Source organism: Lepus europaeus, chromosome 1 (genome assembly GCF_033115175.1).
Source record: "Lepus europaeus isolate LE1 chromosome 1, mLepTim1.pri, whole genome shotgun sequence".
NCBI lineage: Eukaryota > Metazoa > Chordata > Mammalia > Lagomorpha > Leporidae > Lepus > Lepus europaeus.
Window position 1 is genome coordinate 153,078,096 of NC_084827.1, and position 72,089 is coordinate 153,150,184.

A 72,089-nucleotide genomic window follows, 5' to 3' on the forward strand; every position below is an offset into this window, starting at 1 on the left:
AATCTGAAGCCAGGAGCCAGGTGCTTTCTCCTGGTCTCCTGTGTGGGTGCAGGGGCCCAAGCACCTGGGCCATCCTCCACTGCCTTCCCAGGCCACAGCAAAGAGCTGAACCTGAAGAGGAGCAACCGGGACTAGAACCAGCGCCCATATGGGATGCTGGCGCCACAAGCGGAGGATTAACCCAGTGAGCCATGGCGCCAGCCCCATACCTAATGTTCTTTTTATAATTATTTTTATTTATCCACCAATTTTGGGGAATGTATACTTGCCACATGTCTATATCTGTGGAAATCAGGTAAAGAGGCAATCTTCCTTATCTCTAGGAAAGTGATGTACAACAGGGACACTGTTCATTGGATGGTGGGATAACATTCATTGCAATAAAGGAGTATATACTATTGCTTGTAGCTGTGAATGATCATTGAAAAACAAAGCCATCGGGGTGGGCAATGTGGGACAGTGGGTTAAGCTGCCTCTTGCATCACCTGCATCTCATATTTGAATGTGAGTTTGAGTCCTGGCTTTTCTGCTTTTGATCCAGCTTCTTGCTAATGCCTCCTGGGAAGCAGCAGATGATGGGCTACTTGCTTAGGCTCCTGCCATGCACCATTCATGTGGGTGACAAGATGGATTTCCTGGCTTTGGACTTTGGCCATGCCCAGCCATGGCTGTTGCAGGTATCTGGGGAGTAAACCAGTGAATACCCAGATGTTTGCACTGGGTGTGGCCAGGGAGCTCTGGTCAGTACTCCAGAGTGGGGCTAGTATCCAGGTGACACCCAAGTTGGGGATGGTAGATCTCTTTTTTATCAGAAGGGATGGTTTGACCAACTCTGTTGACCTAATCACACCCTCATCTTTAGTAAACCAGGAGATCTCTCTGTCTGTCTCTATCTGTGTGTGCCACTCTGCCTTTCAAATAAATAAATAAATAAGTCTTACCAAAACAAGGGAGCCATCCTTCCCACAAATGCTCTTTCTTCCTGTGCTCTATGACTAGTAATAATAGATTACACTATAAATTATTTACTTACTTTTTCTCTTTTCTTTAAGGTTCTTACAGATTTATTTATTTGAAAGGCAGAGTTACAGATTGAGGGAGGGGGGAGAAATGAAGACAGAGGAAGAGACAGAGATAGATCTTCCATTCTCTGTTTCACACCCCAAATGGCCACAATGGCTAGTACTGAGCCAGGCTGAAGCCAAGAGCCTGAATCTTCATTCAGATCTCTCAGAGGGATGGCAAGGGCCTAAGCACTTGGATAATCTTCTTCTACCTTCCCAGGCACATTAAAAGGGACAAGGAACATAGAAGTGGAACAGATGGGACTTGAACCCCTGCACTTATGGGTTGCTTGTGTTTCGGGCAGTGGCTTAACTCACTGCCACAAAGCTGGCCCTCTGACTTTTTCTCTTAGTAATGAAGTTTATGGAGTAGGCATTTGCCCTAGAGGTTCAATTGCACTCATCTCATACTGAAGTGCCTGAGTTAGATCCTTGACTGGCTCCTGACTCCAGCTTCATAGTAACATAGATCCTGGGAGATAGAAAGGTGATAGCTTACAAAGTTAGGTCTCTGCCACCCACATGAGAGACCTGGATTAAGTTCCCAGATCCTGGCTTGTGAGCATTTGGGGGGGAGGGGTGAATCAGCAGATTGGAGCTCTTTCTATCTCATTCTTTTTCTTCCTGCCTCTTGAGTAATTAAAAAAATGAAGTTTGTCAATGAAAAAAATTATTTTTAAAATAATAAAGTTTATTTAAAGTCTCTCTATATAGACCTTTTTCAGGGTACCTTGAAGTAGTATTGCAATCTTTCACTTGAGTAATCTTTTATAAAGATTGACTAATTTATTTTGAAACTCAGAGTTAAAGAGAGAGGAGAGAGAGATAGAAAAATACACACACACACACACATATACACACACAGACACACACATCATATATATATATATATATATAGAGAGAGAGAGAGAGAGAGAGAGAGAGATCTTCCATCCCCTGATTCATCCCCAGATGGCCACAATGGCCAGCACTGGGCCAAGCTGAAATCAAGAGCCAGGGGTTTCTTCCAGGATTCCTACACAGGTGGCAGGGGCCCATGTACTTTAGCTGTCATCTGTTGCTTTCCCAGGCCATTAGCAGGAAGCTGGATCAACAGTGGAGCAGGGGAGCCAGCTCTGTTGCGTAGTGGATGGGGTCACCACTTGCAGTGCCATAATCCCATATGGGCACCACACCGGGTTGATTACTGGCTGCTCCACTTCTGACCCAGCTCTCTGCTGTGGCCTGGGAAAACAGTAGAAGATGGCCCAAGTCCTTGGACCCCTGCACCCATGTGGGAGACCTAGAAGAAGCTCCTGGCTCCTGGTTTCAGATTGGCACAGCTCTGGTTGGTGTGGCCAACTGGGGAGTAAACCAGTGGATAGAAGACCTCTCTCTCTCTCTCTCTCTCAGAAGACCTCCCTCCCTCTCTCTCTCTCTCTCTCTCTTTATCTTTCTCTCTCTGTGTAACTCTGACTTTCAGGTAAATAAATAAATTTTAAAAAATAGAAGTGGGGCAGGAAGGACACAAACTGGTACCCATATGGGATGCCAGTGTCACAGGCAGTGGTTTGACCCATATGCTGCAGTCCTTGCCCAGCTTTGGTAACTTTTAGAGCAGATGATTCCCAGGCCTTACACAAAGATTCCAACTCCGTTGCTCTGGAACAGATTTGGTTAATCACATGGAGATGCAGATTTTTGGGAGATCAAATCAGAAAACAAACAGAAAAGGTGAAAATAGAGCAGAAGGCCTCAAGCAAAGCAGAGAGCATTTGTAAACCCAACAGTGAAGAGGTGGCAAAGAAAATAGAAAACTAAAGTCAGAAAGAAGAAACGTTTCAAAAAAAGACAATTTGTCATATCGTGTCTGGATGAAGGATCAATAGCAGTAAGGAACACGGTACTGTTAGGTTTAGTAAGCAGAAGGTCACAGGTATTTTAGAAAGAGGATGCTGTTTAGATGCAAAGACAGAGTGGGTAGGATTTGTGAACAAGATGGGAAAGGATCAGGTGGAGAGGTGAAGAGCCCACTTTATGAATTTGCATCCAAAGGAAAGAGGGCATTAGGGGCAGCCACACACAGCTGGTGGATTCAAATGACCATTTTGTTGTTGTTGTTGTTTAGTACTGGAAATGACTGATTATTTGAGAGCTGATAGAAAGTAGAAGGAGGACTATTTGGAGAAGAGGCAAGGATGAGAAAGCATGGGCTCCAAGTTCTGGAGGAGAGGGTACAAGATCCAGTTTCCATCGTGAAATCTGACTTTCAGCCCTGCCACTCACTGTGTTGCATTTTGCCTCTTTGGATGCAATTTGTGAATTTGATAAAATTACTTAACCACCCTATACATCAATTTTCACGATAGTATCTTAAAGCATCCTTGTAAAGAACAGACACATAAATATGATTTTATAACAGTGTCTAGCACAGAGTATTAACAGGATAGTAGCAATTATTAAAGCACATGTTTATATTTTCTCTATTATGCATATTTCCTATCCATATTAGCTTTTATGCTCATAGAAAATGACATAAAAACACACACAAATGTGCAATCTTTATTCCTCAGAGGAATTTTCTGAAGAGAAAATTGAGGTGTTTGGAGCCTGCATAAATTGAATCTGGGAACTGAGTGATGAGAGGCAAATCCAGTCCTGTGGAGCATACTGGTGCCTCTTAGGATGTAAGAATGCCCTTATATTCACTGTAAAGTTGAGGAGAATTTGAAACTGAGGACTTCACAGAATCATGCCCTTGCTTTGATATCTACTTTACTTATTTTCATTTAGATGCAATCATTATCCTGTGGGCATAAATATATGTATGATGCAGAGCATCTCAGACAAAGGCAATGCAAATGGACGTGCTGACATTATTATTCTCAATAGAACACAAAGCAGAAACTACAGAAAGCTATTTTCTCCATATTTTGATAGCAGACTATTAACATAACACACCTCCCTCAATTTCACAGGCAAGCCTTTCATTTTCTTTTTTCTAGGTTATAAGTTAGGTTGTTAGATGCAAACAACATTATTCTCCCATCATTGTCTAATGTTGCCTGGTTTGCTTATTACTGTTCACCTCTATTTTTTTATTGAATTCCAGTGACTATAATTCCCTGATGACCATTCCATTTGCCATCTCAATAATCTAAGCTGGTACTAATTCTCATGTATTTCCTACTCTCAAAGGCTCATTCCTTTTCCTGTGATTTATTAAATGACAGAGCTTTGTATCAATCTATTGCAATGCTTTCAGTTTCCTTCCACCTTACTCTGCTCGTATCAAATGATTTCCAGCATTTTTAATATCCTTTCACATCCAATATTTCTAAGAAGACTTAATCATTGAATGACAGATCAATTTAACGAATATTACTTTTTTTCTAAATTATGGCTGAAAATAGCTTATAGTTTGCAGCAGTCTAAAATTTTTTCCTTCAGTTTCCATGAACAGTCCAGTAATCCCAATTTACAGAAGATGTAAAGCCTATCGACTTCATTGGGAAAAGTGATTTGTGTGACAAATTAAAATCTAATGATGTACCTCCTGAGAGATAAGTGTGAACAGAAAGGCCCGGGAATGCCCAGTAAAGTAAAAGTTGTTGTCTGGTCAAAATGGACTAAAGTAGGGAGAGCTGTCACAGCAGGTGGAAAAGCTGACCTAGAGGGAAGGAATAGGGAGGGGAAGATGGATGCAGATCTCCTACCCTAGCATGCAGCCCCCTACACTGCCAGGTAGTCTAAGGTTTGAGTAAGATCTTCCGGAGTCCTTGAATTAGATTCTGTCATGAGAGGAGCCCTGCACCTCCATGAGTGGATCCCATTAATTATCCTTGATTCATTCAGGTATCAGTTGAAAGCCATATTTTCCATTGAATGTTGTGATCAATTTCTGGGTACAGCCTTTGATCAATGACTTTTCCAGTAGTCAGTAGGTTGCAAAGGGAATTCTTATGATAGCTACAGGATCCACATACAGTTTATACATTTGGTATTTAAAATATGCATTTCTTAGAATCATGCCTCTTACATGATTTTATAGTGCAACCCTGGCAATATTCCATTGATGAAATTAATAGAAATATGTGGTGTGTGGCATTATACACACTAATGTATCTATAGAATGTTCTTTCTGGGTTTTCTTTTTTTAAGAGTATTTATTTATTTGAAAGGCAAAGTTAGAGAGAGAATTAATGATGATAGAAAGATATCAATATGGAGAATTTTCTTATACACTGTGGATGACTCCATATTTCAGCTATCATGAAGAGTGCTGCATTGTATTCATGTATTTTGGGTATTTACCAAGTAGTGGGATTGTTGGATTATATGACAGATCTATTTTTTCTACTTTTGTAAGAAATCTTCATACTCTTTTTCCACAGTGGCTGTACTAATTTACCTTCCCATCAGCAGTGTTTAAGAATTCCCCTTTGTCCCCATCCTCACCAGCAATTGTGACTATCTTTTGCTTTTACTTTATTTAAAAAAAAATATTTATTTGTGTTAAAGACAGAGTTGGGGAGGGGAGGCGAGAGAGAGATCTTCCATCTGCTGGTTCACTACCCAAATGGCTGCCAAAGCTGGGATAGGACAAGTCAAAGCCAGGAGCTTGAAACTCTAGCCATATCTCCCACATGGGTGCCAGGGACCCAAATGCTTGGACCATCTCTGCTGCTTTTCGAAGGCACATTAATGGAGCCTATAGGAAGTAGAGCAGCTGGGACTCAAACTGGCATTCTAATGGGGTGCCAGCATTGCAGGTGATGGCTTAACCTGCTGCACCAAAAGCCAGCCCCTATATCTGTATACTCAATGAAATCATAGGTGATCATTCTCAAATCTGCACAGTTATTCAGTTGGATAATTAAATACCAACAAAATAGGAGAGGTTTATCAAACACTTAGGAAGTAGGCAATTACGAGATTATTTTCTCATCTAATCCCTGTAACAACCACAAGGTGTAACGTATTACAGTGAAGCCTCAATCTTCTTATCTACAAAATGGAGATAACAATGAATTCTTGTAAGAATCAGTGTGAGAATACAAAGTATTGAAATCTGAAAGTACCTCTGATGTGTTGTGGCTGCACATGAACATATTAATGAATGCATGATAAGCCCATTGAATTGATCTGAGTTGAATCAAACTGCATCGCAGATAAATAGTTTTTTATATCCTTCACTACTGTTGGTGAGCCGGGCAGCAATGCTAATTAGCTACAGTTTTCTAAGAGATTTTTCAGTAAACAAAGTGGAATACGTTCCATGCTACTCAAAAAGAGCAATGCAGTTGAACATAATTGGTGTGACTGATACCTGAGAGAATATATAATGAAAGGGTATTGATCCTTTTGGAAATACTTGGAGAAGAGAATGTGGGGAGGTTATTCACCAACACTGTTCAGTGGAGAAAATGTGTCTATTAGGGTAACTTAAATGGTTTAAGCAAAAAATCCCAAAATTTCAACATCTTAATAGTATACAAAACTTTCAACTCTTTGAAACATGAATAATATATATTGCCCTCACTCCCATATGCTAGAAAACCATTGATCTGTCATTCTCTTAAATTTATTCTTGGAAAAATAATTTAACCATAAGTCTGTATGGTCTTCTAAATATAATTTTATTTTTTCACTAAAAAGTGGTTTTATTGGTCTTGGACAACACTGGCTATAATTTTGTGAAAACATTTTTATTATACACAGATAAGAAGACTTCTTCAAATGTTAGCCTTCACTTCTTCCTCTGCTCTACTTTCCCTGGTTTAGAGAGAGGATACTGTATTATTGTGAGTTCTGGGATGTGCCCAAGTTAAACAAACAAACAAAAACCTGATGAGATCTTTCAGACATAGGAAGGAAGGGTGGGGCTGGCTGGAGCCATTCTCTAGCATTCAATGATATACCAAAACAAACAAAAAATCTCCAAAATTTAGTTGCCAACAGTGTTTTCTTTTCTGAATCTCAGTTGTCTTGGTTTTGCTAGTGTGGCTCTTCTGAAAAATCTCTCTCTCCCCCAAACATACTACATTTTCTGTATTTCCTTGATCTGGCATGGGTGATTCCTTTGTATGGTAATTTTCTTTTCTTCAAATGATGTCAAATATTCCACGATAATTAGCCCCAAATTAGGATATATTTAAGAAGAGGTTATGGGCACTCTTCTACTTCCCTAAGTTCTTGGAGTTTCCCGTTGTGAGATTTAATGACGTTGTAAGTTTAACTTCTGTATGGTAAAATTTCCCTGAAAATCCCAGGTTGAATGTAAAATTTGTGATTTGTGCCCGCAGAAGATTCTGAGTATCAAGCAGTGCCTTCACATCATTGGTGTTCATTCTGGTCCCCTCCTTTCCCACAAATATATCATCAATGTCCACAAGGATGTACCTGTCCAAAGACAATGCCAGCTTCTTCCCTGACAAGTATGAAATGGCGTCTATGAAGATGAGCTTGTGCAGCCAAAAGTTCAAGTTGTTTCCAAAAAGAACTCGCTGGATTCCATCATGAAGCCCCAGGTCATGGATGATAGTGGCATAAAAAGCACCTTTAGAGATGGGAGGAGAAAGGTTTTCTGGGGTCTTTACTTTGGCAAATATTACTGGTTGGTAAGCTGAGTGATTAATCTGAAAAACTGTCCAGTCAATTTCAGGTAAAGAACCCTTTTCAAGCTTAGAAGATTTGGTCACATGGAGCAATGGAGAATGAGGATTAATACAACAATCTTTTACTGCAAGGTTTCCATATACAGAAAAAGGGAAACCTTTTAACTGAAAGCTCTGTAAGCTCTTCTCACTAGTTTTGTGGAATCCAATGACACCCACACCATATTCTACACAATATTTATCTAAGAGGCTTTGGTTCCAAGAGTCCATATTTATATACTTCAAAATATTCTCGTAAATAATGAGAATGTGTTTGCCTTTAGTTCTGTCTGTAAGTGCTGGGAGATCGCCCTTTCCAGGAGCAATCTCTATGTGATACTGGAATCTACTTGATTGCAGAATCATAATGATGTCTTGTCCAAGGGATGAGAACTGGCTCTCCACAAACACAAGGACGATGGGGTCTGTCCTTGAGGCATCAAAAACTTTCGTTGTCTTCACTTCCATTAGTTTATATGGCAGGTGCTGGAGGTCACCACAGTCCACTTCTGAAGCCATCTCAGAGAGCTCATTTTCTTGTTTGTAGCCACTATACAGATAATAAGCAGAAATAATAATGCTTACCATACAAAAAGTGGTAAGCAGAATAACTGTCCTTTGAAAATGTCGGTGAAGCTCATGATAGAACTCACGTCTTCTGTATGTTCCTTGACTATTCCAAAGGAAGCACCATGAAAAAAAACGTGAAAGAAAAGATGGTGTTTCAGCTACTTTCCCAGTCTTAGTCAATAGTTTATGTCACCATTGCAGCACATTTGTATTGACTGATCAGGACTCACAGGAAATATAGTCTCGGGCTGCAGCTGTTCGCCCGCATCCTCCTGCCCTCTGGGCCAAGACCGCAGCAGTTTTCCGCGGTGTGGCCCGGCTGTTTTGCGGCGCTGGGCGGCGTCTGTCCCCTCCTGCGCCTGGGGTCCCCGCGGGCCCAACCGCCCGGCAACACTGTCTGCGCCGAGGGAAGCGGCAGCGGGGCGAGCTCAGACGCGAACCGGGGACCCGCCCGGCTGCGCCGCCGCCGCCGCCGCCCTCACGCCGCCTCCCCGCTCCCGGGCCGCGCGTGCCCGCCCGGGGAAGGGGCGGAGGCGGGGATGAGGGACGGGAGCCGCCTCCATCCGCTCGCCTCCCACCCTGGTCGGCTCCAAGGGTCCAGCTCGCGGAACCCGGAGGAGGAGGAGGCCCCGGGGGTCGCTCCCCAGCCTGCGGTTCTGATCGCCCTGCCTAAATATAATTTTAACAAGTACAGCATTTTTGAGGTCATTATTTCTTGTTTGTTTTAGTTGTTTGGAAATACATAGTTTAGATCTGGGCCCTTTATTTATAGTTACAAGGAGTCTTATATTAAATACATTATATTTATATAATTGTTATTATATAAATATATATTATTTCAATATAATTTTATATAATACATCGTATATTAAATATATATTTATCATGAATGTATGTTTGTTTTTAATTTGGACTTACAGATCCTTGAATGGTATGTAAGGTTTTCATGTTAGTCTTCTTGTATTTTCTCCCTAGGCTATTGATAAAAGGAATCTCATTTGTAAATACCATGGAAAAAGAATGTGGTTTCTGGAAGGCTAGTCATTATGTTACAATTTGGTTCAACAATCTTTGTCTGTTAAGATTCAGTGAATGAAACATCTGGCTTATTCAAACCAATATTATTCCTCAAGATTAGACCTGTTCCTATTTTACTTTAATTTGAAAGAATTGTTCCAGATCATTTACGGTAGTTCATACATGGACAACTCACCCTTTGGTATCATAGTTCTCAAAAAATGTGACTATACTTTCTGTTTCTGAGTTAAATAACAGTTGACTCAAAAATGCTAGCTTGAGAAAACTTAGAATAATTTAGAAAATCAGCCCAAATCAAATCTGAGAAAGCAGACATAAAAACAGATCATAACAGACACTAAAACGTTCTCACGTCTGTTACTCTCCACAGAGGTGAAGAAGGTACTAAGAGTTGGAAAATGAACTTTATTTATAAAAGCAAATGCAAAGGCTTTAAGGTGGAAACTTCTCATAATGAAGCCATTAACACAGACTTACAAGTGAAGAGGGAAAGACAAGGATAAGGAACTCTATATTAAGTTACATCCTTCCATGTATCCATCTCATTTTAAAAACAATTTAAATGAGATTTTTTTTTAAATTTTTATTTGTTTTGACAGGCAGAGTGAATAGTGAGAGAGACAGAGAGACAGAGGGAAAGGTCTTCCTTTTTGCCGTTAGTTCACCCTCCAATGGCCGCTGTGGCAGGCATGCTGCAGCCGGCGCACCGCGTTGATCCGAAGCTAGGAGCCAGGTGCTTCAACTGGTCTCCCATTGGGTGCAGGGCCCAAGCACTTGGGCCATCCTCCACTGCACTCCCTGGCCATAGCAGAGAGCTGGCCTGGAAGAGGGGCAACCGGGACAGAATCCGGCGCCCTGACCGGGACTAGAACCCGGTGTGCCAGCGCCGCAAGGTGGAGAATTAGCCTATTGAGCCGCCGCAAGGTGGAGAATTAGCCTATTGAGCCGCGGTGCCGGCCTAAATGAGATTAAATTTAAAACACAACATTTAAGTTTGAATGAGTGTAAGCCAAGAGACTTCCTACTAGTCTGATCTGTGGAGTCCGTCATTGTCATTTTGCACAAATAATTTTTTAATCTCGTGTTTGAAAATCTGTTACTTGGCTAACAAGGTGCAGAAGCTCTGCTGTTCAGCATTCTTTTCCCCTCCTGCCTACCCTTCTCAACATCTGAATTGTTGGCAGTGCTTTTCTTGGTCATCTGAATGATAGCTAGAATGCTAAGTATATCTTATAAAATGTAAACTGGTGACTCTGCAAAATGAGTCATCAGGGGGTGCTGTGCAATTGCTTTCTCTGGAATAGGAAGACAAGGTCTTTAGGTAGAGTCTGTAAATTAATGAGAGTCTAATGTTTTTTCTCCAGAAGGAAAAGATTTAACAGTTTCCTTCAACACTTGTTGCTAGTCAACTCCAGAACTGAGATAGCTAGGAGTACCATACCCTTGGTAGGAGATTTTTCTGTGGAAATTGTACCATTGCACCGTGCCTTGTGATTGTGGTAGATTTAAGGACATTTCTCTCTCCCTATCTCCCTCTCTCCCTCTCTCCCTCCCCCCCCCCCCATTAATTTTCTAGACCTGGTGTTATTCTCTTTGCCACCATCTTCTGTTCCTGTGATGTTTGCTTTGGAAAAAAAAAGTCATCATAGACATAGATAATTGAGTATAGTTCTCAGAAGGCTTAGAAATAATGCTTTAGGGGACAGCGCTGTGGTGTAGCGGGTAGAGTCGCTGCCTGCAGTGCCGACATCCCACATGTTTGCCAGTTCAAGTCCCAGCTGCTCCACTTTCCGATCCGGCTCTCTGCTATGGCCTGGGTAAGCAGTAGAAGATGGCCCAAATCCTTGGGCCCCTGCACTTGTGTGGGAGACCCAGAAGAAGCTCCTGACTCCTGATTTCGGATTGGCGAAGCTCCTGCCATTGCAACCATATGGGGAGTGAATCAGTGGATGGAAGACTTTGTTCTCTCTCTCTGCCTCTCCTCTCTGTGTGTAACTCTGACTTTCAAATAAATAAATAAATCTTTTTTTTTTTTAAAAAAAAGAAAGAATGCTTTAAAGGCTGTAACTGATTTAACTGATTCGTGGGACTTAACCATGCAATGGAGTAAACTATAACACTATGAAAGCAATGTAAAACCAAACAACAAAAAAGCAAAAATCTGTACCCAACAATGAAAAATTCTTTTAAGTAGGGTTTTTTTTTTAAGATTTATTTATTTATTTGAAAGGCAAAATTACAGAGAGGCAGAGAGAGAGAGAGAGAGAGAAAGAGAGAAAGTCTTCCATTGGCTGGTTCACTTCCTGAATGGCTGCAACAGCTGGAGCTGCACCTATCTGAAGCCAGGAGCCTGGAACTTCTTCCAGGTCTTCCACATGGATGCAAGGGCCCAAGGACTTGTGCCATCTTCTACTGCTTTCCTAGGCCACAGTAGAGAGCTGGATCAGAAGTGGAGCAGCCAGGACTTGACTAGGTGGCCATATGGGATGCTAGCACTGCAGGCAGCAGCTTTACACGCTATGCCACAGTGCTAGCCCCAGGGGGAGCAGATATTTAACTTAGCAGTTAACATGCTCCCATTCTACATCAGAGTGACTGAGTCCAAATCCTGGGTTTTTTCGCTGACTCCAAATTCCTGCCAACACAAATACTGTGAGACAGCAGAGATGGCTCAAGTCATGGGATACCCACCATGTACATGGGAGACATGGCTTGTGTTTCAGGCTCCTAGCTCTTGCTCCATCCCAGCCCAGCCAGCCCCACCATGTACATGGGAGACCTGGCTTGTGTTTCAGGCTCCTAGCTCTCGCTCCATCCCAGCCCAGCCAGCTCTGGGCATTTGAGGATTGAGACAGTGATGGATATACTCCCTGTCTGTCTGTCTGTCTGTCTCTCTCTCTCTCTCTTTCTCTCTCCCCTTCTGTGCTTGTTTGTATGTGTAGGCGATTTTCTCGAATAAATAAAGACATTTTTAGAAACTCAAAATATCTGGCATCTAAATAGCCTAATTAAAACATAGGACAATAATTTGAACAGACATTTTTTTCTAAAAAGACAAACAAATGAGTGACAAATATATTAATAGATGTTAAACATCGTGAATTGTCAAGAAAATACAAATCAAAACTACAGTGAGATCTCCCATCACATTTGATAACATATCTATTCTTTAAAAAATATATCAGGGCCAGCATTGTGTCACAAGGGGTTAAGCCACCACCTGTAACACTGTCACCCCATATGGCCACTGGTTCAAATCCCAACTGCTTCACTTTCCATCCATCTCCCTGATAACTCATCTGGGGAAGCAGTGGAAGATGGCTCAATAATTTGGGCCTCTGCCACTCACTTCGGAGAACTGGGTGGAGTTCCAGGCTCCTGGCTTTGGCCTGAAACAGCTCTAGCCATTTCAGTCGTTTAGGGAGTGAACCAGTGCATGAAAGATCTCTGTCTCTGTCTCCGTCTCTGTCTCTCTCTAACTCTGCCTTTCAAATAAATAAATAAATCTTTTAAAAGAAATCAAGCAAAATAAAGTAAATGTTGGTAAGGATATGGAGAAAACAGAATCAGTATGTACCCTTGGTAGAAATGGAAAGTGGTAAAGTAGTTTAAAAAAAAGCATAGAAGTTCTTCTGAAAATAAAAAATAGGCTAACAGAGGATACAATAATCTCACTTTTGGGAATTTATCTAAAAACAATTAAGATTAAAATCTAGAACAAAATATACAGTTCCCCTGTCCATTGCAGTATTATTTACATTAACTATGATATGTAAACAACCCAAGGTGGAATGGATGAAGAAAATGTGCTAAATACATGAAACAGAGTATTATTAAATTTTGAAAAAGAAAAATGTGATACCATCTGTGACAATATGGACAAACCTGAAGGACATTATACTAAGTGAAATCAGCAAGTTACAGGACAAATACTGCACAGAACCACGATATGAGTTATGTGTGACAGTTAAACTCATCAAAGGAGACAACAGGGATTATCAGGGATTTGAGAGTGGTGTGAAGAGCAGTTCGTATTCAATCACTATAAGGTTTCAGTTTTATGGAAGATGAGTAAATTCTAGAGATCTCTATAACACAATATCTATAGCTAACAAACAGTATTGTGAACTTCAAAAAATTTTTAAGAGTATAAGTCTCAGGTCAAGTGTACTTATCATAGAAATAAATAAAACACAACAAAATATGAGAAAAAAAAGCATTAGAGGGAAACTTTGGGAGGTGTTGTAGATGTCTATTATCTTGACTGATTATGGTGCTATGAGTGTTGGTATATGTCCAAATTCACCAAATTGTACACATTAAATACATGTGATTCCTTGTATATCAAAGAAAGTTCGTTTTATGTTTAAGAAAACAGCAATGAAAGTAAAACTATGGAAAGGATTATGAAATTATTTTATTCAAGGATATTGTTTTATATGTATTCTTTGGTCTCTGAGACACTTGGTAGGATGACAGGAGTCAGGAAGAAATTTTCATAAGGAAAAATAGTTGCTTCTTAATGTAATTCTCATCTTAGCAAACAGCTGATATCCCTGCTAAAATATATAGTAATTCAAGGAAACAACAGTAACTGTAAAGCATTTGTGTGTACGGTTTTCTAGTTAAGGAAATTTAAAAAGATCATAAACTAGTCTATTTTTACACCTTCCCTTTGATGTTTATTTGTCTTCCTTTGAATATAATTTTGAATGTTACGTGTAGCCCCTAAAGCCTGTGAGATCTATAAACTGAAGACTCTCAATGTGTAGAAAAGGAAATCAGTTATGTCTCATGAGATAACCTTGTTAAGCTTTATATTATTGCATTAAACAGTATTATTAATTTTTTATTTTAGCAGGTATCATTGTTTTTTCCATAGTTAACAAAAATCTGGTATGTTTTAAATATGTAGCTCCACTATATTCAAGAGCTTTAAATGTGTCTCTCAGAAAAGAAAACACATAATTTTATTGAGAGATTTATTTACAAAAGTACCTAATTATTTTTATCTATAGAAGGCTTTCCAGAGAAATAAACAATTGACAAATATTTTTTAGTAGGTAGTAATATTTTTAGATTTTCTTATTTCTTTTTTGTCAGAGATGATACAACTAAGGATGCAAGTGTTGGACCTCATTGTAATACTTATTTGTATACATGTTTATTTCTCTGTGACTTTGACTAATTTATTCTAGTCAGAAATCTGTAATTTTTAGTTTCATAATTAATGACAACTTGGTAAAGAAAAATAATGATTAAAAATTTTCTAATAACAAACAAGAATAACCAGCCCTGCTAATGAGTATATTTTTAAAATTTGTTTCCCTTAGTTTTACAGAATTATTTGAAATCAGATATTTAGAATGTTTTATTTAATGTCCTAGTTGAAAACAAATTGAGCAATTTTAAAATAGGAAAACATCTTTACTTGATTTCCTTCTCTGTCATTTTTGAATTGAAATTCTTTATTTATATTTATGTGTAGCCAAAAATATAATTTATAATTTGAATATCTTAAAAACCACATATTGTGCTTTATCTCCCTTTTCCTGTTTATTGCTTGCAACTTGAGCATTTTACTTTTGTTTGGCATTTATATGACAGGTAAACAGGCATTTGGGGGCTGGCATTGTGGCATAGCTGATAAAGCCATAGCCTGCAATGTCCGCATCCCATGTAGGCACCACTTCATGTTCCATCTGCTTTACTTCTTATCTAGCTCCCCGCTAAGGGCCTGGGAAATGAAGTGAAAAATTTCCCAAGTGTTTGGGCTACTGCTACTCCCATGGGAGACCTGGAAATAGCTCCTGACTCCTGGCTTTGGACTGGCCCAGCCCAGCTGATATGGTCATCTGGGAAGTGAACTAGTGAATGAAAGATCTCTCTCTCTGTCTCTCCCTCTCTCCCTCTCTGTAACTCTTTCAGATAAATAAATAAACAAACAAACAAATAAATCTTTATTTACAAAAAGGAAAACAGGGGCCAGTGCTGTGGCATAGCAGGTTGAAACCTCTGCCTGTAGTGCTGGCATCCCATATGGGCACTGGTTTGAGTACCAGCTGCTCCACTTCCAATCCAGCTCCCGGCTTGGCCCGGAAGGCAATGGAGGATGGCCCATGTCCTTGGGCTCCTGCACCTGTATGGGAGACCAGGAAGAGGCTCCTGGCTCCTGGCTTTGGATCTATGCAGCTCCAGCCATTGCGGCCATCTGGGGAGTGAACCAACAGATGGAAGACCTCTCTCTCTCTCTTTCTGCCTCTGGTAACTCTGCCTTTCAAACACAATAAATAAATATTTTAAAAAGAAGAAGCAGAGCAGAAGCAGAGCAGAAGGAGGAGGAGGAGGAGGAGAGAGAGGGGAAGAAGAAGGAGAGGAAGAGGAGAACAGGCATTTTATACAGGTTTTGGATAGTCTGTATTTCACAATTGCTATTACAAGTTAATTCAAGCTTGAATTGCCTTTGGATTTTTCTGATGTTAGCATGATGTTAAAAATTTATTATAAGGGGGCCGGTGCTGTGGCGCAGCAGGTTAACATCCTGGCCTGAAGCACTGGCACCCCATATGGGCACCGGTCCTAGTCCCGCTGCTCCTCTTCTGATCCAGCTCTCTGCTATGGCCTGGGATAGCAGTAGAAGATAGCCCAAGTTCTTGGGCTCCTGCACCTGCGTGGAAGGCCCAGAAAAAGCTCCTGGCTCCTGGCTTTGGATTGGCATAGCTCTGGCCATTGCGGCCATCTGGGGAGTGAACCAGCGGACCTTTCTCTCCTTCTCTACCTCTCTCTGTTACTCTTTCAAATAAATAAAATAAATCTTTAAAAAATTATTATAAGAAAATGGTTCCATTATGTATGCATATGATTTGTAAGGCCTTATTAGAAGAGATTTGAGTAGGTCAAAGTTACTCTTTCTTCCTCAGAAGATTGATATTTACATGAATTACTCTATTTATATATCTGTGTCCTTCTAGCACCTTGATACCTTTTTTCTGATCAGTGTTAGGGAATTATTTGTGCCTCTTAGAGAGGCAAATTCAATTATAGTGTTTCATTTATAACATATGACTTAGAGTAGAAATACAATGGATTGGCTTTAAATACTTTTTCTCAGGATGCATTAAAATACTCCAGGAAGGAATATAGTTCTAGGAAACTCACTATTTGAATCTCATCTTGAAAAATAAAGAGCTTTAACACTGATCAAAAGGTGCAAATAATAAAAAATACTCTGGTTAGAAGAAGTCAAATCATTTTAGCACTTAGGTTTTTCATATTGTCTTGCCAAAATATTTCATAATCCAGCCCTTATTTGACAGCAATTCAGTTCTTCATTTTGCCTTGCATTATTTTCTAAAAGATTGTCCCTTCCCACCTAAGAGCTTGGAGATAAAGTTTAAGTGCCTTAGTAAAGCTTTTAAAGAAGAGAGGATAAAAATAGATTATAATCCTCCTAAGATCTATGCCCAATGTCTTTTATACTATTTGTCTTTTGTTCATACAGGAAAAAAAAAGTCTTTTTTCATGATTCTCAACTGATAGATGCATTGACGCTATTTATTTTCAGGCTCCCAGAAAGCCTTGTTTAAGAAGGAATTTGCTAAATAAATAAAACCATTTTTAAAACAAGAAGGAATCTGCATTTAAAAATCTTTTACAAGTTAGAAGGTTGAGAGTAGATTGAGATATTAAAAGCCTCATGCAGACAAGCATTTGATTCAGCAGTTGAAAAACTGCTTGGATGAGCACATCCCATGTTGGAGTGCTTAGATTCAAGTTCTGGTTCTGGCTCCTAATTCCATCTTTCTGCAATGCATCTCCTGGGAGATGGTTAATGATGACTCAACTACTTGAGTCACCTGAGAAACCCAGATTGTATTTTTGACTCCTACTTTTGGCACAGCCCTGGCTGTTGTAGACATCTTGAGAGAAGATCAGTCAATGGAAGATCTCCCTTTCTCTGTGTGTATCTTTTTGCCTTCAAAAGAAATAAATTGGGGCCAGCATTGTGGCGTAGCTGGTAAAGCCATTGCTCGCCATGCTGGCATCCCATATAGGCGCCCATTAGAGTCCTAGCTGCCCCAGTTCCAATCGAGCTCCCTGCTAATGTGCCTGGGAAAAGCTGCAGAAGATGGCCCATGTCCTTGGGCCCCTGTCACCCACGTAGGAGACCCAGAAGAAGCTCCTGGCTCCTGGATTCAGACTGGCCCTGCCCTAGACATTGAGGTCATTTGAGGAATGAACCAATTGGTAGATCTCTCTCTCTCTCTCTCCCCCTCTGTCTCTCTCACTCTCTTGCTCTCTTTCTCGTTCTCTCTGTGGCAACTCTGCTTTTCAAAAAAAAAAAAAAAATCTTTTTAAAAAAGAAATAAATCAAAAATTTAAAACCTCATGAGTAACTATATTAATCATCAACGATTTAAAACATAAACCATTATCTCTTAAGTCATCTTCAAATAATGACTAGAAAGAATGGTTTAGAAACCTTCCAACAGAGCTCCAAGCTGACTTCAGCATCTCAGTCAGACTCTGAGTTGTCGAAGCCTGATTGTTAACGCATTGTCTTTGCCCACAGCCCAGAGCTCCTTTTCCTCGGCCTACAATCATGGGCTGCTCCCTGGTTGACCAGAGCCTTCATGTGATCTCTTCCGCATTTTGTTCTCTGTGCATTATTACCCGACTTTTCCAGAATATGTTATATCAAAACTTATCAGGCCTGTTTTTCCTTCTGCAAAGATCTCACTTTTCACAAGAAAGTAGCAAACTGACCCAGTAAATTCATCCACATTTATATGGCAAAAGATAAAAATTTCACTATGTATTGTACAGTAGATAGTGTATGTGTTTTTTTAAAAGATGGATTATGAGGGGCACAATGCCTAAAAGTGATGATGTTCAAATATTTATTTCACAAAGGTTGTGAATAACAAAACTCTGCACTAAAATGGGATTTTGTCTAAAACTTGAAAGGGAAAATGCTGTGATGAAGAGGGGTAAGATGAGTGCCACTCCCCTCTCTTCTTCCCGCCTGCTCTGCACATGGCCCCAGAGCATTCCTGAGGAATCACCACAGTTCCCACGACACAGTCCATAAACCAGTTTATTAACACAGTGTAGAAATTAAAGATGAGAGTGTGAAAGCATATGTCACCACTTTTAGATCACCAGAGGTTAATTTTGCCACTCCCATCCTCCAGTTTTGGCAATATCTGAGTACACTGCACTGCTGTGATAATTTGGATTAAAACATAAACTAGTGACATCTCCTAGGTAGTGGCCAGGGATGCTGCCTAGCATCCTATAATGTAAACAACGCCTCTCAACAATACAATTCTCAGACTAATATATCATAATGGCACAAGTTCAAAAAGCTCGCTTTAGGAGAGGGGAGCACCAGGCGCTGAAGGACTCTGTGGGGTTGGGGGAACATTCCAGCCCCTGAAACCACAGCCTTAACCAGAGAGCAACCAAGGCTTGGCTCAGGACTAGGAAGGTAGAGAAGGAAGATGCTCTACAACACATGGATGCAAAATGCTTTTACATTTCATGTTCACTTGCGTTGAGATGTCTCAGGGCCTACCCAGTCTCCAGGGAGCAGAGCTGAAGACAAGTATTTAATCTGGGCTTCTTTGAGGTCCAACTCCTGTAAACCTAAGTCCCTAATAGTTTTCTGGTATCTGGATTCACCAGCAGGCAGGAATATAGGTTTCTTAAGGGAAAATTTCATTCTCCTTCAAACCACCCATGGAGAAAGCAAATTCATTCCCATGTTTTCCATTTTCACACCCAGAAAAACTTCTCTCATCTAAGTGCCTGCTGCTGTGGCCCACTGTGGTCTCAGCCTTGGTCCTGACCCTATATTATTATTTGAAAAGAGATCATTTTGAAATTTAAAAAAGGTAAGTTAAACATTGCATGACAATGAATAACTCTTAAGCTCAGTTCTAATTTCTCAGTTGACTTCATTGAAAGGCCCGAGAGGCATCAGGTGACAGGTTTATCCAGGTCATCAGTTCGAAAGCTCTGGAGAGTCTAAGAGAAAACATACAATAAATCCCCACTCCCGCGGTCATTATATAGAAAACGAGAGGGGAAGAGAGAGGCTCCCGCGGGCGCCTTTTGTGTTGTTCCTGCCAACGCAGCAGCGCTCCTGCTATATAGACCCGCCGCGCTGCCGGCCCCACACACTGAACTCGCATCCTCCGGGTCAACCAGCCATGGGGAAGGTGAGCCCGCCGGGCGCCCAGGGCCCCGGGAGGGGACCAGGCACACGGGGGCCGGGGGTCTGCGCAGGCCCTGGAGCTTTCTCCTCGCCTTGCCTTGCAGATCACCTTCTACGAGGACCGGGGCTTCCAGGGCCGCCACTACGAGTGCAGCAGCGACCACTCCAACCTGCAGCCCTACTTCAGCCGCTGCAACTCGGTGCGCGTGGACAGCGGCTGCTGGATGCTCTATGAGCAGCCCAACTACTCGGGCTGCCAGTACTTCCTGCGGCGGGGCGAGTACCCCGACTACCAGCAGTGGATGGGCCTCAGCGACTCCATCCGCTCCTGCCGCCTCATCCCCCACGTGAGTCCCTCCCTCCGGGCCCCTCGCAGTCACAACAGCAGGTGTCATCCTGGCTCCCCCTCTACTCTCCTTTGTTGAGGTCTCTAAGGTTTCCTGCCACTGGAAAAGTGTGCGACACAATGTTTTTAACTGGGCACTTTATTTTATTTTGCTAAAAAACAAATTTCCCCGTCCAGGAAATAAGTAGTCTGGATTTAGGTCCGAGTGTTTATGCCATGGTGATGAATGAGCAGCCAATGAACTCCTTGCTGTCAGGTTACTTTAGGTTACATACCCTATTTTCCAGCCCGTTCCCCCCTTTTTTTCACTTGTAAAATAGGGCTAAGAAAAGTAGTTCGTGTATAAGATTTGATGAGGATGAAAGGAAATTAACCTAGCACAGGTCAAAGCTGCCTTCTCCCATCCATAGATTGCCTGTTATTATAAACACCTGATGTGCCTCTAACCCTGCCTTTTGTTTAGGCAAAACAAGCAACCAGCAGTGGGATTCCAGTAGCTCCGGCTAAGCCCTCTGTTATCCAAATGAAGCCCCAGCAGCCTGGAATTCCACAGTTAGGACTGCCTCCCATAGGAAATGTACCACTTTTGTGAGATTTGAAACCTCACAAATGTTTAATTGGTGGACAGGATCAAAACTGGCAGTAAGAATCTAAAAAGTTGGATTTCCACATTCTAGTCCTCACTGTTCTAGTTATAGACTGACAGCTCTAGTCTTCAGTCTTGTAAAAGAAAAGGCTGACAATGCCTCTTCTTCATGTGCTGGGCTGTCATGAAGAGCAGATTAGGCAACAGTGTGTGACTCCTGAGCAAGCCATGGGAAGCTGACCAAATGGAAGAAAGATTAACAGTCCTTTTTAGAATCCTTCTTAGGGAGAGATTTAATGACAAAAGAAAATGGGAAGAAATAGTATACGGTGGAAGAACACGTGCTCAAGGTAAAGGAGACAGGGGCAGTGATTAAAGTTGGAAGTACAGAATTAAGAGTTTGCCAGGGCTGAATTTTCTTAAATTGCCATGAATCTGTGCCTTATTTGGGTAAAAATATTCAACTTCTCCTAATGTTACTGAGATTCAAAATAATACTATTTTCCAAATATACATTTGTCATTTTATTTTATTATCTCATTTTTTACATGGTATCCAAAGAGTCTTCAAAGCACCAGAAATCTCTGAAACAGAGAAAAAAAAAACATATTTATGGGGACTGAGAAGGGCTAGTATGTATGGTCCATGTAGATTATGGTACAAAAAAAGAAAAAAAAAAAAAAAAACAAAAAACCACAACTCTAGGCACTACCATTCAAATCACATGAAAGGAGAATGGTGCCCTCTTGAGTTTCAACACGAACAATCTACCAAACTGTACACAGCAGCCTTGATGCTGGCAGTCTCTTTTATTATGGTCACTTTGGATACTAAAAAGTTAACAGAATGTCCAGTCCTGGGAGCATATGATTGAGTGCTTAAACAAGGTCAGCTCTCTGACTTCTCGGCATCTGCTGTCTGCTGAATCCACAGGCCAGCTCCCACAGGATCAGGATCTACGAGCGGGAGGACTTCAGAGGGCAAATGGTAGAGATCACAGAGGACTGCTCCTCTCTTCACGATCGCTTCCACTTCAGTGAGATCCACTCCTTCAACGTGCTGGAGGGCTCCTGGGTACTCTACGAGCTGCCCAACTACAGAGGGCGGCAGTACCTGCTGAGGCCGGGGGACTACAGGCGGTACCACGACTGGGGGGCTGTGAACGCCAGGGTGGGCTCTTTGAGGAGAGCTGTGGATTTCTATTGATATTTCTAACTATATCCTTTTCTGTATCTGGAAACTAATAAAATATTTCCTGTTTGTTTCATGCAATAAAGTGGTCCTGTGTTCTTTTCAGGATCCTTGGAAGGCTCTGCTAAGATAAAGCTAGGAATAATGTAGGTTAGCTTACAAGTATCCGTGGGAAGGGTGGTTTATATCCTCTGGAGCTAGAATTAGTGGGTACAAATCCACTTACTAACTAGAGATTGTGGAACACATTACTTAGTGCATCTGCGCTTCAATTTCCTAATATCTAAAAATTAGAATAATAATACTCTTCTTTTCAAAAAGTTGCCACGTGAATTAACACAATAACTAAATATAACTTTATATATAGTAGTGTAGGATACTGTACTGTAAGTTTGCTGTTGAAACAATTAGTTACCTCTACAGTACTCTTTTCTTAGTAAACTCCTTAGTAAATGCCGGATGAAATGACATCAGAAGTTAGAACTGGAAATAGATTTAGGTTGATTATGATAGCTGTGGCTGATAATTCTGAGGTCACAATTATATGACTAGCTGAATGGATTTATTAATAATTATGTGTCCAGAACACAAATATGGGAACAAGTGTCATGTTAAAAAACAATCCAAAGAACTCTTCAAATACACTTCTTAAGGGATCTAAAGACTTCTCAAGTAGTGTGCACTGGTAAAAGCAGAGTATGGGAGTGCAAATTGAAGGTACACAATCAGGAAAAAAAATACAATAATGCAAAGGTTATAAACCTGTTATTGGTTAGGTAAATATTATCCTTAAATTTGGATCAATCCTCAGGACTTCTAATTTGTGAGAGAATGATAATAACATTATGGGGTTAATCATTTCATGGAGCTCAATATCCCTTTACAGGAAGGAGTACATCAAATGAAATCTAAGAAGGTATTCTATTAGACCAAAGAATTTTCTTTAAATGAAAATATTAGACTTCAGATATTTATGTGTAATCAAGAAGAAAACAAATTTTGTCTTGGCTTAGAAGTTTGCCTTAATTGTGAAAATGGCAACCTCTTGTTGAAATAAATTCATGGTGAGCTAAATCGCCATAATTAAGAAAGAACAGCTGCCTCAAAGCCAGTGTCCTGGTGTAGTAGGTAAAGCACTGCCTGCAATGTCAGCATCCCATATGGGCACTGGTTCGTGTCCTGCCTGCTCCGCTTCCCATCTAGCTCCCTGCTGATGGCCTGGAAAAAGCAGTGGAAGATGGCCCAAGTGTTTGGTCCCCTACCACCCATGTGGGATACCAGGATGAAGCTCCTGGCTCCTGGCTTCTGCCTGGCCTCATCCTGGCCATTGGGACAATTTGGGTAGTGAATCAGCAGATGGAAGATATTCTCTCTCTCTCTCCATCTATAATTCTTTCAAATAAATAAATCTTTAAAAAAAGAAACACTGCAAACAGATTTCTACTTGAATAAAAATATTTACCAGCCAGTCAACACAAATAAGGATTATTTATCCTTAACATTTTACTTTTATAACACATATGCATATTCCAGACATTTTTGAGAAACTCTAAGTGCATTTAGAGCTGTTTGTGATCACTGGTCACATGTGGCTATTAAACTCTTAAAACAAGGTTGTTCTCAAGTGTAAAACACCTGGGGTGGCGCTGTGGTGCAGTGGGCTAAGCCTTCACCTGCAGCCCCAGAATCCCATATGGGCACAAGTTTGTGTCTTGGCTCCTCCTCTTCAGATCAAGCTCTCTTCTATGGCCTGGGAAAGCAGTAGAAGATGGGCCCCGACACCCACCTGGGACTGGAAGAAGCTCCTGGCTCCTGGCTTCGGATCTGCTTGACTCTGGCCTTTGCAGCCATCTGGAGAGTGAACCAAAGGGTGGAAGACCTTCCTCTCTGTCTCTCCCTTTCTCTGCAGGTAACTCTATTTCTCAAATAAATAAATAAAATCTTTTAAGAAAATACCCACTGGATTTCAAAAACTTGGTATGAGAAGTAGAAGGAAAATATCTCCTTAATATCTTTTTGCATATGTTAGTGTTGAAAATTTTTGGGAGACTCGTTAGGTTCAACAAAATTTGCTAATAAGTTAAATTTTGCCCATTTTTTAATTGTTTAAATGTGACTAACAAAAAATTTAAACTTGCATTTATGACTCATTATATTTATGTTCTGTGATGCTGATCATGATACACTAGGTGAAAAAAGATGAATTGTAACTTGTATCCAGAAATAACTCAGTCTTTGACATTTGGGTTCAGGATGTTTTAGCCTGAAAAATGAGTTATGGGAAATCCAGAGAATTGAGAGATGGCAAGTAATGTGTTTACATTTTACAGTCACCAATTCCCTATGAGGAAACAAGAAATTAAATAATCAGTTTTATCTGTCATTTGTTTAGGCAGTGGGACAGGAATAGGTCCCACCCTTGAATTATTATATGGTTGTTCCAATAGCTGCACTGAATGGAAATTTCGAAAACAGACATGGATCTGGAGACACAAGTCCCTTGTTCCCTCAGCTGCTTCTCTCCACTCATGTTCCCCGTGTCCAGTGATGACCCTTCGGTACACCATTTTCATTCTGAAGACTAGCATGCTTCTCTCTCTTACTGAAGCCTAAACTTCCACAGATATGGATAACATCTCACATGCATTCGTATGTCTGATACAGTATGTCTGATACAAAGATATGGCAATGGTGTTCAAAGAATACATTAAAAAAGAAAAAAGCATTTGTGAATCAATGGTTTCTAAGGATTTGGGATGAAACAGTTACACATGTCTCATCCTTTTTTACAGAGAGAACCTTGGCATAAGCGAAGTAATGGGGATAAATTCAAATAAATGCCTTGAGAGGTCAGCAAGGTGAGGAGAATGTGAGAAGTTGCTGGTATACAGTGATAAGGAATGGTGAAGTCTGTGACCAACTGCAGAGTTCATGTCCCTCCTGAAGGTAGTGTGACTCCATAATTTTACAACACATGGAAAATATGAGTCAGCTACACTTGAGCTTCTCATTTTCTGTCTCTACATAGATGAAATCTACCCTGAACAGGAACACCTCAGAACTGGGCTTGTAAAGAACCAGGCTTGTAAAGTTTTCTCCAAGTGTAACTGGGGGGAATCAGTCCTTTAAATCCCACCACAGTCTGATGGTTATAGAATGCCTCTTCCTGTGGGTGATTTCTCATGTGTTTAATTCATTATACATAGAGACCAAATATAACCATATTCTGCCAGGTGAAAGCAAAATGTGTCCTTTACTGACAGCTACAAGTAGGTGGGAAGGGTGTGGCCACTCATCAAAAGCTCTCCTACTTACCTCAATGATTTACTTGACTATGTTTATTCTAGAGCTTACCTCTACCCAGTGAGTAGAAAATGCTTCAGGCATCTTTTTCTCTAAGCATATTGTTTTTTATCCCCACTCTATTCTCCTAGTCCTTCCTGTTTATTTACTGTTTCAACTCTTGAAAAAAATCAAACAAGACAGAGTTGTGAAACATCAGGTACATGTGGCCTGGCAGGATAATTAACTATAAAAGATTCCAAATGCTTCCTGGCCTATCAGCTGTCCTGTCAACATTCATAGGTTTTTGTTAAATTCAAAGAATAACTTCTTATTCCAAATGTGCAGTGATGGCAAAGTCTTGCACTCCAGTTACAGAGAATTCAAAGAGAGATTTTCCCTTCAAGATATCAGCTCTGTTTTTTGGCAGCACCAATTAAAAATGTTTGCAAAATGCTGGTAGGAATAAATTTCTATGGAATTTGAGAAAGAATCTGGAGAATTTGGAAAATCCCTGAAAAATGCATTAACCCGCTTAGCAGAAAACCTAAATGTTGCATGATATTATTTGTGAAAAAAAAAAAAGTTAATAGATCAAAGGCAAAGAAAAAGACACTTTAAAAACAAAGGCTTTTTTAAAAAAAAAATCAGGTGCTGGTATTCAAAACTCAGTTGAAGTCTGCTTTAAAAAAACAGAGACAAAAAGATGAGGTCTGTGGAAAGTTTTGAGGATGTTTGTCCTGAACCTCCAATTATTTTCACCCTGCCACATTTGTGCCATAGACAGAGATGCTATCTGACAGACAGAAGGAATGCTCCACAGTCAGGGAAACCAGAATTCAGATAAAAGCCTCTGAAGGCTGAACCGATAAATTTTTTGTCGCACTTGAGAGATAAAAAGCTACTTTGGTAAAAGTTATGGGTGTTGATTAGTTTCATGCAAAACCTTTTTTTTTCCCTGATTTATAACTGAGCTGAATGCCACATGTATTAGTTAAGTAGAATAAGGAAAATGCAAATAATTGATTCCTGACAAATATACATATATAAATATAACAACTATATATATATATATATATTATGCACGTAACGTACAACAGCACGTTTAATACAGTTACACTGGTGATGTTCACTTTCAAGTTTATATTAAACACAATTCAAAATATTAAGCCAAATGGGACAGGAAGAAGGGGAATGCAGAAAGGAGAGCAGATTTGTCTGAAGAGTTTGCAGTTTTACTACCTTGTAATGTATAGATTTATTTTGCAAAATTGAAGGCAGAAGAGCATTTTCTAAACATTTTCTTAAAACCTCCAGCTGCACCCTCACCTCAAAACATGTAAGAAAGAGTAAATGACATGCTTCCCAATTCACTTTCTTAGCTGTGCTTATTTGCTTTATATTTTTGGAAAATTAAATTCCCAATTGCTAATGGCTCAGCTCCACTAAACATACAAACCCCATATTCCAAACTATTGTATGGTCTAGTGGGATGAAAATACTTGGTCTTTGTAATGAGAAGCACCTGTCTGGCTTCTTGCTCCCTCATGCAGAAACATGCAGCTTTGGGCATAATATTCGAGCTGTTGAAGTCTTAATTGTTTATCTGTGTAAGAAGGAGAATGAGAGTGAGATATAAATATCCTTCCATGGAGCCAGGTACAGACTGAGCATTTGACCATGGGTATCTTCTAGTTTCCTAACTGAAGTTGCTCCATTTACCCTGGGATTGGTGGTGGGACACTTGACCATGATGAAGGTGTTGGGAAAATCATCAATTTCAGAGCCACCCTTTATCTCATAAGCAATTGAGGCTGGTGAGAAATGTGCAACTACCTAGCATGTATCTGGCATATTATAAATGCTAGTTTGGTTTTCTTTTATTAACTTAAGGAAACTGTATTTGAGATTAATATTTGAATATAACCTTTCATACTATAATTGGTTTTAGATATTAAATAAATGTATGCTGATAAAATAATAGAAAAAATGGAATAGAAAATGTTGGTTGTCTGATTTACAATCCTTCTCCATTTCATGTTGATAGGGTTACACCACTGCCTTCCCATTTTTCATTCATTAGTTACTTATTTCAGTCTACGAGATATGCAGAATTTAGCACCTACATAGGAAATTTGCTCTTGTTCACCCTTTGTCAAAAACATGATGACCTCACAAATGGAAGAAAAGAGGAAACTTGGGCTGGCGCCGTGGCTCAACAGGCTAATCCTCCGCCTTGCGGCGCCAGCACACCAGGTTCTAGTCCTGGTCAGGGCACCGGATTCTGTCCCGGTTGCCCCTCTTCCAGGCCAGCTCTCTGCTGTGGCCAGGGAGTGTAGTGGAGGATGGCCCAAGTGCTTGGGCCCTGCACCCCATGGGAGACCAGGAGAAGCACCTGGCTCCTGCCTTGGGATCACCGCGGTGCGCCGGCCACAGCGCGCTGGCCATGGCGGCCATTGGAGGGTGAACCAACGGCAAAAGGAAAACCTTTCTCTCTGTCTCTCTCTCTCTCTCTCTCACTGTCCACTCTGCTTGTCAAAAAAAAAAAAAAAAAAAAAAAAAGGAAATTTGGGAAGATGATAGTGAACAACTGAACTGAAACTTGCTTCAATGTGAGAAACAAATGCCTGGGTTGTTGTGTCTCTCCTTTTGCAGATCCTGTTATTGCCGGTCGCTACATTATGAAATGAACAAGTGCCAATGTGAAAAGGAAATTTCTTTTTTAGAGATCAGAAAAGAAACTCAGGAAGAACTGTAAAAGAACTGGGGATTTACTCAGATTTCCTTGACACTCTTAAAAAATGTCATGACATACCATAAGGATTCTCAAATTTTGTTCCAATGTCTCTCCTCAGAAATCATCAGGATCATGTAGAAAAAGTAACAAGGAAGGGGCTAGTGGAAACCTCCAAGTAAGTGAGAGTCTGACCCTCTGTAACCTGACACATCCAGTTATCCTGGTGTTCCAAAATGTAAGAGATAACCACTTTCAAGAACATGGAATGTTCTCATAGAATCAGATAACATTATTGATGACAGTAATTAATGTAAAAACAATAGTAATTCAAGTGATAATATTATTACTAACTGTAAGGACCATAATGTACATATAACTAATTTATTTAATTTATTTACAGTTTCCATTTCCATTTATTCTTTCTTTTCATAGTGTATCACAGAATAGTTACCCACAAAATCCATATCCAAATTTGAAATAAGGTACATGGTGATTTGAATATTTTTGCTAATTAATTTTAGTTATTTCTAGCACAGTATTCTTGAGATGCCATACAAGCAAAATCCCTTCTATGTTATCAATCCAATACTAGAGGAACAAAATTGCATTGTTGTGAACAATGTATTTTCATATTCCCTGTCAGATACTATCTCTTCCTCTGAATTTCCTGACAGTGTGGTATGGATGTGCACTGAGCACTGACAATCAACTATGAAATATCTTCTTCCTCCTTACAAAACACAAACAGATTCAAGTCTTCAGTCTTTTCTTGTGCACTGTGACAATCAGGGAAATCAGCCTCTTACCCACATCAAAAGTGGTTACCAATCCTTTACCAATCCTATCGCAATCATGTTAATGTTGCCTGCCTATCCAGAAAAGGAACAAAGGAACTGAGCTTTTTTTTTTTTTTTTTTGGACAGGCAGAGTGGACAGTGAGAGAGAGAGAGAGAGAGAGAGAAAGGTCTTCCTTTGCCGTAGGTTCACCCTCCAATGGTCCAATGGCTGCCACAGCCGGCACACTGCGGCCGGTGCACCGCGCTGATCTGAAGCCAGGAGCCAGGTGCTTCTCCTGGTCTTTCATGCGGGTGCCATCCTCCACTGCACTCCCGGGCCACAGCAGAGAGCTGGCCTGGAAGAGGGACAACCAGGACAGAATCCAGCGCCCCAACCAGGACTAGACCCCAGGGTGCCGGCGCCACAAGGCAGAGGATTAGCCTACTGAGCCGCAGCACTGGCAAGCAACTGAGCTTTAAGCCAGAGAGACCATGACAGGTGATATCAGGTAAGGAATGATTTGGGCTGGATGTTTGGTGCAGCACTTAGACAGCACTTGAATGCCCACATCACATATTGGACAGCCTGGGTTCACGTTCTGGTTCTACTTCTAATTCCAACTTCTTGATAATGTGCATCCTTGGTCGCAGCAGATGATGGCTCAAGTACTTGAGTTCCTTCTACCCCATCAAGAACTGGATTAACTTCCTGGCTCCTGGCAGTGGCCTGGCTTAACTATGGTTATGATAGTCATTTGGGGAATGAACCAGTAGATTCAAGATCACTGTCTGTCTCCGTCTCTCTCAATCTGCCTTTCAAATAAATAAAAACTAATAAATTTTTTTAGTGTAAAAAAGAATTTCAGAAAAGGATTAATTAATGGCTTAAACTGATCAATCACATTAAAGGAAAGCCTGTTACTTTGTTGTTTTGGTAAAGCTTTCTCTTTGTCCTGCAGTGCCTCATTTGATGTGTTAGTCATCATGCAGATTTCAGGGTCTGAGAAATCCAGAAATGATTTCTTTGTAATAAAGCCAATGTATGAAGGAAAGCAAAGCCAAGAAACTACCCAGACGTTAGAAGCACCTGTGAACCATGCTGTAGCCTCACCTCTCTCTGAACTTCCTGTTACATGGACAGAAAATATCTTCAGACTTTAGCCTAATTTGGGGCAAAATTACCACTACATGTCACCAAAACCATTGTAACTGATGAGGATGAAACCCCAGACAACTGGTGACTCAGGTTTGCACACATAGTCTAGTCTGACTCATTGTGATTGAAGAGCTTCAAATTTTCAAATTGAAAGTTTGGGGGAATTAAACTTTCTTTTATTCCCCACTGAATATGAATGAGGTTGCATATGGCTGTTAAATCTATGCTAACTCAATGATTCCCCTTTGATCTTATGCCATTTTGAATAAAAAATTTTATTCATTGCAGCTGAAAGCTTTTTACATTAGATTGATTGTAGGTCTGGTTGAGTTTCCATTTTTCCATGTCACCAACCTCCTAACAGCTGCAGTTATTTGTATACATTTAGGCAAGATTTGAAAAGGCCAGAAACCCACACTTCAAACAAACAAACAAAAAATACTTCAACCAAGAACTCAAACAACTGTGGCAACATATCTTTTCCCTCTTAAAGTTTACAGTCCACGTAGAACCTTTCCTAGAGTCCCTTTCTCACACAATTCATGCACAGAGAGTAGTGAATTTGTCAGCTACCCACTGAGTTTACCAAGAGGCCAAAAAACAAACTACAGAAGCAATAAATCACCTTTGATTACCACTGCTGTGGTGTTTTCACTTGTCTCAGAGTCAAGCAAAAAGAATCCATCTACACACTAGAAAAATGTTTTTAAATATTAATGTCTGTAAAACTATTATTTATATAGTAGCATGACATACTGTAAACAAATAGTTCTACAACTGGTTCTGACTCCTTCAAATTAGTTCTGTTGGGAAGTTATTTCCATTTTTACAATGACACTTCCATTGCTAAGATGTACTCTTGGAATTATTCTCTTTTTGAGAACTTCTCATTGTACTTGACCTATTCTTTCGATAATTGTCAGTTGATAGCAAACTTTCTATTGAATTGGCTTACTCACCTGCACCAGTGATTAATGGGTTCAAGTTGGGTGGGTGGTTAAATTGGGCTATAAAGGTTTTAATAAAAAAATAAAATGAGGCTACTAAGAAACTATATAAAGCCTCTGCCTGCAGTGCCAGCATTCCATACGGGTGCTAGTTCAAGTCCCATCTGCTCCACTTCTGATCCAGCTCCCTGCTGATGGCCTGAGAAAGCAGTAAGAAGATCTCCAAAATGCTTTGAGCCCTTGCACCTAAGGTAGAGACTACGGCTTCGGATCGGCACAGCTTCAGCCTTTGCAGCCATCTGGGGATTGAGCCAGTGGATGGATTGCTTCTCTGTCTCTGCCTCTGCCTCTCTGTAAATCTCTGTCTTTCAAATAAATGAATAAGTCTTTTTAAAATAAAAGCTTTGTATGCAGGCATATGTTGATTCATTTTCTCTTATTGGAGTTGGAACATGACGAATAATAAATATACCTGCTACCATTCTCAGAAAAATAGAAAAAATAATGTTCAAGTCAATACAAATTTACTTGGGACAGGCATTCAGCCTTAAGCTCTGGTTAAGATAACCATTTTGCTTAGTGAAATAAGCCAATCCCAAAACGACAAATATCATGTTTCCTCCCATATGTAGTAGTTACCATAGAATACAAAAAGAAGAAGTATAGGAATGAAAAGGACACCTTGTGATGTGCTGTTTTTGGCACTTTTTTATATTCCTGTGGAATGGTGGTCTTTCTACTTTTTACTGGTTGAATTATGTGGTTAGTGGGTTAAGCCTATGATTATGGATTAGATTGAAATCATGTCTTTGCAAAAATTGAAGGAAAAAAAGGAAAGAAGGAAGGAAGGGTATTGAAGGAAGGGGAGAGTGAGGAAAGGAAGTTTGGTTATCTTCTCAGAAATACATACAATCTGTTCTCTTATATTCATAAAAAAATTTAAAAATTTGCTTGATCCACTGGTGCTGTGGCAAAGCAGGTAAAGCTGCTACCTGCAGTGCCGGCATCCCATATGAGCACTGGTTCATGTCCCTGTTGTTCCACTTCTGATCCAGCTTTCTGCTGTGGCCTGGAAAAGCAGTAGAAGATGGCCCAAGTCGTTGGGCCCTTGCACCCACATGGGAAACCTGGAGGAATCTCGTGGTTCCTGGCTTCAGATCAGCGCAGCTGCGGCCATTGCGGCCATCTGGGGAGTGAACCAGCAGATGGAAGACCTCTTTGTATTTATCTCCTTTCCTTCTCTCTTTGTGTAACTCTTATGTTCAAACGAATAAATAAATAGATCTTTAAAAAATTTGCTTGATCTGCTAGGTTGATTCCATCTGTATTTTTTTTTATTTTGACAGAGTACATTGACTTCAGCTTTGCCATCAGAATTCTTGAAACTTAGATGCTTAAAAATGTGTAGGATTCCATTTATACAACATATGGATATACAAACATTAATGCATAAGATATAAATAGTAATTTTTTAACTATTATACATTTATGTTTTTTACTATTATGATACATTTATAATTTTTTTACTATTATGATACATTTTAAAATTTTTATTTGTATCTAACAATACTATCTCATTGATTTATTTTACTTGAATCAAGGTACAATTCAACTTGTGTGAAATTGCTACAAGTGAAAAAATTCAGCTGATATTCATTAAGTTACTTTTTTTTCTTATAACAAAATGATCTTAGAAATAAAAAAGCTTTTTTTTTTTAGAAAAAAAATGCCCATATCCCATTTTAGAGAGTATAGGTTCAATTCCCAGCTCCTGCTCCCAATACAGCTTCCTGAGAATGCAGATGCTGTGAGACTGTGGTGATAGCTCAACTAGTCAGGTTCCTACCACCCACCATGAGACTGGAATGAGTTCCTGTCTCCTGTTTTCAGCTTGCATTGCAGGGATCTGTGGAGTGAACCACCAGATAGCATCTGTATCTATCTATCTTTATGCATCTGAAATAAATTTTAAAGAATATTTAAAAAACAAAATTTCCTGAAAGAGTAGTAGTTCACTATTATAAGCATGTTATTTTGGCTATCAAAGCTTTGTTTTTCTTTAAATAGTCTGTGGAGAGTGATATTTATCTGAGCAGTTAAGATACCTGTATCCCATATTCACTGAAGAGCCTGGGTTCAATTCCTTGCTTTAGCTCTGGGCTCCAGCTTCCCACAAATGAACACCCTGAAAGGTGGTCATGATGGCTTAAATAACTGAGGAGCTGCCACCCATGTGGATTGTACTCCTGGCTCCCAGTCTTGGTCTTGTCCCAGCCTCTGCCATTGTTGGCATTTGGGTAGTCAACCAGTGGACGGAATCTACCTCTCTCCCCTCCACACTGCCTCTCAAATAAAATTAAAAAAAAAAGAATATTCTGAGAAAATGCAGATATTTCTGAGGGGAGAATTTGGAGAATAATTAGTTAAACACGTGATCATAATTAATTTGATGAAGAAAGTATGAACTAGACACCTTCTATTAAAGAGGTGATTGTTGAGAAAGAAGAGGTGCTAACCTTCAGGTATCAACCTGAGGAATTAAAACCTGATCTGATCTGAAGACTCACCTAGGCCTTCCCTGTGGGGTAAGAGAGGAATGGATACTGCAGGATACTGCCACAAGACTAAAGGACTCAGCAGGTAATTGGAGAGAGAAGCAGACTGAGGTCACTGTAAGTGACAGGATTTACTTTTTCTTTCTTTCCTCTATTCAAAAGCCATCTACTCTTTACCTTCCTACATTTAGAAAGACTCCATTGTTTCCTTTTTGTTGGTGAAGACAATCATAATGTTCTTCATCAAAGTAGCCTCAGGCTTCATTTTTAGACACAGTACTCATTTTCTATGGCATACAACAGGGAACAAAACATGACTTTTTGTGATTTCATAGATAAAGGTCAGTATCTTTCTCACATTTTCCCATAGATTTCCCACAGAGCTGTCATGCCTACTTCTGAAAAGAAATGTGATGATATACAGATTAAAACATAGGAGGAAAGAGGCATTTAACTCTAAAATAAACCAAATTCCATTTGAAAATATCAAAATTCATTTTGGTTAGGTAGATTTAAAACATTTTGAAAAAAAAAAGTGTTTTGGGGCAATGAATTGTCTCCAAGCTTTCTGGCATCCATTGAAAATAAGGGAAACATGACAATCTTCATAGCTTTTATTTTCTGACAATTTGTGTTAGTCAGCTTTTTGTCAGTGTAATTAAATATCTAAAAAAGACTACTTATGAAGAAGGTTGAATTGAGCTCATGGATTTGGAGGTTCACAGTCCATAACCAAGCAGACCAATTGGTCAGGCTTCCATCTGATGAGGCCAGAGAATGGCAATGTCAAAGCAAATACAGAAGCAGGACCAGATGGCAAGCCAAGAAGCAAAGAGAACAGACTGACACTCAAATAGCCAAAGGTGGAATCAACCCAAAATGATATATGAATGGAGAGAAACCTTACTGAATAGTAGAAAGAAGTATATATATTACATATATATGTGTCACATGTATGGATTTTGAGATTTTATAAAAGATTACATTCCAAAGGGAAATATGTTGTATAATTTTTAAAAATATTAAATGTTCACACACGAGTCACTGTGCACTTGCTCCTCATGTGGGATCTCTGTCCTTAATGTGCTGTACATTGTGATTTAATGCTATAACTAGTACTCAAACAGTATGTTTCACTTTGTGTTTCTATGTGGGTACAAACTGTTGAAATCTTTATACTAAATTGATCTTCTGTATATAAAGAGAATTGAAAATGAATCTTGATGCAAATGGAAGGGGAGAGGGAGCGGGAGAGGGGAGGGTTGCGGGTGGGAGGGAAGTTATGGGAGGGGGAAGCCATTGTAATCCATAAGCTGTACACTGGAAATTTATATTCATTAAATAAAAGTTAAAAAAATATTAAATGTTCAGAATAAGCAAATTTATAGAGATAGAAAATAGATTGTAGGTGCTGAGGGCTCTTGTGGATGGAGAGTTTGGATAGAAAGTGAGATACTCATTGATAAAAGTGTTACACACAAATATAGGAATAAACTTAAAGGTGTAAGGCCCAAAATGCTACAGATAAAATAAATTCAGAATTTTAAAAACCAATAATTTCTTTTTTTACTGATGCTTTGAATTTCTTGCTCTAAAATAAGTCCTTGTAGTTGATTCTCTAGCAGTGAGGTTAATAGAAGGATCATCTTTTTAAAAAAAAACAAAACAAAACAAATGGATGTGCAGAATGTATAAATGGGTTTTCCAAAGTCCTTCACGGTCAATAATAGATGTGCAAAAAGAAGCCTAATTTTCTGATTTTTACCCCAGGATTTGGTTTCTTAGCAACGTAGCTCTTCTCTTGTAAGTTCCAAATACTTAAGCCCAGAATTTGAAGTGATATGTAAAAACAAGGAAATTTGTTAAAAGGATGTGCTTTTCAGAAAAAAATGTAGATTTGGATACTACCACTTTGGAAAATGCAGTACAAACAGGTCAGAGCTTATTCAATTCAGAGCTAAATGGAATCTTTTCTCAGTTCAAATTGTGATTTTTTTTGACAAATGGATTTGTTCTTGTTCATTACAGAATTAATCTCAGAGGGCAAAACACAATCTGTTGGTTGAGTCCATTTTCCCCCTAACTTCACACTCATTCCTTTAAAAAAATTACATTTTGGTGCTCAGCACATTCTTGGAATAAAGAAATAAATGTAGGAAATAAGAGGACTGAAAGAAGAGAGTGCTTGGAACAGAATTTCTTCTGTCCTTTTTAATAGCTCAAATCAAATTAATTCTGCAGAGGAAATGGAATCGTTTTTGATAGAAAAGATACAAAGCAAGGCAACTATTCTTCTAAAGGTTTTTCTGTTTGATCATCCTTTGACTTCTTATTTTTCCTGTTCCTAGTCACATTTTTCTTGTCTTATCTCTCCTTAAATGTTTTCTCTAGCAACTGGAAGAATTCTTTTGACATAGAAGGACTCAAAATGGCATTGCTCAAGGTGGTGATCTTTCAAAGTGTGCAATAAGTTTTTATATCTCTTTCTCTCTCTTTGTTTTCTACTATCTATATTCAAAATTCTCCTCATTTATCTTCACAAAATGTATTTAATTTTCTTTTATCCTTTATTAAAAGTATATTTTATTGACAACTAATATTTGCACACTTTTTGGAGCACAATGCAATACTTTAACACATATAGGATACAAGACAAATTGATCAAATCAGGCACTCATCTTCTCCCCTCCCTCAACTTGGTCCATGTTTGGAGCCTACCAGTCCCTCCCCTCTAGTTCTTTATATAATACAATGCATTACAGTGATCTCTAGTCCCCCCAATGTGATATGGAACACTAGAACATATTCTATTTAAGTGTGCTTTGATAGCCTTCATAAAATCTTCCTTTACACTGCCTCTCTCCACCATTCCCAGTCTCTAGTAATAACTTTTCTAATTATATATTGGCTTTCTAAAAAATTTACATGTATGAGAGAACACACAGTATTTATCTCACTTAATGTAATGATCCAGTTCCATTTATTTTGCTACAAATATCAGAATTTAATTATTTTCCAGGACTGAATAATATTTCACTGTGTATACATACCATGCTTTTTAAAAAAGATTTATTTATTTATTTGAAAGACTTACACACAGAGAGAGTGAGAGACAGAGAAATCTTCCTTTCGCTGATTCATTCCCCTAGATGGCCAGAATGGCTGAGGCGGGCCCATGCTAAAGCCAGGAGCCAGGAGAGCTTCTTCAGGGTCTTCCACATGGGTGGCAGGAACCCAAACACATGGGCCATCATCTGCTGATTTTCTCAGGCTATTAGCAGGGAGTTGGATCAGAATTGGAGCAGCCGGGACATGAACCTGCATCCATCTGGATGTTGTAAGCGGCAGCTTTACCCACAATGCCACAACACCTGCCCCTACCACAATTTTTTTATCCATTCATCCATCAGTGATCACCCAGGTAGATTCCTTGGCAATTGTGAATAGTGCTACAATTAGCATGGTAGAAAAAGTATCTCTTTGATAAATTTATTTTATTTCTTTGTGATATGCACCCAAATGTAGGATAGCTGGGCCATATGGTACAATTTTAGTAATGAGAATTTGCCTTATTTTTTGGATCATGCTTGATGTTTTATTAAAATCAACTAGAAAGAAGTATAAATATTGCTTTGTATTTACTTAACTCACATGCCATGATTAATGATAGGAAAGAGCAGAGCAATCAAACAGGTAACCCGTTGTTATGGTTTAGATAATAGTTTGCATTTTCCCCAAAGGTCCATTTGTTGGGGCTTGGTCCTAAGGTTATTTGTTCATGGTTAATGATGGGTGGTGATTTGATATACTTATGACATCTATGAGATGGACTCAATCTGTAGGTCATTAGGGAATTTTATTTGAAAGTAATTCTCCCCAAAGAGTGGACAGTATAAACCGAGTTCTCTCTGCTTCCTGGCTTGCCATGTGAACTTCAGTCCAAATTCATTCCACCATCACCAACAGACACTGAACTAATGGGGCTATCTGCTCTTGAACTGTGAACCTCCAATAATATAAGCAAAAGTAAAAGTTTTGCTTTCTAAGTTAGATTCTTGTGGGTGTTTTAGTTAAGTTAATGAAAAACTAACATACCTATTGAGAGGATAGTTGTTGGAGTTCTACAAGAATATTCTAACTATATCTAACTTCTTTTTAAATTTGTTTTGAAAGGCGGACAGAAATACAGAAGGAGAAAGAGAAAGAGAGACAAGAGGGAGAAAGAGAGCCAGGAGGGGGAGAGAGAGAGAGAGAGAGAGAGAGAGAGAGAGAGAGAGAGACTCTTTCATCCGCTAGTTTACTCTCCAAATTTCTGCAAAAGCCAGAGCTGGGTGAAGCCAAAGCCAGGGGTCTACAACTCAATCCATGTCTCCCAAGTCTGTGGCAGGAAAAAAATACTTGTTTACCTGCTGTATCTCAGGGTACACATTAGCAAGAGGCTGGATTGGAAGCACAACAGACAGGATTCAGATCCAGGTGTTGCAGTGCAGGACACAAGCATTCCAAGCAGTGACTTAACCACTGTGTTAAAGGCCACACCCCTCTCTATTATACTTGTTTACATATTGCTTCAGTCAACTGATCTTTTTTGTGTACTCATTGCACAAGATGGCTGACCAACAATGTCCAGATGACTGTTGATGCCTTCTGATAAGTGGAACTAAAAAGAAGCTATATGAATCCTCTTCCCAAACCCCAATAGCTACCATGTGGTAAGACATCAAAATTTGGCTACATACGAATGCTTATGACCAAGAAGAAAATAAAATGAGGTGTCAATAATTGAGCTGGGAAGGGAATACAGCATGTTAATGAGCATAGGAAAGCTTTTGCAGCTGCAAACTTGGGACAAAATAAGCATTTTGTGACAGAAAATTAGGCTATATCCCTCCATTATATTTTAATTATTTGCTTGTTTTCTTTATTTAAAATGGAGTGAGTGAGAAAGAGAAGGAGAGAGGGAAACAGAAAGGAGAGGTAGAGAGCAAGAATGAGAGAGAGAGAGAGAAAGAGAGAGAGAGAGATTGATTTCCCATCCACTTGCTCACTCTCCCAATGCTGTAAGAGCAAGGGATGGGCCAGATGGAAGCCAGAAACTGGGTACTCAGTCCAGGACTCTCACATGGGTGGCAGCTACCCTACTACTTCAGCCACCGTCTACTGCCTCCCAGGATGCACGTTAGCACGAAACTGGAATCTGGAGGAAAGGTGGAACTCTTACTCAGGCCCTCCAGTATAGGATTCCGGTTTGAAAACTGGTGTTTTTTAACTACTATGCATTATGTCTGCTGCTATTTTTGTTTTTAATTGAATGCATATGTTGTGAATGGACAAGTAAGACTAAAGTAAATAAAACTGATACCTGTAAATGTACATGCCTCATCTTCTGTAAGCCTGTTAGTATAGGGAACTGAAACAATGTATCAGTAGTTAAGCTGGGTTTGGATTTTTTGTTGTTGATGTAATTACCTTCATGGCATCACATACAAAGAATATCTTCAGAAGAGGGCCAGGGAGTTTTTCTCAGTACTTCTAATTCATCCTCAGAGTTCAGTTTGTCCTATATACTTGCATCACAAAGGGATTTTTTTATCATTCACTTATCAAGCACTTCGATTCTGGGTTTCTAGGCTCTAGAACTGTGAGAAATACATTTCTATTGTTGGGGTCGGCGCCGTTGCTCACTTGGCTAATCCTCTGCCTGCGGTGCCAGCATCCCATATGGGCTCTGGGTTCTAGTCCCGGTTGCTCTTCTTCCAGTCCAGCTCTCTGCTGTGGCCTGGGAAGGCAGTGAAGAATGGCCCAAGTGCTTGGGCCCCTGAACCCACGTGGGAGACCAGGAAGAAGCGCCTGGCTCATGGCTTAGGATCAGCACAGCGCTGGCCATGGCGGCCATTTGGGAGGTGAACCAACAGAAGGAAGACCTTTCTCTCTGTCTCTCTCTCTCTCTCTCTCTCTCACTGTCTATCTCTGTCACAATAAATAAATAAATAAATAAATAATTTCTGCTGTTAATGAGCTGTGAGTGTTTAGTATTTGATATAATACCTCACTTCACATATTTGTCAAAAATTCATTTACCAGACTTCTTCGGATTTATTTTTCCTCTCCTTTCCATTCCATTGGACTATGTGTTTTTATGCCAGGAGCAAACTTTTCATTACTATAATGTTGTTATACAATCTGAAAATAGGAAGTATGATGTATCTAACTTTCTTCTTTCCTAAGATGGCATTGACTATCTGGAGTTTTTAGTATTTCTTTCAACTTTGAGAATTATTTTATTTCTCTATTTCTGTGAAAAATGCCATTGGCATTTTGATGGATATCACACTGATTCTGTACATTGCTTTGGATATAAGAATATTTTATTAACATTAATTTTTCAGATCCACAAGCATTGGTTACCTTTCAATTCTTCTGCAACCTTTTGACTGACAGATGACTTGGGGATCCATCCTTCTCCACAGTGTATACAGGCTGCTATGCTTGGAGCTTTAAGATTTATGTCTACTCTACTAAGTTTCAGTAGTTCTTTTGGATTACTACTCCTTTCTATGGGAATAAAAATGTTTACCGTACCCCTATCCTGCCATGGTATCTTGGAGGTAGGTAACTTGTCTTTTGATTTTCTAAGCTAACAGCTAGTAAGAGTTTACCTTGAGCCTCAAATGAGATTTTGGTCTTGGGCTTTTGAGGATGCTGGAATGAATTAAGACTTTGGGACCATAGGAGACTGAATGAATGAATTTTTCATTTTGAGAAGCATATGAATCTGAGGCAGAAGTTTTGGGGCCATTAAGAGATGGAGCCTAAAAGGAAGTCATCACTGTCCCACTACCCCTTTCATACGTTGGCTTTCTGTCTCACTATATGATAGCTCTACTTTCTCTCTCCATCCCTTCCTCCCTCTCTCTCCTTCCCCACCACCTACTTGCTTTCTTTTGGTCTTTTCTTCCTGCTGTCCTAATGCTGTCTACCATGTGTTGATGCAGCCAGAGGAAGCCCTTGCAAGATTTATCACCATGCTTTTGATTTTAAATCTCCCAAACTATGGTAGCTAACCTTCAGTTTGTTTTTTCATGTTTGTGAATTTTCCCATTTTCTTGCTCTTATTGATTTCTAGTTTCACTCCATTGTGACTGGAAAAATTATTTAGACTGATTTTGATGTTTTGAACCTTGTAAAATTTTATGTTGCAACCAAATATATAATTTTCTTAGAGAATTTCCATGAACACTTGAGAAAAGTATGTATTCTGGTGCTATTGAGTCAAAAAATCTAAATGTGTTAGGTCCATTTTGTCTATAGTTTTGTTCATGTCAACTTTTTCTTTCCTGATTTTTTACCTAGATGTTCTAATCATTATTGAAAATGAGGTACTGAAGTTCCCTACTATTATTTTATTGCTATGAATTTCTCCCTACAAATCTGCCAATATTTGCTATATGCATTTAGGTGTTTTGATGTTAGATCTGAATATATTAGTATTATTGTGTCTTCCTATTGAATTGAAATTAGCCCTTTTATCATTATATAATATCTTTGTTCATTTCTTGAGATAGTATTTTTATAAGTAGGATCTATTTGTCTGATATAAGTATAGCCGTTCCTACTTATCATTTGCTTGGATTATCTTTTTCCGTTCCTTCACTTTAGCCTATGTGTGTCCTTAAATCTAAAATATAGACAAGAAAGTGTTAGATCATATTATTTATGTATTCAGCCAATCTAAGATTTTTTATTTGAAAGCTTTATTCCTTTAACTTTAAATTAATTATTAACAGACAAGGACTAACTGCCAGTGTTTTATCAATAATTTTCTGTTCTACTGATTTTTTATTACACTCTTAGTCATTTAACTTCTTATTTCACTTTGGGTAATGATTTGCTTTGACTCTTTTCCTTTAGCTGTTGAGTATCTCCTATAGACTTTATTTTTTTTATCATTATCATGAAGATTGCATAAACAACCAAGTTTATGACAACTTGATTTCAATTACACATAAAAACTCCACGTTTATTCCCATGCCCACATGCTTTGTTTCCCTGTAGTGAAAATTTACTTGTTTTAATATACTGTGCTGCCATTAATAACATGTCAAGATTATACTTATTCTCCAAGTGTTTAACTCTTAACTTTCACATTAATGGTAAAAGTTATTTATGTACCACCATTATAGCAAATTATTTTGTATTTGAAAAAATATATATGGTTACCTAGGAAATTTATGTTTTCATGTGCTTAAAAGTGTAAACACTGTTTAGCATGTGTTTCTTTCAGTTTGAAGAATTTAAGTATTTCTTATTAGGTAGTTCTTGTGGTGATATATCCTCATTTATTGTTTCTATGGAATTTAATTATAGAAATAAATTCCTTTATCAAGTATAATGTTTCAGTTACAGAGTTCTTGGCTGGCAAGTTTTTTTCTTCTTTCAAAATCTGTAAAATATTTTCTCAACTCTTTTCTGGCCCTTAAGATTCCAGTAGAGATGTTTCTTGATCGTTTTATGGGATCTAATTTTATATGCTCCATTCTCTTGTTGATTTAAAAAATTTCCTTGTGTGGAAAAACAACCCAGAAAGTTAAAAAAAAAATATAAACCATACAACCTGTTAGATCCATTTGGGCTATAGTGTCAATTAAATCCGCTGTTTCCTTATTGATCTTCTGTCCGGTTGATCCGTCTATTTCTGAGAGTGGAGTATTGAAGCCCCCCAGTACTATTGTATTGGAGTCTAAGTCTTCCATTAAGTCACTTCACATATCTTTTAAATAAACCAGTGCCCTGTAATTAGGTGCATAAACATTTATAAGAGTTACATCTTCCTGTTGAATTGATCCATTAATCATTATACAGTCACAAATGAGAGCCTTGCAGGATACAATATTCTGGGATGGCAGTTTTTCTCTCTTAGTACCTGGGCTATATCTTGACATTCCCTCCTAGCCTGTAGGGTTTCTTAAGAGAAGTCTGCTGTGAGTCTAATTGGAGATCCTCTGAGAGTAATCTGACGTTTCTCTCTTGCACATTTTTGAATCTTTTCTTTATGTTTACTGTGGTGAGTTTGATTACAAATTGTCATGGAGAGGATCTCTTTTTGTCATGTTCACTAGGGGTTCTATGAGCTTCCTGTACTAGTATGCCTCTATCCTTCTCCAAACCCAGAAAGTTTTCTGCTAATATCTCACTAAAAATGCCTTCTAATCCTTTTTCTCTCTCCTTGCCTTCAGGAACTCCTAGAACCCAAATGTTGGTTTTTTTTTTTTCATTTATTAAACTTTTATTTAATGAATATAAATTTCCAAAGTACAGCTTATGGGTTACAATGGCTTCCCCCCTCCCATAACTTCCCTCCCACCCGCAACCCTTCCCTTTCCGGTTCCCTCTCCCCTTCCATTCACATCAAGCTTCATTTTCAACTCTCTTTACATACAGAAGATCAGTTTAGTATATATTAAGTAAAGATTTCAACAGTTTGCCGCCATATAGCAACACAAAGTAAAAAAAAAAAACACTGTTGGAGTACTAGTTACAGCATTAAATAACAGTGTACAGCACATTAAAGACAGAGATCCTACATAATATTTTTTTAAAATTAATTTTCTATGCCATTTCCAATTTAACACCAGGTTTGTTTTTTCATTTCCAATTATCTTTACATACAGAAGATTGATTCAATATATAATTAGTAAAGATCTCATCAGTTTGTATCCACACAGAAACACAAAGTGTAAAAATACTGTTTCAGTACTAGTTATAGCATCACTTCACATTAGACAACACATTAAGGACAGATTCCACATGAGACATAAGTACACAGTAACTCCTGTCTCTTGTTTATGGCGTCAGTAATCTTCCTAGGCTCTAGTCATGAGTTGCCAGGGCTATGGAAGCCTTTAGAGTTCACTGACTTTGATCTTATTCCGATAGGGTCATAGTCAAAGTGGAAGTTCTCTCCTCCCTTCAGAGAAAGGTACCTCCTTCTTTGATGGCCCCGTTCTTTCCACTGGGATCTCACTCACAGAGATCTTTCATTTAGGTCTTCTTCTTTTTTTTCTTTTCCATGGTATCTTGGCTTTCTATGCCTACAATACTCTCATGGGCTCTTCAGCAAGATCCAAATGCCTTAAGGGCTGATTCTGAGGCCAGAGTCCTGTTTAGGACATCTGCCATTCTATGAGTCTGCTGTGTATCCCACTTCCCATGTTGGATCCTTCTCTCCATTTTTGATTCTATCAGTTAGTATTAGCAGATACTTGTCTTGTTTGTGTGATCCCTTTGACTCTTAGACCTATCAGAGCCATCAATTGTGAGCTGAAATTGATCACTTGGACTAGTGATCTGGAGATTCCTCAGAAACCTGAACATAATCCTACCATACAACCCAACCATCCCACTCCTTGGAATTTACCCAAAGGAGATTAATTTGCCAAATAAAAAAGCCATCTGCACATTAATGTTTATTGCACCTCAATTCACAATAGCTAAGACCTGGAACCAACCCAAATGCCCATCAACAGTAGACTGGATAAAGAAATTATGGGACATGTACTCCATAGAATACTATACAGCAGTAAGAAACAATGAAACTCGGTCATTTGCAACAAGATGGAGGAATCTGGAAAACATTATGCTGAGTGAATTAAGCCAGTCCCAAAGAGACAAATATCATTTGTTTTCCCTGATCGGTGACAACTGAGCACCAAAGGGGAAACCTGTTGAAGTGAAATTGACACTATAAGAAACAATGACCTGATCAGCTCTTGTCCTGACTCTAGATGTACAATATAATACTTTATCCTTTTTAGTATTTGTTGTTGTTGTTGTTGTTGTTTGAATGTTGGTTTTTTACTAGTATCCTGTAGATTCCTGACAATATTTTTTATATTTCTAATTTCCTCTTCTTTTCTTTGGTTTGACTGATACTTTCCTGTGTTCTGTCTTCTAAGTCCGATATTCTCTCTTCTGCTTCACTCATTCTGTTTTTAAGGCTGTCTAATGTGTTTATCATTTTATCTATTGAATTCTTCAATTCATTATGATTTCTCTTCAATATCACAGTTTCATATTCTACTAGTTTCTTTATTTCATTTTGATTCCTTCTTAAGATATCATTTTCATGAGAGAGATTTTCTACCCTGTCCAGTAAGGATTTCTGTAGTTCAAGAATTTGTTTTTGATAACTTCTAGATGTTCTTATCATAAATTTTTTGAAATCTGTATCTTGCATTTCTTCTATCTCATGATCTTCATAATCTTGAATTGGGGTGGCTAGTTCATTTAAGGGCTTCATAATGTCTTCCTGTTCTTATTTCCTTGGTTTCTGTGTTTGTTGCTTGGCATTGTGGAGAATTCTTTGGTTTCTTCTTTTTTTTCCCCTCACTGTGGTGGGTTTTCTCGGTATACAATGTCCCTAGATTAAGTGGACTGTCTGCTTTTGATGGATCCTTGGAGGCTTCTGATGGGTGTGGCCAGTGAGCTCAATTCAGTTCTTCAGGGTTAAGGGTGTGCCAAAGGTGACACACCCAGTTTAGGCGTGGTAAATCTCTCTCTCTCTCTCTCTCTCTCTCCCTCTCTCTCTTTTTATTCATAAGGGAAGTAAATCCGCACAGCTGCACAGAGTTGAAGGCAGTACTGAGCTCTGACCTCTGGCCTCTGTGGGTATAATATTCGTCTGCTCTGTCCCAAGGACCACACAAAGGATCTGTGCAGTCTTCAGTGTAAGCTCAAATTCCCCTGTACTCCCCCACTGGGTTGCCAAGGTTACCGAGATTGTGGCATCTCCATAGAGTACTCACTTCTCCGTTACTCCATGAGTCCTCTCACACACTCTAGGTCTTTTTTTTTTTTTTTTTTCACAGTCTCCGTTCATTAGTTCCACACATTCACTAGGTCCTAACCTCCTGTTGTTTCTCGCAACCAGAATCAGATTTTTCTGCTTGGCTGACAGCGGGCGCAGCTTTTACATTTAGATTCTTCTCAGCAGTGCATGGAACCTACTCTAGGATTGACCACATACTAGGCCATAAAACAAGTCTCAGCAAATTCAAAAGAATTAGAATCATACCATGCAGCTTCTCAGACCACATTGGAATGAAGCTGGAAACTGGCAACTCAGGAATCCCTAGAGTATATACAAACACATGGAGACTGAACAACATGCTCCTGAAAGAACACTGGGTCATAGAAGAAATCAAAAGAGAAATGAAAAAGTTTCTGGAAGTAAATGAGGGTAACAACACAACATATCAAAACTTATGGGATATAGCAAAAGCAGTGTTAAGAGGAAAGTTTATAGCAATAGGTGCCCACATCAAGAAATTGAAAAGGCACCAAATAAATGAGCTTTCAATGCATCTCAAGGATCTAGAAAAACTGCAGCAAACCAGATCCAAATCTAGTAGGAGAAGAGAAATAATTAAAATCAGAGAAGAAATCAACAGGATTGAATTTAAAAATTACAAAAAATCAGCCAAACGAAGAGCTAGTTTTATGAAAAAATAAAATTGACAGACCATTGGCCCAACTAACTAAGAAGAGAAAAGACCCAAATCAATAAAATCAGAGATGAAAAAGAAAATGTAACAACAGACACCACAGAAATAAAAAGAATCATCAGAAATTACTACAAGGACTTGTATGCCAGCAAACAGGGAAATCTATCAGAAATGGACAGATTCCTGGACACATTAAACCTACCTAAATTGAACCAGGAAGACATGAAAACCTAAACAGATCCATAACTGAGACAGAAATTGAATCAGTAGTAATCGCCCTCCCAACAAAGAAACGCCCAGGACCAGATGGATTCACCGCTGAATTCTACCAGACATTTAAAGAAGAACTAACTCCAATTCTTCCCAAACTATTCAGAACAATCTAAAGAGAGGGAACCCTCCCAAATTCTTTCTATGAAGCCAGCATCACCTTAATCCCTAAGCTGGAAAAAGATGCAGCATTGAAAGAGAATTACAGACCAATATCCCTGATGAACATAGACACAAAAATCCTCAATAAAATTCTGGCCAATAGAATGCAACAACACATCAGAAAGATCATCCACCCAGACCAAGTGGGATTCATCCCTGGTATGCAGGGATGGACCAATGTTCACAATCAATCAATGTGATACACCACATTAACAATCTGCAGAAGAAAAACCATATGATTCTCACAATAGACGCAGAGAAAGCATTTGATAAAATACAACACCCTTTCATGATGAAAACTCTAAGCAAACTGGGTATGGAGGAACATTTCTCAATACAATCAAAGCAATATATGAAAAACCCACGGCCAGCATCATATTGAATGGGGAAAAGTTGGAAGCATTTCCACTGAGATCTGGTACCAGACAGGGATGCCCACTCTCACCACTGCTAATCAATATAGTTCTAGTTTTAGCCAGAGACATTAGGCAAGAAAAAGAAATTAAAGGGATACAAATTGGGAAGGAAGAACTCAAACTATCCCTCTTTGCAGATGATATGATTCTTTTTTTTTAAATTAAACTTTTATTTAATGAATATAAATTTCCAAAGTACAGCTTATGGGTTACAATGGCTTCCCCCCTCCCATAACTTCCCTCCCACCTGCAACCCTCCCCTTTCCCGCTCCCTCTCCCCTTCCAATCACATCAGGATTCATTTTCAATTCTCTTTATATACAGAAGATCAGTTTAGTATAAATTAGGTAACGATTTCAACAGTTTGCCGCCATATAGCAACACATAGTGAAAAAAAAATACTGTTGGAGTACTAGTTATAGCATTAAAAAAGAGTGTACAGCACATTAAAGACAGAGATCCTACATAATATTTTTTTTAAAAAATTAATTAATTTTCTATGCCATTTCCAATTTAACACCAGGGTTTTTTTTTTTTTTTCCATTTCCAATTATCTTTATATACAGAAGATCGATTCAATATATAATTAGTAAAGATCACATCAGTTTGTACCCACGCAGAAACACAAAGTGTAGAAATACTGTTTCAGTACTAGTTATAGCATCACTGCACATTAGACAACACATTAAGGACAGATCCCACATGGGATGTTAGTACACAGTGACTCCTGTTGCTGACTTAACAATTTGACACTACTGTTCATGGCGTCAGTAATCTCCCTAGGCTCTAGTCATGAGTTGCCAGGGCTATGGAAGCCTTTAGAGTTCGCTGACTTTGATCTTATTCAGACAGGGTCATAGTCAAAGTGGAAGTTCTCTCCTCCCTTCAGAGAAAGGTACTTCCTTCTTTGATGGCCCCGTTCTTTCCACTGGGATCTCACTCACAGAGATCTTTCATTTAGGTCTTCTTCTTTTTTTTTCTTTTCCATGATTCTTTATTTAGAGTATCCAAAGAACTCTACTAAGAGACTGTTAGAACTCACAGAAGAGTTTGGAAGAGTAGCAGGATATAAAATCATTGCACAAAAATCAACAGCCTTTATATACACAGGCCATGCCATGGCTGAGGAAGAACTTCTAAGATCAATCCCATTCACAATAGCCACAAAAACAATCAAATACCTTGGAATAAACTTAACCAAGGACGTTAAAGATCTCTATGATGAGAATTACAAAAATCTTAAAGAAAGAAATAGAAGAGGATACCAAAAATGGAAAAATCTTCCATGCTCATGGATTGTGAGAATCAACATAATCAAAATGCCCATTCTCCCAAAAGCAATTTATAGATTCATTGTGATACCAATCAAAATACTGAAGACATTCTTCTCAGATCTGGAAAAAAATGATGCTGAAATTCATATGGAGGCACAAGAGACCTTGAACTATATCAGAAATTCTAACAACTTAGTAACAAGAAAAATCCTTTATGATGAAGCATATGGAAATGTCTGGAAAAATTAAAAATAGAACTACAATTTAATCCACTAATCCCATTTCTGGGTATAGATCCAGAGGAAATGAAATCAGTATGCTAAAGAAATGTCTTTATGTCCATGTTCAGTGCATCATTATTCATAATATCAAAGATGTAGAATCAATCCAAAAGTCCATCAGTGAATAAATGAGTAAGAAAAGGAGGTGTAATAGAATACTATTCAGGCATAAATGGAGAGGAATTCTGTCATTTCAGCACATGAGTGTACCAGGAAAACATCATATTAAACAAAATAAACCAGATATGTAAAGACATATGATCTCATTGATGCATGGAATTATAAAAAGGTTATCTCACAGTAGTAGAGAATTAAATTATGGTTAGCAGAGACTGAACTTAGGGAGGAAGTGAATGGGAGTTTGTGAAGCAAAGGGTAAAAAACTTGAGATAGACTGGAGGAATAGCATTTGAAATGTATAGTCTGTCAAGTGACTATAATCAGGAATTAAGTATTCTATACTTCAAAATAGTGAAGCAGTAATATCAAGTGTCTCATCACAAAGAAATGACACATCAAGGTGATTAAAATGTTAATTAGTTTGATTTAATCATTCTGCCTTGTATACATATATCAAATTTTATCCAATAAATATACACAATTATTATTTATCAGTGAAAATAATCTTAATAGCCAAATACTAATTTAAAAACTTCTTGTCCTTGATTTTGACAATTCGATTGCAATATATCTTAGCATAATTTTCTTTGGGTTGTTTCCATTTGAGATTTTGGAACTTCATGTGTATGAATGCACAATTTAGGAAGTTTTCAGCCATTTTTCTTCAAAATAAGCATTCTGTCACTTTCCTTTGTCTTCTTCTGGAACATCCACAATGTGTATGAATTCATATAACAATGCCACATAAATCCTGTAGACTTTCTTTCATTCTTTCCTCTTTTTTTCCTCTGACTGGGTAATTTCAAATGCTCTACCTTCAAATTTGCTCATCCTTTTGTCTGCTTACTTGAGTTCACTGTTGAAGGTACCAATTATATTTTTCACTTCAGTTGTTGTATTCTTCAATTCTACATTTTCTGTATGGTTCCTTCTTATTACAGACAATTTCTGATTTACTACAGTTTAAGATTTTCCAACTTTACAATGTTATGAAATCAAAATGCATTCAGTAGAAATTGCACTTTGAATTTTGATATTTTGTCAGGCTAATGATACCTATTATGACATATTTTTGTGATGCTGGATAGTGACAGCCAGACACAGCTCTAAGTCAGCTCCATAATCAGAAGGATAAACATCTGATATGCTACAATGTGCAGTTTTGACACTGATTTTTTTGGATATAATTACTTAATAATTTGTATGAGGTAATTAATTCTTAGTTACAGAATAGGGTTTGCATTAGGTGATTTTGCCCAAAAGGAGGCTAATGTTCTGAGAATTTTAAGGTAAGTTAAGCTAAACTATGATATTTGATAAGTTATGTGTATTAAATGGATTTTTGCTGTATGATATCTTTAAATTGATGCAGGTTTATTGAGACATAACTCCATCATAAGTTGAAAAACACCTGCATTTCTATTTGTTGAACATCTTTTGTATTATTACAGTATTTTTTTCTGATTTCATTGACATATGTTGTTTTATAATTCATTAAAATTATTTAAAGTAATAATTTTGAATTATTTTCTAGTAATTTGTAATTCTGCATTCCCTCAGCTTGGTTATTGGAGAGTTATTGTGTGGCTTTGATGATGCAATATTTCCCTGGTTTTTATGTTCCTTGAATGCAAGACATTGTCTTCACATTTGATGAAGAATTATCTCTTCCAAATTTCACAGAATCGCCTAGGCAAGAAAAACAAATCTCCTTCCATGGGTAGGTTGAGTGAAGTACATGATGGTTCTGAATCTGAATTTTTATCTAGTTGTGTATAGGGATATGTGTGATGTTGCCTCAGAGGGGCACACATGGGTCGAGTCTGGTAGATGACAATGGTATGCCTATGACATGATCTGTTCAGAATACCATTTCATATACTCTGGAGTCATCACTCACACAAGGGCCAGGTCTTGTGGGTTTTGAGCAGTTGCCATAGTAGATTTTCCATGGGTGTGCATGTTTAGTTTCACCAGGCATTTGGTTACTTGGCCATGCATAAAGAGCTGATGCATGGGCCTGTTTCTATTGGCACTAGAGTATGTATGTGGTAGTACAACTAGGCTCTGGAACCTGTGTAAAAGCACATTCTTCATAGTGAGTACCTATTCCCAGACATGGGCATGTCTAGCCTCACTTGGGCCACAGATTTAGCAGCTCTGACTGTGGGAAAGGGAGCAATGTTGTTTAACCTCTCTTGCTTCTTTGTATGCAGAAGTTGAGGGGCTTGCCAGCAAAGATGGAGAATATTCTTCAGCAATACTGAGAACTTCTTGGATTTTTGGTGTCAATAGTTGCTAAGGTTCCCCAACTCTCATTGTAACTCTATGGTGGAACACTTTATGGCACTGTAACAGCCTGGGGAATAAAGAAACACAAGGAGAATGATTCTTAGCCATTGAGCCAGTCACTGCACTCCTCTGAGAAGTTGCAGTCATTTAGCTGCACTCAGAGCTTCTCCAAGAGCTATCTTTGTACATAGATAATTGGGGTTTATCATTGCTTTTGTTTGTAGGTAGGATGCCAATATGGCATCTTGCTGAAGACATTCCCAAGCAATCTTTATTTTAGACATTTTTTATGTAGCTAAATCCTCTGCCTCCAATGTTCCTCTCCAAGTATCCTTTGAAAAGCAATATTATGACCTCCAAATGTAACCAAATATCACTTTCAGGTCATCCTATTTTATAGTATAACCCATTCCCAATTTACCTCCTTCTCTAGCACCCCTAGTCGCCATTATATCACTTTAATTTCTCTTTCTAATCCATAGAATTTACCTTTCTCTAGCATACTTCATTTTAATTATTTCTTATGTTTACAGTTTGTAGCTTTTCTTACTTACTAGAATTAAGCTTCATAAGGGCATAAGCCTTGGTTTGGGACATTTATGGTTCCTATGCCCACTGAATGGTGTCTAGTGTGTTATATTATCTATTTGTCAAGAGTCTATGTACTAAAATGGAGATGTGAATTGTGATAATTTAATTGAGTTGGTTGTATTAGAGTATGTATTCTTCATGGAAATATATGGGTAGCAGGATATTGACTTGTTGACATGTCTGTTTATTATAAATAGATCAACAGAGAACTGTTTATGTACCAATAAATTTTTAAATATAAATATCTAACCCATGACAGCTCTTTGTCATCGGCTTTATCAAAATAAATGAATGAATAAGATCCATGATTCATCCATAAATTTTCCTTACCTGAAATTACTTCCTGTTTCATTCTCTGATCCCTTTCTGTTCTGACTCATTTCACTTTTTATAGTTTTTCCCATTGTCCCTTTTGTTTTTCCTTTAATACAAATATCCTTAAAACTAATTGAATACTTCAAATAAAATGAATATATAAGTAAAACAGAGCAATCAAAACAAAGCAAATAAAATACATTGAAGCTATGGCTTGAATTTATGCTAAATACTTATTTTTACACTATTCTTTTTTCTTTTTATCTACAACATAGAGACTTTTTGATGTTTGGACTGGTGTTTATGCTTTGGGATTGTGTGTATGTGAATTTTTGAAGATAACTAATTTACTTATTATATTCATTTTAATTTTCAATAAATATAAAAATTTCAAAAATAAATGAAAGCATTAATAAGAAATTAAATTCTCATATAAAAGTACCATATTATTCAGTTATTTTATCAACATTGTTTCATTATCTCACTGAAGTGTTTTTCCCTGGAGAAATTGTTCTCTTTGTATGTGACTAAGTTTTCTTATCTTTATATATTAAGATTTTTTTCTTCTTTCTCTTGAAATTAGAAAGTTTTGTAAAGTTATCTCTTTATTTGATTATTATATTTGTATTAATACTTTTACTTGGAACTGCAAAATTCTTTTGATTCACAGATTCGCATATTTATTTTGTGAGATGCTTTTTCCAATTTATCTTTGGATAATTGTTCTTAATGTTTTACTTATGCGTCTTACATTCAAGGTTTTAATCAAATGAGTTTATGCAGGATATTCTTTATCTGTCAAATCCATTATCTAACATTTATATATTATGCATCTCTTTATCCTTTTGGGTTATTTAATTTTCTCAATTCTGTCCACTCTCAATCTGACTATAATTTTAGTTTGTTGTACTTCTCTCTTATGACTTCAAATATTGCTTTGCCTCTGGAATATTTTTCATTACATTATCCCTCAATTCCCAAATCACCCAATAGGCCTTTCATTTCTTTTGTCATCTTCTAATGCTTTCTTTGAACTTCACTTCAGCTGTGTTCAGCTTTTTTAGATGCCTTTATTTGGTCAATATTTTTCCTGGAGCAATGGCGAGTCTAATGGTTTCCCCTTCAAACCATTCTTCCTATGGTGCATTTTCTTCTCCTACCCTCTGCTCAAACTTCCATATATTATATTTATTTCTTACTGGTAATTACTTTTCTGTGCATAGGAAGATCTATTTGTGAAGTGTAAGTTTACGCTTCTGGCAGCTTATGTTTGGATTTTAACCTTTAAAATAGTATTTTATCTGTGGAACATGTCTCCTTTTCAAGATTTAGGGTTTAGATAGGAGACAGAAAAAAACTCTGGTCCTTGGGTTTTCTATCAGTTAATCAGTATCATCTTTCTTCTTTAAGTTTACCAGGTTTATCTGAAAATTTTCCAATACCCAGACATTGATACATTGACAGATATCTAAAAAGAATACATTAGAAATTTTATGTCAACAGAGTTTTCCTTCAAACCTATATGTTCTTCCATCTAGAAAAATCTCTCAAAGAACATTCTTTACTTCTCCCATCAGATCACACTCTTGATCCTTCACTAAGTTATCTAAAATTATATTAATATTATTTAATGATTATCATATTATTTTCTCTCAAAAATATAAAATAAGAATATTGCTAAGTATCACAGTTCTTGACATTTTTAGAAAATTTTGTATTTTGTGGATATTATCAGCATTTTATGTACTCTTTATTGGTTTAACTTAAATGAAACAATTATGATAGTACTGAAAAAACTGCAGTTTGATTATGGCCTTATGGTCCCTGAGTTTCCCTAGCCTATGACTTTGTAATTTGTAGGAGGCCAGAATGAGGACAACTGAGAAAAAAGAGTCTTGATGGCAAGGCTACCATGTAATCAGTGCACTAATCTTATCTGGAGAATATTTAGTGATATTAAATATATATTTAAATATGTTTATTTGAAAGTAGGAGAGAGAGAGATTCTATCAGTCAGTTCACTCCCCAAATTCCCACAACTGTCAGGTATGTGTCAGGCTGAAGCTGGAAGCCCAAAACTCAATCTCTGTCTCCCTTATGAGTGGTAGAAACCCCAATATGTAAACCATCACCTGCTGATCCCCAGGATGCACATTAGCAGGAAGCTGAAATGGAGAAAGAAGCCAGGTCTCAGATCCAGGCACTTCCATACGAGATGTGGCCATCCCAAGTGGTGGCTTAACATTTTTTAGAAATATAATGTTTACTGACAAGTTGAGTCAAGAAAATTCCATGAGAGATTGCTAACAGAGTAAATCTCCAAGGATGGAATTTCATATATCCTTAAAAAAGACAAGAATCCATTGTAATTTCAATTCAAATTTGTTGCATGTGAATTAGAAAGGAGATAAAATACTTAATACTAATACTACAAAGAGTACTTTTCTAAAATAATTTTCTGGGATTCAACATCAGGTGCCTTTTCTAACTTCTAATTAAACCTTAATTTGATCATGACATTCTGCTAGATTCAGATAGTTTTTAGGCTTCCCATGGTGATTCATCATTCTACACTTCTGACAGTGAGTTCTTCCCACACAGAGAACTTCAGGAATAGGGACCTTAGTTGAACAAATATAATTAATATCATACAGCTTCCAATTTCATGTTTAAATAGATTTAAAAGAATTATTAATACTTTGAAGTAATTAAAGAAGTAGAAAAAAACTAGTTTTTTTCATTAAAAACAAGAGATCAAGAAGTTTCAGTCAAATCTTTGGAGAAAGTGAAGCAAGAAATATAAAGGAGATTTGGAAAGTGAAGAGGTAAAAAGCAGAAATCTTATTCAGAGATCTTATAATGCCTTGCATGGAAATCTCAGTGATAGGGTATCTCATTTCTACTCTCATCCTCTTTTCTAACCGCAGCTACTCTCAAGCATATTTAGAAATCCTTTTTTGTTTGTTTGTTTGAAAGGCAGAGAGAGAGAGAGAGAGAGAGAGAGAGAGAGAGAGAGTATCTTCCATCTGTGCAATGGCTGGGGCTGGGCCAGGCTGAAGCCAGGATCCCAGAGCTTCCTCTGGGTCTCCCACATAGGTACAGGAGCCCAGGAACTTGGCCCATCCTTTGGTGCCTCCTTGGACACATTAGCAGGGAGCTGAATTGGAGAAATGGAGCAATTGGGACAGGAACTGGTGCCCACATGGGATGCTGTCATTGCAGGCAGTAGCTTAACCCATTATGCCACAAAGCTGGCTATAGAATTCTTTAGAAAGATAATTATGAATGTCATCTACATGTTTTTCAATCCATTTTGTTTTCTACATATGTAATTAATAACTGTGCATATTTATGTGCTATAGTGTGACATTTCAATATACGTATACAAGGTGTACTGATTAAATCATGGCAATCAACATTTCTGCTTCGTGGACATTATTTTATGATTGGAGACTTAATTCTCCATGTCTTTGCCAATACTAGTTATTCTCTGTTTTCTGATAGGTGTAGAGTATTACTTCACTGTGTTTTTTATTTGTATTGTTTAATTATTAATTATGTTGAGCATCTTTTCATAGGCTGGATGGCAATTTATGTTTCTTCTTTTAAGAAATGTCTATTCAATCACTTGTGCATTTTGTAATTTTTTGTTATTGCTTTGTAGTGTGCTCTTTATATATTCTGAATATTAACTCTTTATCTGATACACAAGGAGGTTCCAGAAGCTTGAGGAAAATGTGAAATTAAAAGATAATATATTCATTGGGGTTGCCTCCTTAGCACTGTAGGGAGCACATCAGTCTCATAAGAGATCATATATTCTTTCCATGAACCTTTGGAGCCCCATTGTGTGGCTCACAAACAGTTTCTCCTGTTCAGCACATTGGCTTTTGTTCTGCTGCTTCCTTCACTGAGCAGAAATTTTTGTTTGATGTATTTCCATTTCTTTATTATTGCCTTTGCTGGTAACCTAATGTTGCCATGGTTAAAATATTGATTTGGATGTTGAGATTCCCCCACAAGCCTTTGTATTAAAGGACGGTGCTATCTGTAGGTACTGCAATCTTTAGGTTGTGAGATTATTGGGAAGAGTTTAGGTCTTTGGGGTTATGCCCTCAGAAGGCTTTTCTTATTGGAGGGTTGTTATAAGAAGCCTCCTTCTGTGCTTCCTTTCTTACCAAGTGATATACCTTCTATGTGCATTCTTCCATGGTCATCCAACAGAAGTCAAACCAATGGGACCACCTGTTTCTGAACTGAACCTCCAAAACTGTGAGCAAAGCAAACCTTTTCTCTTTACATAGTTGATTGACTAATTTGTTTCATCCCAGCAACAAGAAAGCTAATTAACACAAATGTCATTCACAGGGCTTTATTAAATGTTTTAGTTTTAGGTCTTGTAAATCTTCCTCGTAGTACTGCTTGTGTTGCACCCCATGTGATTTCGTAAATTTTATTTCATATGTCAAGAAACATTATAATTTAATTTTTGATTTCTTTTTTGACCCAAAGTTCTTCAGGAGTGCATTAAGTTCCACATGATCTGATTTTTCCTGCATTTTCCTTCTGTTATGATTTTTAGTTTCATTGTGGTCATGAAAGATAATTGGTATGACTTCAATATTCTTTTTTTTATAATTTTATGTGCATTTTACTTATTTCTTTTTTTTTAACTTTTATTTAATGAATATAAATTTCCAGTGTACAGCTTATGGATTACAATGGCTTCCCCCTCCCATAACTTCCCTCCCACCCACATCCCTCCCCTCTCCCGCTCCCTCTCCCCTTCCATTTGCATCAAGATTCATTTTCAATTCTCTTTATATACAGAAGATCCATTTAGTATAAAGATTTCAACAGTTTGCACCCACATAGAAACACAAAGTGAAACATACTGTTTGAGTACTAGTTATAGCATTAAATCACAATGTACAGCACATTAAGGACAGAGATCCCACATGAGGAGCAAGTGCACAGTGGCTCCTGTTGTTGACCCAACAAATTGACACTCTAGTTTATGGCGCCAGTAACCACCCTAGGCTGTCGTCATGAGTTGCCAAGGCTATGGAAGCCTTCCAAGTTTGCCGACTCTGATCGTATTTAGACAAGGTCATAAAAGACAGAGTGAGGATAGTAACCAATGATCCTAAGAGTGGCATTTACCAGGTCTGAACAATTATACAGCATTAAGTGGGGAAGAGGACCATCAGTACACACAGGTTGGGAGTAGAGCCATTGGAGGTAGAGTAGAGGTTATGATTACAAAGGAATGAGGCCCAAGTGCACTAGACAGGGCCTAGAACAAAGGACAGAGTCATTATTAGAGGAGCTAAGAAAGGTGCTGTCTAAGCTACAAGTAATTTTTCTGATTGAGAGGCAAATAGAACCTGATAGAAGGGGCTTGATAATAATCTGGTGGGCTTTAGGCCTTGTAAATTCAGAGGCCCAGACCTATCTATCTCTTCACATGGGGTATATCCTAAGGGAGGTGTGAACCTCCTAGGGGAAGGCACTCTGTTGACTTTCATTACTTGGCTGGCCTGGGAGGAGAGCTGGCCAGGTAAAGGCAGGTGGCATCTCTAACAAGAAATTTACAGTTCTGCCTGCAATATTGCTGACCCTACTTGACCATCCCCTCAGCTGCAGTGGTCACTTTGGAAGTTGGGCTGAGTGAAGGGCTTTTCAGCTTAGAGCCAATAAGATCTGTGGCTCTGACCTGGGCATCCTTTGACTCCAGGGCAGGTCCATTTCCAGTGATCCAACTCTTGGCAGAGCTGCCAGGGCTCTTCACAAGCTGACTTCTGCTGAAGCCCAGGCTTACCACATTGCAAGCCACTGCAGTGGACTGGCCTGTTGGATCTCCTTGAGGGCAGATCACTGTACAGATCAGCCATTAATAGGCCTGCCACCCATTGCTTCTGATGCCTAGCTTTCTTTTCCTCCTGGTTTGTGTTAAAGCAGACCAGAGGATGCAAGTCAAGGGAGTGCCCGTGTCCCATCTCTAATCTTCGGTGGCCTGAACTACAAGTCTATAGTCACAGGCATGTTCTGTAGTAGTTTTTCTAAGGTAGACAATGCCCATGAGGAAAATTATATTCTCACTTTAAAACTTTCTTTCACTTTGGTCTGAAAGGGAGGTTTTTTCTATTTACTGTATACTTCGCTGATGGTGAAGTGAATCTAGCTATGAGATTATTATTTAAGTTCTTATTTTGGCTATGCTATACAGAAAAATGTTAGCCATCTCTTTTATAAGGTCTAAAGATTAAATTGTGCATCCTACAGATTCCTTCATAATAGAATTAGTTTCCTACCTTGAAGAGAGAATATCAGACTTAGAAGACAGAGAACAGGAAAGGAAACAGGCAAACCAAAGAAAAGAAGAAGAAATTAGAAATCTAAAAAATATTGTCGGGAATCTACAGTATACTATTAAAAAAACCAACATTTGGGTTCTAGGAGTTCCTGAAGGCATGGAGAGGGAGAAAGGATTAGAAGGCATTTTCAGTGAGATACTAGCAGAAAATTTCCCAGGTCTGGAGAAGGACAGAGGCATCTTAGTACAGGAAGCTTATAGAACCGCTAATAAACATGACAAAAAGAGATCCTCACCACGACATGTTGTAATCAAACTCACCACAGTGAAACATAAAGAGAAGATCCTAAAATGTGCAAGAGAGAAACGTCAGATCACTATTAGAGGATCTCCAATTAGACTCACAGCAGACTTCTCATCAGAAACCCTACAAGCTAGAAGGGAATGGCGAGACATAGCCCAGGTACTAAGAGAGAAAAACTGCCAGCCCAGAATATCATATCCTGCAAAGCTCTCATTTGTGAATGAAGGTGAAATTAAGACTTTTCATAGCAAGCAGAAACTGAAAGAATTTGTTGCCACTCATCCTGCCCTGCAAAAGATGCTTAAAGATGTGTTACACACAGAAACACCGAAACACGGTCACCAATATGAAAGAAGGTGAAGGAGGGAAACCTCACAGCAAAAGATCACAGGAAGCTCAATTTCTCTTTGACATAGAATTAAACTCTGATGCTCTGTTAAAGCAATGTGTTAAAGTAATCTATTATGTTCTCTTGATGTCTGTTAAATTCTAATTGTTCAAAAACAGCTGAATTTTTATTAAGAGTTATGGGTTATTTAAATATGTGCTTTTTTCAAAAATTTGAATAATCACCTTGTAACAATGATCAAATTTGGTCTATGTTATGTCATAATTTTAAGGAATCTTATTTCAACCAGATATTTTGGATTTTGAGCCTTCTTGGCATTCTTGACAGGCATTCAAAAAATCAAAGTTTCAAACAATTTGGTCTCTAAAATTTCCAGTAAATCCTGGACTTTGGTTTTTCCAGTTTGGGCCCAACTGAAAAAATCGAAGGACCTATGTCTCTCATCTTATAGAGACACCAAGTAATCAGTCTATTTGGAGTATATTAGAAGGACTGTCAAGATGTGATGTGGTACCAGACTTTAAGTTTCTATAATGAAAAATGCTATTAATACAAATGTTTGAGAATTAAAAAGTCTAATGATCTTGTGTTACTAGACATGATAGTTATCTTAATGAGAAAGCCCCAGAGGCCTAAAGGGTTAAATACTTGTAAAATCCTACAGGTGCTTTCAAAAATACTGTGAAGTAAGCAAGTGCCTCTTGTTGGTTGATGAGTTTATAATTTTAAAAATGGCAACTTAAAGTCTTTTGTCATCCACAGTTATATATGATGTGCTGCTCATAAAACTAAAGCGTTGTTGGTTCTGTGTTTAGCTGTCCTCCTATAGGTTCCTATAGACTTTTTCCAGCCACTTTTATTGTATTCAGTACTTTGGGATGGCTCTGTAAACAGATGAAGCCAATAATGTATTAACAGTACCAACTGAGAGAAAGTATGGTTAACTGAGGTTACTAAAAACAAAAAGCAATTCAAATCAATTGGCAATCTACAAAAAGAGTTAAAGATTTTAAAAGCTATTATTAAAATTGCTATATTGGTCTACTATGTTATGTTATATGTGTGTACATATTGTATGTCCACATGGGGAAATTTTATTAAGAGTTTTATTTTAAATGGCTTATAGATAAGATTGTCCATAAATTTAAGCTGCTAAAATCAATCAAAGATACATTTTAATTTGTGGGACCTGAATCTTTGTATCATATGTTTTAGACTTGTTGGTAGAAAGAAACTAAAAACGTTTTAGATGGTTGTGCTTAAGTTTACTGGCTAAACAAACTACACCATCTTAGATATTTAAGAGGTGTTTTCAAATACATGATTCTTAAAATTTATAGAAGGCATTGGACCTTATGGTAAATGTTTTCTTAAGTTGTTATCTAATGGTTGAAATGGTTTGCTAAGTATTCATGTGATATTGCTATTGTCAGCAAGCGATCTAGGACTTGCTCCCTCATTTCTCTATTCTAAGCCCAACTTGTTCTTTCATTTCTCTATTCTCTTCAAGGTATGACTTCAATATTCTTAAAGTTGTTAACCCTTGTTTTGTGACATACCACCTAATAGTTGAGAGGGACTTATGTTAATGCTTTAAACATTTGGTAATATTCTGCTATGAAATCTTTAATTCTAAACTTTGTTTTGCTGGTATATGTTGTTAATTTTTGCATATGGCATAGATTATGGGCTCATATTTATTCATTTCCTTGTGGATATTCTGTTTTCTTAACACCATTTGTTTAAAACCTATCTCTTATCCATTGTGTGCTTCTTGTACTCTTGTCAAAGGTCATTTCACCATGTATCTGACAGTTTATTTCTTCCCTCTTCACTCCATTCCATTCAGCTATTTTGCTGTCTTTACGTGAGAACTACCATGTTTTGATTATTGTGCACTATTCAAGTTGTAATTATTTATTTGAATGACAGAGTGTCAGGGAGAGAGAGAGGGACAGAGAGATTCCACCCTCTGATTCACTCTCCAAACCCCATAGCAGCAGAGTCTGGACCAGGCCCAAGCCAGGAGCCAGGAACTCCATCCAGGTCTCCCACATGGGTGGCAGGAACCCAGTATGTGGACAATCATTTGCTGCCTCCCAGGCATATTGACAGGAAGACGAATTGAAAATAGAGGCAAGACTCAATCCCAGACACTGTGCTATGGGATTCAGACTCCCCACATGGCAGCTTGACCTGCTGCACCACAATGCCCACTCCTACTGTTGAGTTTTAATGTATGTAGAAATCAAGAACTGGCTACCTCTGACTTTGTTCTTTCTGATAAAGATGTTTGGACTATTCTGGTTCACAGTGGTTCCATATGAATTTTAGAATTCTTTTTGTAAGAGATTAATTTTTAATTTATAAAAGAAAGAAAGCAAATGGACAGAACTGCAGAAACACATGGAACAATTTAGAAAACAATCTAACATACATGAGTACTTCAAAAAAATCACATAAAGTCAAATTCAAGACATATTCACTTTGATAAAATAAATTTTGAAATCCATAAATAGTCTTTTCATAATATGTCCTTACCATGACTGTTATACATACTGCTTTTTATGATTTGATTTTTTTCTTGTAAAAAGGCTTATGTTTTCAAAAATAACAATGTAGTGATAGCTCAGAAATAAAAAAAATGGGAAATTGTGCAAATAAACTTTTTTTTAACTTTTATTTAATGAATATAAATTTCCAGTATACAGCTTATGGATTACAATGGCTTCCCCTTCCCATAATTTCCCTCCCACCCGCAACCCTCCCCTCTCCCGCTCCCTCTCCCCTTCCATTTGCATCAAGATTCATTTTCAATTCTCTTTATATACAGAAGATCCATTTAGTATAAAGATTTCAACAGTTTGCACCCACATAGAAACACAAAGTGAAACATACTGTTTGAGTACTAGTTATAGCATTAAATCACAATGTACAGTATATTAAGGACAGAAATCCCGCATCAGGAGCAAGCACACAGTGGCTCCTGTTGTTGACCCAACAAATTGACACTCTAGTTTATGGCGCCAGTAACCACCCTAGGCTGTCGTCATGAGTTGCCAAGGCTATGGAAGCCTTCCAAGTTTGCCGACTCTGATCGTATTTAGACAAGGTCATAAAAGACAGGGTGAGGATAGTAACCAATGATCCTAAGAGTGGCCTTAACCAGGTCTGAACAATTATACAGCATTAAGTGGGGAAGAGGACCATCAGTACACACAGGTTGGGAGTAGAGCCATTGGAGGTAGAGTAGAGGTTATGATTACAAAGGAATGAGGCCCAAGTGCACTAGACAGGGCCTAGAACAAAGGACAGAGTCATTATTAGAGGAGCTAAGAAAGGTGCTGTCTAAGCTACAAGTAATTTTTCTGATTGAGAGGCAAATAGAACCTGATAGAAGGGGCTTGATAATAATCTGGTGGGCTTTAGGCCTTGTAAGTTAAGAGGCCCAGACCTATCTATCTCTTCACATGGGGTATATCCTAAGGGAGGTGTGAACCTCCTAGGGGAAGGCACTCTGTTGACTTTCATTACTTGGCTGGCCTGGGAGGAGAGCTGGCCAGGTAAAGGCAGGTGGCATCTCTAACAAGAAATTTACAGTTCTGCCTGCAATATTGCTGACCCTACTTGACCATCCCCTCAGCTGCAGTGGTCACTTTGGAAGTTGGGTTGAGTGAAGGGCTTTTCAGCTTGGAGCCAATAAGATCGGTGGCTCTGACCTGGGCATCCTTTGACTCCAGGGCAGGTCCATTTCCAGTGATCCAACTCTTGGCAGAGCTGCCAGGGCTCTTCACAAGCTGACTTCTGCTGAAGCCCAGGCTTACCACATTGCAAGCCACTGCAGTGGACTGGCCTGTTGGATCTCCTTGAGGGCAGATCACTGTACAGATCAGCCATTAATAGGCCTGCCACCCATTGCTTCTGATGCCTAGCTTTCTTTTCCTCCTGGTTTGTGTTAAAGCAGACCAGAGGATGCAAGTCAAGAGAGTGCCCGTGTCCCATCTCTAATCTTCGGTGGCCTGAACTACAGGTCTATAGTCACAGGCATGTTCTGTAGTAGTTTTTCTAAGGTAGACAATGCCCATGAGGAAAATTATATTCTCACTTTAAAACTTTCTTTCCCTTTGGTCTGAAAGGGAGGTTTTTTTTTCTACTTACTGTATACTTCGCTGATGGCGATGTGAATCTAGCTATGAGATTATTAGTTAAGTTCTTATTTTGGCTATGCTATACAGAAAAATGTTAGCCATCTCTTATAAGGTCTAAAGATTAAATTGTGCGTCCTACAGATTCCTTCATTATAGAATTAGTTCCCTACCTTGAAGAGAATAGAGAAATGAAAGAACAAGTTGGGCTTAGAATAGAGAAATGAGGGAGCAAGTCCTAGATCACTTGCTGACAATAGCAATATTACATGAATACTTAGCAAACCGTTTCAACCATTAGATAACAACTTAAGAAAACATTTACCATAAGGTCCAATGCCTTCTATAAATTTTAAGAATCATGTATTTGAAAACACCTCTTAAATATCTAACATGGTGTAGTTTGTTTAACCAGTAAACTTAAGCACAACCATATAAAATGTTTTTAGTTTCTTTCTACCAACAAGTTTAAAACATATGATACACAGATTCAGGTCCCACAAATTAAAATGTATCTTTGATTGATTTTAGCAGCTTAAATTTATGGACAATCTTATCTATAAGCCATTTAAAATAAAACTCTTAATAAAATTTCCCCATGTGGACATACAATATGTACGCACATATGCTGTGTTATAGCATAATAGACCAATATCAAAATCCAAAATATCTGGTTGAAATAAGATTCCTTAAAATCATGACATAACATAGACCAAATTTGATCATTGTTACAAGGTGATTATTCAAATCTTTGAAAATAAGCACATATTTAAATAACCCATAACTCTTAATAAAAATTCAGCTGTTTTTGAACAATTAGAATTTAACAGACATCAAGAGAACATAATAGATTACTTTAACACATTGCTTTAACAGAGCAACAGAATTTAATTCTATGTCAAAGAGAAATTGAGCTTCCTGTGATCTTTTGCTGTGAGGTTTCCTTCCTTTACCTTCTTTCATATTGGTGACCATGTTTCTGTGTTTCTGTGTGTAACACATCTTTAAGCATCTTTTGCAGGGCAGGATGAGTGGCAACAAATTCTTTCAGTTTCTGCTTGCTATGAAAAGTCTTAATTTCACCTTCATTCACAAATGAGAGCTTTGCAGGATATAATATTCTGGGCTGGCAGTTTTTCTCTCTTAGTACCTGGGCTATGTCTCGCCATTCCCTTCTAGCTTGTAGGGTTTCTGATGAGAAGTCTGCTGTGAGTCTAATTGGAGATCCTCTGAGAGTAATCTGACGTCTTGACACACCCTCAACCCTGAGGAATCAAACACAGCTCTCAGTCCACACTTATCTCAAGCCTCTAAGGTTCCACTGAAAGCAGACAGTCCACTTAATCTAGAGTCATAGTATAACAAGAAAAAAAAACACCACAGTGAAGAAACCAAATATCTCCAACATGCCATACAACAAACGCAAAAACCGAGGTAACAAGAACAAGGAAGACACTATGATGCCCCCAAATGAAAAAGACACCCCAACTCAAGATTATGAAGATGATGAGATCGAAGAAATGCAAGAAGCGGATCTCAAAAAATTGGTAAGAACATTAAGAAGTTCTCAAAAACAAATTCTTGAACTACAGAAATCCTTAGTGGACAAGATAGAAAATCTCTCTCGTGAAAATGAAATATTAAGGAGGAATCAAAATGAAATGAAACAACTAGTGGAACAAGAAATGGTGATAGTGACGAGAAATCATAATGAAATGAAGAATTCAATAGATCAAATGACAAACACATTAGAGAGCCTTAAAAACAGAATGGGCGAAGCAGAAGAGAGAATATCAGACTTAGAAGACAGAGAACAGGAAAGGAAACAGGCAAACCAAAGAAAAGAAGAAGAAATTAGAAATCTAAAAAATATTGTCGGGAATCTACAGGATACTATTAAAAAATCTAACATTCGGGTTCTAGGAGTTCCTGAAGGCATGGAGAGGGAGAAAGGATTAGAAGGCATTTTTAGTGAGATACTAGCAGAAAATTTCCCAGGTTTGGAGAAGGACAGAGACATCCTAGTACAGGAAGCTTATAGAACCCCTAATAAACATGACCAAAAGAGATCCTCACCACAACACGTTGTAATCAAACTCACCACAGTGAAACATAAAGAAAAGATTCTAAAAGGTGCAAGAGAGAAACACAAATAAACTTTGATTCACACATATGATAGAATCGGATGCTGATATTTAAATAGTAAGTGGAAAGATCACCTAATATATATAAGGATCTTTTTTTCTATTACTGCAGCTAATGCTATTGGAATTTTGATAGGAATTACATTGAACATGTAGATTGATTTGGGAAGTATGGCCATTTTACATTAAATCTTACATTCTATGAGTATAACACCGTTTGTATTTAGGTTTATCTTTAATTTCTTTCAAAATGTTTTGTAGTTGTCATGGCAAACATATGGTGGTGGAAAGTTGGGTACATTTATCTTAAATATTTTATTCTTTTTGATGCTATTGTATAGCAGGTATTTTCTTGCATTCCTTTCCTTTTTTCTTTTAAAGATTTATTTATTTATTTGAAAGTCACAGTTACACAGGGAGAGGAGAGGCAGAGAGTGAGAGGGGTCTTCCATCAGATGGTTCACTCCCCAATTGGCTGCAACGGCTGGAGCTGCGCTGATCCGAAGCCAGGAGCCAGGAGCTACTTCCGGGTCTCCCACATTGGTGCAGGGGCTCAAGGACTTGGGCCATCTTCTACTGCTTTCCCAGGGTATAGCAGAGAGCTGGATCAGAAGTGGAGCAGTCAGGTCTCGAACTGGCACCCATGTGGGATGCCTGCGCTTCAGGCCAGGGCTTTAACCAGCTGTGCCACAGTGCAGGCCCCTGCATTCCTTTTCAAATTTTTCGTTGTATATGTATAGAACTGTAAGGGAGTTTGTGTAATTTTTGGTATCCCGGAAAATTTATGAATTCATATACCAATTATTTTTTCTTTTAAAATTTATGTATGTGAATATATGTTAATTTTACTTAAAGTATACAAATTTCATGTATTTTCTATTTACAGATTCAGGAACATAGTGATACTTCCTACCCTACCATCCCACCTGCCCATGCTCCCACAATTATTTCTCCTCTCTCTCATGTTCCTATTCTTAATTTTCGTGAACATCTATTTTTTTTCAGTTAACTTTATATTCATAAGACTAACCCAACACTAAGTAAAAAGTTCAACAAGTAGAATGAAGAAAAAACACTGATCTTCAACAGTCAGAACAAAGGCTCTTAGAAATCATCAAATCTCAAAATGTCAATTTCACTCCTATAGATTATCTGCTAGGTGCTCTATTAGCTATCACAGATCAGGGAAAGCATGTGGTAGTTGTCTTTTGAGGACTGCCTTATTTCAGTAAGTATAATGGTTTCCAGTTGCATCCATTTTTTTGCAAATGATAGCATTTCATTTTTTGTAGTATTACATAGTGTATATATACCATTATTTCTTTATCCAGTCTTCAGTTAATGAACATCTGGGTTGATTCCATATCTTAGCTATTGTGAATTGAGTTGCAATAAACACGGGAGTATAGATCACACTTTCATATGCTGATTTCATTTTCTTTGGATAAATTCCCAGGAGTGGGATGGCTGAGTCATGTGGCAGGTCATTATGCAGATTTCTGAGGTATCTCCACACTGTCTTTCACACTCCCTGCACCAATTTACATTCCCAGCAACAGTGGCTAGGGTACCTTTTTCCCCACACCCTCATCATCATTTGTTGTTTGTTGATTTCCGTATGAGAAGCATTCTAATTGGGGAGAGGTGAAACCTTCTTGGGATTTTGATTTGTATTTCCCTGATGGCTAGTGATCCTGAGCATTTTTCATGTCTCTGTTGCATTTCAACCGTATCTTCATCTCACATTCATATATTTAAATGTTATTGTATTCCTTTTTGGGGCAGGGTGTCATATTGTATTAATTATTCTTGTTTCTTGAATATCTGTGTTTATTTTTAGACATTTGTGGAGACATTTATCAATTATCCTTGCTTTATTACAATCTTTCCATTGTCTTAGGAGTAGTTGACAGGTACAAAGAGACCCTGAATAATAAGAAATGATAATTTTTCAGGAAGATGGAAATAATCATTAGATTATCATTTTAACATATAAATTATAAAATAATACTCTCCTGGTGCTTCTTCTGCAAAGAAATAAAAAATACAATTGAGCACTTGAACAGCAGAATAGATCAAATGAAGGAAGGGATCACACAAACAAGACTAGTGTCTGCTACTACTAATTGATAGAATAAAAAAGGGAGAGAACGATCCAACATGGGAAGTGGGATACACAGCAGACTCATAGAATGGCAGACACCCTAAACAGCACTCTGGTCTCAGAATCAGCCCTTAAGGCATTCGGATCTGGCTGAAGAGCCCATGAGAGTATTGTAGGCATGGAAAGCCAAGATACCATGGAAAAAAAAAAAAGAAGAAGACCTAAATGAAAGATCTCTGTGAGTGAGATCCCAGTGGAAAGAACGGGCCATCAAAGAAGGAGGTACCTTTCTCTGAAGGGAGGAGAGAACTTCCACTTTGACTATGACCCTATCAGAATAAGATCAAAGTCAGCGAACTCTAAAGGCTTCCATAGCCCTGGCAACTCATGACTAGAGCCTAGGGAGATTACTGACGCCATGAACAGGAGTGTCAAATTGTTAAGTCAGCAACAGGAGTCACTGTGTACTTACATCCCATGTGGAATCTGTCCTTAATGTGTTGTCTAATGTGCAGTGATGCTATAACTAGTACTGAAACAATATTTTTACACTTTGTGTTTCTGTGTGGGTACAAACTGATGAGATCTTTACTAATTGTATACAGAATCGATCTTCTGTATATAAAGAGAATTGGAAATGAAAAAAAAAAAAAAACCCTGGTGTTAAATTGGAAATGGCATAGAAAATTAATTAATTTTTTTTAAAAAAATATTATGTAGGATCTCTGTCTTTAATGTGCTGTACACTGTTATTTAATGCTGTAACTAGTACTCCAACAGTATTTTTTTCACTTTGTGTTGCTATATGGGGGCAAACTGTTGAAATCTTTACCTAATATATACTAAACTGATCTTCTGTATATAAAGAGAATTGAAAATGAATCTTGATGTGATTGGAAGGGGAGAGGGAGCGGGAAAGGGGAGCGTTGTGGGTGGGAGGAAGTTATGGGAGGGGGGACTCCATTGTAACCCATAAGCTGTACTTTGGAAATTTATATTCATTAAATAATACTTTAATAAAAAAAAAGAAAACCTAAATTTCTTAACTGAAACTATTTTGGTATTCTATTCTCCAGCCTGTTCTCCAACAGTTTTTCATTTTCTTCCTTTTGGAAACAAGAAATGTTATTGAATAGAAAGTACACTGGATTTTTGAATAGATTTTTTATTAGTAGCTTTTTAATCAGTTTTACCAGATTCAATATCATTCATAGATACAATTCTGAGAACATAATGATATTCCCTTCCTCCTTCCCCCTTGCTCCTTTCCACCCTACTTTCTCCTCTTTGTTTATTTCTCTCTCTCTCTCTCTCTCTCTCTCTCTCTCTTTTGCAATTTGCAACCTTATTGAATTATTTTATCAACTCCAACAGCTTTTTAGTGGGATATTTATCTTTTTTTATGTTCAGCATCATTTCACCTGTAAACATGGATAATTTTAATTCCTCTTTTCCAATTTTGATAAACTGCATTTCTTTCACATAATTACTCTTGCTAAAACATTCAGTGCTATATTGAGTAAGAGTGGTGAAATTGAATATTCTTGTCTTGCAACAGGTCTGAGGGAAAATGTTTTCAATTTTTCCACATTCAGTTTGATCTGAGCTGTTGGTTTGTCATATATGCCCTTTATATTTTTGAGGTATCTTCATTCTATACCTAATTTGTGGGAAATTTTTTTTGGTCATGAAGGGATGCTAAATCTATTTAGATGACCAAATGGCTTTTGTTATTCATTTTATTGTTGTGATTTATGACATTTATTGATTTGCAAATGCTGAACCACCCTTGAATTTCTACAATAAGTCCCAAGTAATTGTATATATGATCTTTGTGATGTGATTTTGGATTCGATTGGCTAGTATTTTGTTGAGAATCACTTCACCTATGTTCAGTTGGTGCCAAGGTGATGCTGACTTCATACAAAAGAGTTTGGCAGAGTTCTCTCATGTTTGGTATTTTGGAATAGTTTGAAAAGTATTGGAGTTAGATTCTCTTTGAATGTTTTGTAGCATTCCGTAGTAAAGCCATCAGGTCTTATACTTTTCTTTGATTGAAAAATTATGATTACTGCTTCAATCTCATTGCTTACTTTGAAATGCCCAAAATAAGCAAATTTATAGATATAAAATAGATTGTAGGTGCTGAGGGCCTGCGTGGATGGAGAGCTTGGATAGAATGTGAGCTACACATTGATACAAATGTTACACACAAACACAGAAAAAAGCTCAAGGTGTATGGCCCACAACACTACAGATAAAATAATTTCAGAATTACTTTATATAAATTACTTTATTTATTCCTTGTTTTAAAAAATCTTTGTACTTGATTCTATAGCGGCGAGGTTAATAGAAGGATCATCTTTTTTTAAACAAATAGATATGCAGAATGTATAAATGGTTTTTCCGAAGTCCTCCACAGTCAGTAACAGATGTACAAATAGAAGCCCGATTTTCTGATTTTTAACCTAGGATTTGGTTTCTTAGCAACCTAACTCTTCTCTTGCCAGTCCCAAATATTTAAGCCAAGAATTTGAAATGATATGAAAAAGCAAGGAAATACAGTTATAAGGATGTGCTTTTCAGACAGAAATGTAGATTTGGATACCACCTCTTTTATTTAAAAAGAGTTTATTTATTCATTTAAAAGATAGAATTACAGACAGATAGGGAGAGACAGAGGGAAAGGCCTTCTATCCAGTAGCTCATTCCCCAAATGTTTGAAACAGCTAGATCTGGGCTGATCCTAAGCCAGGAGTTAGGATCTTCCCTTGGATCTCCCACGCTGGGTAGGGGCCCAAACACTTGAGCCATCTTCTACTGCTTTCCTAGGCCATACACAGAGAGCTGGATTGGAAGAGGAGCAGCTGGGATACTAACCAGTACCCATATGGGATGCTGATACCACAGGTAGAGGCTTAGCCTACTAAATCACAGTGCTGGCCCCTGAATACCACCTCTTGGGAAAATGCAGTACAAACAAGTCAGAACTGGGACTAGGTGATGTGAACTGAACTCTGCTCCAGTACTACAGGTTGATTGCAAGCCATACAGGTAATTTTGCTTTTTTGAGTGTGAGTCCAGAGAGGTGGAATTCAAACAGCTTCTTTTTTAGGTTCACCAGGTAGATTCCAGAAGGATGAGAAATTTAAAACGAATCGTTACAGTCCTGGTGTTGTAGGGTATAGCAGGGTCTTTACCAACCACTCCCAAAGCAGGAGCAAATTTTTTATGGACTGCTTCTGGTGCTAGTCTTCAGAAGCTAAAAGAAATCTCCATCCCCTTGGCTCGCATAGAGTGCAGGAACCTAGCTCTGGGGCTAATGCCCAAAAGGTCGCACAGTTGCCGTTTCAGATGTGGAGAACCTGTGCTTTGCCACACAGGTTGCCCTGACTCTGACTCTGATTGACTCTGGTAGGAGCCCAGCAAAGACCTGCTGCTTGACCTTTCATTGCAGAGGCTGCCCAGCTTCTAGTGTGGGGGGATGGGAAGAAAGCAATGCAGCTGCCAGCTGCCGTTCTGGAAGCCCAGCAGTTGCTCAGATCGCAGTCAGCTCCCCAGACCGAAGTAAAGATCAGTGGGTGACTGTGGAATTCCCTGTCAGTTAAAAATGCAAGAGGCAGAGCACGAGGCAATTTCCTCCTATCTTGACTCCGTAAGATTGTGACCCAGCCAGCACGCAGGCAACTTCAGCAGTCTCTCTGTCTTCTCTCCTCTTGGCCCATGGGCTCTTCACTGTGTTGTCACTTGTCTGTCAAAAATGTCCACCAGTCCGATCCCTGGAAACCTGATTCTTTCTTTGTTCTTTTTGTATCCCAGAGCAGCTGAGGTCAGCATGGCTATCCCCTGTTCAGCTATCATATATTCAAGTATACTGGATCATGAATAAGAACTGGATTTAGCTTCCTGTTTTATATTATCTGGTTGGAAAATCTATACTGGGCTTATTTATCTCTAAAATTGGACAATGACATACATAAAACTACATACTCTTCTACAATGTTTCCATTGGAAACATTCACTCCATTTTCCTGAGTATAGCATTGTTTTCTAATTGTACAGTGCTCAAGAAATGCACAAAACTTCTCCTCCAAGTACAAAGCCGTGTACTCCACTCCACATTCTTGACTTTGTATAGCTCTGCTGTGATCTTTGCTTCAGATGTTCCTTGTCCTCACACTTCATACATGGGGGGAGTATTCAAATGGAAATTTCAGTTTTAATCTGTCAAAGCAAAAGTTTCATAGACAAATTAATGTAGGCCAGGGAGACTTTATTCAGGACTGCTGAAATATGAGAGGCAGAATTCAGTTTGCAACTTGACTCAGCTGAAACCTAAGTCTATAAGTTTTTAACAGGTGAGATTATGGGGATAATAATAAGTCATAAATGTTTGCTAATTAACTTTATGCAAAGAAAAATATACTTCCTCTTTTATTCATAACAGCAAGTGGTTTACAACTCAGAACAAGATGCCTACCATGGGTTAGATTGGAAAACAGGTGTACTATCTTCTTTGATTATTGCATTTCAAAGAGATGGCTATTGGGTAACCCAGAAAGACACTCCTGTAACATAAAACTGGCAGTAAGTTTTAAAACGAGTTTTGTATCTCAAAAAAGCAAAGAAAAAATTTCTGTGAGAAGTTTTTCAAAGTAAATGCTTTAAGGAAAAGGAGGTCATGGACTTAGCTTTACATAAAAGACTGTGTAATGTTAAGTCAAGCTGAGGGGAACATCAATGCCACCACTGTGGTAAGTTCATTTTGTTTTATAGCACTATCCATTAAGCAGAAGTTAAAGGCACTGAATTTTCCAAACTGACATGGCCTGAGCTTTAATTGCACATTCTCCCAGTTCAATTGTCATTAGTCACTACCCATGAACTGTAAGTACTTTGGTGTCCTTTGTATCCTTGCCTGTGATGACTTGAGCACCATTAGGTGCTTCTTCAGTTCTTATTCAGTTTAATTCAGTCAAAGGACAGCGGTGTTAATTGCACTTGCAATAATTTCCTCTTGTCTCATTTGACATTATACTAACAAAATATTGTCTCTTCTCTCCTTGTACAAAATGCTAAATGTCACTGGAAGCTTTTCTCCAAATAAAACCTGACTTTGATTGTTCCTACTCTGATACCAGTGCAAGAAAACTGAGCTAAAATAGAAAACAGAAACATACGGTGTGAAAGGCTCACAGACATACAAATTTGAAGTCCCATGGTTCCACATGAAATCTTGAATGTAGTAATTTGTTGACCAGGATCTTAAATGTGTGCATTCATTAATTAAGAAAGACCTTTTCACTGGCATCACCATCCAACTTTTAGGAATAATAATTTGGTAGCATAGGCATAATCACCCACATACATTATTTGCAGAACCACCCACTTCTTACCAACC

The 72,089-nt window shown here is 38.2% G+C and overlaps 2 protein-coding genes across 2 annotated transcripts; one reads left to right on the forward strand and one right to left on the reverse strand.

Annotated features, from left to right (window-relative positions):
• Positions 1–7,222: 7,222 nt before the first annotated feature.
• Positions 7,223–19,031, reverse strand: LOC133763400 (bifunctional heparan sulfate N-deacetylase/N-sulfotransferase 3-like). The gene is made up of 3 exons (XM_062196979.1): positions 18,885–19,031; positions 8,496–8,938; positions 7,223–8,372 (listed from the first exon to the last, which is right to left on the reverse strand). Exons 1-3 carry the CDS (start codon positions 19,029–19,031, stop codon positions 7,223–7,225), a joined length of 1,740 nt encoding a protein of 579 aa, XP_062052963.1.
• A 490-nt stretch (positions 19,032–19,521) lies between these two features.
• On the forward strand, positions 19,522–21,664 carry LOC133767287 (gamma-crystallin F). Its single transcript, XM_062201719.1, has 3 exons — positions 19,522–19,530; positions 19,631–19,873; positions 21,392–21,664. Exons 1-3 carry the CDS (start codon positions 19,522–19,524, stop codon positions 21,662–21,664), a joined length of 525 nt encoding a protein of 174 aa, XP_062057703.1.
• Positions 21,665–72,089: the final 50,425 nt, after the last annotated feature.

What these genes read in the sequence shown, in the direction of transcription:
- LOC133763400 (XM_062196979.1), bottom strand. Translation starts at nt 19,031, where the DNA reads ATGAAATTTTCCCTTAAGAAACCTATATTCCTGCCTGCTGGTGAATCC. An exon ending in CTCTGCTCCCTGGAGACTGG is followed by an intron (nt 8,939 to 18,884) that starts GTAGGCCCTGAG and finishes AATTATATTTAG; the next exon opens with GCAGGGCGATCAGAACCGCA. An exon ending in CGAGACTATATTTCCTGTGA is followed by an intron (nt 8,373 to 8,495) that starts GTCCTGATCAGT and finishes CCTTTGGAATAG; the next exon opens with TCAAGGAACATACAGAAGAC.
- LOC133767287 (XM_062201719.1), top strand. An exon ending in CCTGCCGCCTCATCCCCCAC is followed by an intron (nt 19,874 to 21,391) that starts GTGAGTCCCTCC and finishes CTGAATCCACAG; the next exon opens with GCCAGCTCCCACAGGATCAG.